Raw genomic sequence first — 72,089 nt, forward strand, 5'->3', positions numbered from 1 at the left:
AGTGTGCAGACCCTGCGGGTTCGAGAACTATGTAGACAAGACCCGAGAGACTCCTCGGTCAATATCCAATAGCGGGATCTGGATGCCCATATTGGATCCTACATATTCTACGAAGATCTTATCGTTTGAACCTCAGTGCCAAGGATTCGTATAATCCCGTATGTCATTCCCTTTGTCCTTCGGTAGGTTACTTGCCCGAGATTCGATCGTCAGTATCCGCATACCTATTTCAATCTCGTTTACCGGAAAGTCTCTTTACTCGTTCCGTAATACAAGATCCCGCAACTTACACTAAGTTACATTGCTTGCAAGGCTTGTGTGTGATGTTGTATTACCGAGTGGGCCCCGAGATACCTCTCCGTCACACGGAGTGACAAATCCCAGTCTTGATCCATACTAACTCAACTAACACCTTCGGAGATACCTGTAGAGCATCTTTATAGTCACCCAGTTACGTTGCGACGTTTGATACACACAAAGCATTCCTCCGGTGTCAGTGAGTTATATGATCTCATGGTCATAGGAATAAATACTTGACACGCAGAAAACAGTAGCAACAAAATGACACGATCAACATGCTACGTCTATAAGTTTGGGTCTTGTCCATCACGTGATTCTCCCAATGACGTGATCCAGTTATCAAGCAACAACACCTTGTTCATAATCAGAAGACACTGACTATCATTGATCAACTGGCTAGCCAACTACAGGCATGCTAGGGACGGTGTTTTGTCTATGTATCCACACATGTAAATGAGTCTTCATTCAATACAATTATAGCATGGATAATAAACTATTATCTTGATACAGGAATTATAATAATAACTATATTTATTATTGCCTCTAGGGCATAATTCCAACAGGAGATCATGGTGTGACGCCGGTGACAAGAAGATCGTGTCGGTGCTTTGGTGATGGAGATCAAGAAGCACGTGATGATGGCCATATCATGTCACTTATGAATTGCATGTGATGTTAATCCTTTATGCACCTTATCTTGCTTAGAACGACGGTAGCATTATGAGGTGATCTCTCACTAAAATTTCAAGACGAAATTGTGTTCTCCCCGACTGTGCACCGTTGCAACAGTTCTTCGTTTCGAGACACCACGTGATGATCGGGTGTGATAGACTCAACGTTCACATACAACGGGTGCAAAACAGTTGCACACGCGGAACACTCGGGTTAAGCTTGACGAGCCTAGCATGTGCAGACATGGCCTCGGAACACATGAGACCGAAAGGTCGAGCATGAATCATATAGTTGATATGATTAGCATAGAGATGCTTACCACTGAAACAATTCTCGACTCATGTGATGATCGGACTTGAGATAGTGGATTTGGATCATGTACCACTCAAATGACTAGAGAGATGTACTTTTTGAGTGGGAGTTCTTAAGTAATATGATTAATTGAACTAATTGTTATGAACATAGTCTAATGGTCTTTGCGAATTACGATGTAGCTTGCGCAATAGCTCTACTGTTTTGATATGTTCCTAGAGAAAATTTAGTTGAAAGTTGATAGTAGCAAACTTTGCAGACTGAGTCTGTAAAACCGAGGATTGTCCTCGTTGCTGCGCAGAAGGCTTATGTCCTTAATGCACCACTCGGTGTGCTGCACCTCGAGCGTCGTCTGTAGATGTTGTGAACATCCGACATACACGTTTCTGATGAATACACGATAGTTCACTGCAAAATACTTAATGGCTTAGAAGCAAGGCGCCGAAAACGTTTTGAAACGTCACGGAACATAAGTGATGTTCTAAAGATATGAAATTGTGATTTCATGCTTGTGCCCTTGTTAAGAGGTAAGAGACCTCCAACAAGATTCTTTGTACACAAAGTAAAGGAGAAAAGCTCAATCGTTGAGTGTGTGCTCAGATTGTCTGAGTACGACAATCGCTTGAATCAAGTGGGAGTTAATCTTCCAGATGAGATAGTGATAGTTCTCCATAGTCACTGCCACCAAGCTGTGAGAGCTTCGTGATGAACTATAACACATCAAGGATAGATACTATGATCCTTGAGCGATTCGCGATGTTTGACACTGCGAAAGTAGAAATCAAGAAGGAGCATCAATAGTTGATGGTTTGTAAAACCACTAAGTTTCAAGAAAGGCAAGGGCTAGAAGGGATACTTCGTGAAACGGCAAAACAGTTGCTGCACTAATGAAGAGACCCAAGATTAAACCCAAACCCGAGACTAAGTGCTTCTGTAATGAGGGGAACGGTCACTGAGGCGAAGCAACTCTAGATACTTGGTAGATAAGAAGGCTGGCAAAAGTCGAAAGAAGTATATTTGATATACATGATGTTGATGTGTACCTTACTAGTACTCCTAGTAGCATGAGGGTATTGGATACCGGTTCGGTGCTAAGTGATTAGTAACATGAAATGATAGCTACGGCATAAACGGAGACTAGCTAAAGGCGAGGTGACGATACGTGTTGGAAGTGTTTCCAAGATTGATATGATCAAAACGTCGCACGCTCCCTCTACCATCGGGATTGGTGTTAAACCGAAATAATTGTTATTTGGTGCTTGCGTTAAGCATGAACATGATTGGATCGTGTTTTCTGCAATACGATTATTCATTTAAAGAGAATAATGGTTACTCTATTTGCTTGAATAATCACCTTCAATGGTTTATTGAATCTCGATCGTAGTGTTACACATGTTCATGATATTGGTGCCAAAAGATACAAGGTAATGATGATAGTACCACTTACTTGTGGCACTATCGCTTGAGTCATATTGGTATAAATTGCATGAAGAGGCTCCATGCTGATGGATCTTTATACTCACTTGATTTTGAATCACTAGTGACATGCAAATCATACCACATGAGCAAGGCCTTGTTTTCATTGAGATGAAACAAGATAGTAACTTGTTGGAAGTGATACATTTTGATGTATGCAGTCCAATGGGTGCTGAGGCACGCAGTGGATATCATTATGTTCTTACTTCAATGACGATTTGAGTAGATACAAGAGTATTTACTTAATGAATCACAAGTCTGAAATATTGAAAGGTTCAATTCTGTTTCGGAGTGAAGTTCGTCGTAACAAGAGGATAAACTGTCTACGATATGATCATAGAAATGAATATCTGAGTTACGAGTTTTGGTACGCAGTTAAGACAGTGTGGAAATTGTTTTCGCAGTTCATGCCACCTGGAAACATCATAGTGTGATGATTGTCTGAACGTCATAGCCACACATTATTCGGTATGGTGCATGCTATGATATCTCTTATCGAATTACCACTATCGTTTATGGGTTATGCATTAGAGACAACTGCATTCACTTTAAATAGGGCACCGCGTATTTCCGTTGAGATGACACAGTATAGACTGATGTTTAGAGAAATCTAAACTGTCGTTTCTTGAAAGTTTGGGGCTTCGACACTTATGTGAAAAAGTTTCAGTCTGATAAGCTCGAACCCAAAGCGGATAAATGCATCTTCATAGGATATCCAAAACAGTTGGGTACATCTCCTATCTCATATCCGAAAACAAAGTGTTTGTTTCTCGAAACGGATGCTTTCTCGAGGAAAGGTTTCTCTCGAAAGAATTGAGTGGGAGGGTGATAGAACTTGATGAGGTTATTGAACCATCACTTCGACTAGTGTGTAGCAGGGCACAGGAAGTTGTTCCTGTGGCGCCTACACCAATTGAAGTGAAAGTTGATGATGGTGAGCATCGAGCATCGGATCAAGTTACTACAAACCTCGTAGGTTGACAAGGTCGCGTACTACTGCAGAGTGGTACGGTAACCCTGTCTTGGAGGTCATGTTGTTGAGCAACAGTGAACCTACGAGTTATGGAGAAAGCAATGGTGGGCCCGGATTCCGACAAATGGCTGGAAGCCATGAAATCCGAGAGAGGATCCATGTATGAAAACAAAGTGTAGACTTTGTAAGAACTACTTGATGGTCATAGGACTATTGAGTAAAGATGGATCTTTAAAAGGAAGACACACGATGATGGTGATAAGTCACTATTAAGAAAAGCTCCACTTGTCGCAAAGATGTTTCCGACAAGATCAAACAGTTGACTATGATGAGACTTTCTCACTCGTAGCGATGCTGAAAGTCTGTTAGAATTATGTTAGTAGTTGCTGCATTATTTATGAAATATTGCACATAGGATGTCAAAACATTGTTTCCTCGACGGTTTCCTTGAGCAAACATTGTATGTGATACAACCAGGAGGTTTTGTCGATCCTAAAGATACTAGCAAGTATGCAAGCTCCGGCGATCCTTCAATGGACTGGTGCAAGCATCTCGGAGTTGGAATATACACTTTGATGAGATGATCAAAGATTTTGGGTTTGTACAAGGTTTATGAGAAACTTGTATTTCCAAAGAAGTGAGTGGGAGCACTATAGAATTTCTGATAAGTATATGTGGTTGACATATTGTTGATCAGAAGTAATGTAGAATTTCTATGAAGCATAAAAGGTTGTTTGAAAGGAGTTTTTCAAAGGAATACCTGGATTGAGCTACTTGAACGTTGAGCATCGAGATCTATGGATATAGATCAAAACGCTTAATAGAAGTTTCAACAAGATGCATGCCTTGACAAGTTTTTGAAGGAATTCGAAATAGATCAGCAAAGAAGGAGTTCTTGACTGTGTTGTAAGGTGTGAATTTGAGTAAGACTCAAAACCCCACCACGGCAGAATAAAGAGAATAGACGAAGGTCGTCTTCTATGCCTTAGCCGTAGACTCTAAAGTATGCCATGCTGAGTACCACACCTGATGTGTGCCTTGCAGCAAGTCTGTTAAGAGGTACACATAGTGATCCAGGATTGAATCACTGATCAACGGTCAAATTTATCCTTAGTAACTAAATAGACTAAGGAATTTTTCTCGATTATGGAGGTGGTTAAAGAGTTCGTCGTAAAGGGTTACGTCGATGCAAGCTTTGACACTAATCCGAATAACCATGAGTAGTGAAACGTATTTGTATAGTAGAGTAGATATTTGGAGCATTTCCGAATAGCACGTAGTAGCAGCATCTATAAGATGACATAAAGATTTGTAAAGAACGCACGGATCTGAAAGTTTGAGAACCGTTGACTAAAACCTCTCTCACGAGCAAGACGTGATGAGACCCCAGAACTATATGGGTGTTGGATTCGTTGAAATCACATGGTGATGTGAACTAGATTATCGAATATAGTGCAAGTGGGAAACTGTTGGAAATATGCCCTAGAGGCAATAATAATTAGTTATTATTATATTTCTTTGTTCATGATAATCGTTTATTATCCATGCTATAATTGTATTAATTGGAAACACAATAGTTGTGTGGATATATAGACAAAACACTGTCCCTAGTAAGCCTCTAGTTGACTAGCTCGTTGATCAAAGATGGTCAAGGTCTCCTAGCCATAGGCAAGTGTTGTTACTTGATAACGGGATCACATCATTAGGAGAATCATGTGATGGACTAGACCCAAACTAATAGACGTAGCATGTTGATCGTGTCATTTTGTTGCTACTGTTTTCTGCGTGTCAAGTATTTGTTCCTATGACCATGAGATCATATAACTCACTGACACCGGAGGAATGCTTTGTGTGTATCAAACGTCGCAACGTAACTGGGTGACTATAAAGATGCTCTACAGGTATCTCCGAAGGTGTTCGTTGAGTTAGTATGGATCAAGACTGGGATTTGTCACTCCGTATGATGAAGAGGTATCTTGGGGCCCACTCGGTAATACAACATCACACACAAGCCTTGCAAGCAATGTGACTTAGTGTAAGTTGCGGGATCTTGTATTACGGAACGAGTAAAGAGACTTGCCGGTAAACGAGATTGAAATAGGTATGCGGATATTGACGATCCAATCTCAGGCAAGTAACATACCGAAGGACAAAGGGAATGACATACGGGATTATATGAATCCTTGGCACTGAGGTTCAAACGATAAAGATCTTCGTAGAATATGTAGGATCCAGTATGGGCATCCAGGTCCCGCTATTGGATATTGTCCGAGGAGTCACTCGGGTCATGTCTACATAGTTCTCGAACCCGCAGGGTCAGCACACTTAAGGTTCGACGTTGTTTTATGTGTATTTGAGTTATATGGTTGGTTACAATGTTGTTCGGAGTCCCTGATGAGATCGCGGACGTCACGAGGGTTTCCGGAATGGTCCGGAAACGAAGATTGATATATAGGATGACTTCATTTGGTTACCGGAAGGTTTTCGGGCATTACCGGTAATGTACACGGAATGATGAATGGGTTCCGAATCTTCACCGGGACGGGGGACCACCCACCCGGGAGGGCCCAAGGACCTTGGGGTGGCGCACCAAGTAGGTGGGGTCAGCCTAAGGCTGTCTTGCACAAGATAAAGAAAAACCAAAAGAAGAGAAAGGAAAAAAAAGGAAAGGTGGGAAAAGAGAGAAGGACTCCACCTTCCAATCCTAGTTGGACTAGGATTGGAGGAGGACTCCTCCTCCCTTGGTGGCGCTGCCCTTGGGGCTCCTTGAGCCTCAAGGCAAGCCTCCCCTCCCCTCCTCCTATATATATGGAGCTATTAGGGCTGATTTGAGACAACTTTTGCCACGGCAGCCCGACCACATACCTCCACGGTTTTTCCTCTAGATCACGTTTCTGCGGAGCTCGGGCGGAGCCCTGCTGAGATTAGATCACCACCAACCTCCGGAGTGCCATCACGCTGCGGGAGAACTCATCTACCTCTCCGTCTCTCTTGCTGGATCAAGAAGGCCGAGATCATCGTCGAGCTGTACGTGTGCTGAACGCGGAGGTGTCGTCCGTTCGGCACTAGATCGTGGGACGGATCGCGGGACGGTTCATGGGACGGTTCGCGGGGCGGATCGAGGGACGTGAGGACATTCCACTACATCAACCGCGTTCACTAACGCTTCTGCGGTGCGATCTACAAGGGTACGTAGATCGGAAATCCCCTCTCGTAGATGGACATCACCATGATAGGTCTTCGTGCGCGTAGGAAAATTTTTGTTTCCCATGCGACGTTCCCCAACATCTCATGCACACATACACACAAATGCATACACAGATACATGATCCTAATAACCTACGCAGTAAAAAAATAAACACACCACAAAGCTCTAACTAAGGGAAGCATCAAGCTTGCTGCCCAAGCAAGGAATAGTGAGAAAACAAATAAACTACAAGCAGCAAAAAAAGAAAAGGGGAGCCTCTTGGGATCGAACCCAGGACTCCCTGGACTACAGCAGCACCACACTACCACTGGGCTACTTCCCTCGCACTCGATGGAGAAGGGGAAGGGGAAAGCTATCCTTCCCCTATAGATCCACTACACCGCAGCGAAAGAAAACAAAAAGGGGCGCCTTCAGGGATCGATCCCATGACCACCATGCGCAAAATCAACCACCTACCACTCGGCCACGACACGATGCTTAACAGAGAGAGGAACGTTGCCCTTTTGAGCAGTCCCCACGACCTACCGCACACACACGTGCACGCACTGTCGGCACAGGGTCTACTCCGGCGAGCATGTCCGATCTACGCGAGGACGGCGGCAGGAACACGCGGGATAAGAAGAGGGGGAAGGGGAACGCTCACCCTAGAGCCCTCGATGGAGCACATCTCGTGGGAAGAGGAAGAAGAAGGGGCTGCTGCAGGGGTTCGGGTTCGCCGGGTGCTCGTCAGAGACGAGGTCGTGGTCGTCGATGAAGACGTGCTCCGGCCTCACCAGCGACGAGAATGGAACGTGGGGAGACCCCTCGAGTTCACGGACATCCTCGCCGGCGCCGGAGACGAAGGAGGCGCGAAGAAGACGGCGGCGCTCTTCTCTGTTGCACTACTCTCTCTCTCTCTCTCTGAACCTCTATGAAACTCACGTGCAGAGGGGGAGGAAGAGGGAGATGGAGGAAAGGAGAAGGAGCTGGCGGCGCGAGGAGGAAACCTAGACGGGTCCGGACATCGAGGGGGAATAAATAGAGGGCGAGGGGGCTCCTCGACGTTCGTGAAGCCACGGTGTCGCCCCTCTCTCTCTGTGTCGCACTGACGGAAAGCAGGCACGGGGGAAATGGCGTCACGAGGAAGAGAGGAACGAGGAAGATGGGCTTCGCGCGAGAGAAAGGGAGAAAGGCACTGGGTTTGGGAAGGAGGAAGCCCACCCACCGGCGCCAGATAACAGAGAGGGAAAAACCAGAAGGTTTTTGCATTTAAAACAAAACCACAACAATTAAATCACCTAGGACACACTGGGGTTCCAAAAATAAAAATAAAACAACCGTGGTCATAAGGGAATTATGACCCAGTTAAATAAAATACAAAAATTATTTTTGGGGTACTAAAATTAAATACAAAACAGCATTATATAACCTGTTTTGTAAATAAAACCCACATATCTAAAGTTTTCAAAACCCCAAAACCATACCCCTCAATCACAAGTTAACACACAAAAAATAACAACATTTTTAAAACAGGTTTGGAGCAAGTAAAACATGAGCTCAAAAGAATAAAGAAGAAGGGCCTTGTTGAAACCTAGTTTTGAAAGCATCATAGTTCAAAACCCAAGCTTGCAAACACCACATCATCCCACCACATACCACATGCACTCATGAAGGATCAAGCACAACATCAACACAACATGGAAAAGACATAGATGCAATGAATGGTATGATGCATGAGAGAAGACATGAAAGTAAGACACATGATCACATGGAATGATAACTCCAAAACATGACATCATGGATCCAAACATGAAAGGTTTCCAAATATGGCAAGGTTACAACTGGGGCATTACATCTAACATCAATATAAATAGAAATCAAGTTTACTACATCATCTAAAGAGTTGGTGGTTTGTTTTCTTATGCTAATGATATCACGAGTTTCTGTTTAAGTTTTGTGTTGTGAAGTTTTTAAGTTTTGGGTGATGTTCTCATGGACAATGGGATAAAGAGTGGAAAGATCTTAAGCTTGGGGATGCCCAAGGCATCCCAAGCCAAATTCAAGGAAACCAAAAAGCCTAAGCTTGGGGATGCCCCGGGAAGGCATCCCCTCTTTCGTCTTCAATCCATCGGTAACGTTACTTGGAGCTATATTTTTATTCACCACATGATATGTGTTTTGCTTGGAGCGTCGTGTATTATAGGAGTCTTTTCTTTTTTTTGTCGCAATCATCCTTGTTGCACACCTTTTTGAGAGGGAATGCACTCATCTTGAATTTGCTAGAATACTCATTGAGCTTCACTTATATCTTTTGAGTTAGGCAATTTAGCTCGCATGTCTTCACTTATATATTTTGAGCTAGATAACTTTGCTCTAGTTCTTCACTTAGATCTTTTTAGAGCATGGCGGTGTCATATTTTGTAGAAATAAAAACTCTCGATCTTCACTTATATCTTTTTGAGAGTGCTCTCTCTAAGTAACTTGGTAATTGGCGTGTGCTATGAAAGTAGTCCTAAAGATGATAGGCATCCAAAGAGGATATAATAAAAACTTCCATATTCAAGTGCATTGATTAGTAAGAGAAGTTTGATTCCTAACAATTAAGTTTTGAGATATGGATTTGGTAATATTAGAGTTATGTTAGTAGGGTGTTGTGAATCTAGAAATACTTGTGTTGAAGTTAGTGATTCCCGTAGCATGCACGTATGGTGAACCGCTATGTTAGGAAGTCGGAGCATAATTGATTTATTGATTGTCATCCTTTGTGTGGTGGTCGGGATCACGCGATGGTTAACACCTACCAACCCTTCCCCTAGGAGTATGCGTTTAGCACTTTGTTTCGATTACTAATAAAACTTTCGCAATAAGTATATGAGTTCTTCATGACTAATGTGAGTCCATGGTATAGATGCACTTTCACCTTCCATCATTTCTAGACTCTCTAGTGCCGCGCAACTTTCGTCGGTACACAAAACCACCATATACCCTTCTCAAAACAGCCACCATACCTTCCTATTATGGCATTTTCATAGCCATTCTGAGATATATTGCCATGCAACTCCCACCGTTCCGTCTCATGACTTGTGCCATCACTTTCATATTGCCATTGCATGATCGTAAGATAGCTAGCGAGATGTTTCAATGTCATATGCTAAGCTAGATCATTGCACATCCCGGTACACTGTCGGAGGCATTTCCTATAGAGTCATCATTGCTCTAAGTATTGAGTTGTGAGTAAATAAAAGTGTCATGATCATCATTATTAGAGCATTGTCCCATGTGAGGAAATAAAAAAAAGAGGCCAAAGATGCCCACCAAAAAAAATGAAAAGAGGCCAAAGAGCCTAAACAAAAAAAAACAAAAAAAGAGAGAGAAAAAGAGAGAAGGGACAATGCTACTATCTTTTTCCACACTTGTGCTTCAAAATAGCACCATGTTCTTCATGATAGAGAGTATCTTGTTTTGACACTTCCATATACTAGTGGGAATTTTCATTATATAACTTGGCTTGTATATTCCAATGATGGGCTTCCTCAAAATTGCCCTAGGTCTTCGTGAGCAAGCAAGTTGGGTGCACATCCACTAGTTCTCCTTTTGATATTTCACATACTTATAGCTCTAAGTGCATCCGTTGCATGGTAATCCCTACTCATTCACATTGATATCTATTGATGGGCATCTCCATAGCCCATTGATACGCCAAGTCAATGTGACCATCTCCTCCTTTTTGCCTCACAACCTCCACCACACTCTATTCCACCTATAGTGTTATATCCATGGCTCACGCTCATGTATTGCGTGAGAGAAAAAAAGGTTTGAGAAAGTAAGAGTGCGAAAACAATTACTTGGCCAATACCGGGGTTGTGCATGATTTAAATTCATTGTGTGGGGATGATGGAGCATAGCCACACTTTATGATTTTGTAGGGATAACTTTCTTTGGCCTTGTTACTTCAAAAGTTCATGATCACTTTATCACTTCAAAAATTCAGTATTTATCACTTCCCTACTCGAGGACGAGCAGGAGTTAAGCTTGGGGATGCTTGATACGTCTCCAACGTATCTATAATTTTTTATGGTTCCATGCTATTATCTTGTCAACTTTGGATGTTTTGTATGCATGAATCTGCTATTTTATATCTTTTTTGGGACTAACCTATTAACTCAGTGCCAAGTGCCAGTTTCTGTTTTTTCCGTGTTTTTGACCTTTTTCACAGAAGAATATTAAACGGAGTCCAAACGGAATAAAACCTGCGGAATGATTTTTTCCATAACAGAAGATATGCAGGGTACTTGAGAAACAAGGCAAAGGACCTTGGGGGAGGTCACAAGCCCCCTAGCCGCGGCCTAGGGGGCCGCACCTAGCAGGCTTGTGGCCCCCCCGTGCTCCTTTTCCCTACTTCTTCCGCCTATAAATTCTCTAAAAATCCAAAACCACCGAGGGGAGCCACGAAAATACTTTTCCGCCGCCGCAAGCTTCTGTCTCCGCAAGATCCCATCTGGGAACCGTTCTGGTGCCCTGTCGGAGGGGGGATTCGGACACGGAGGGCTTCTTCATCAACACCATTGCCTCTCCGATGATGCGTGAATAGTTCACCATAGACCTTCGGGTCCATAGCTAGTAGCTAGATGGATTCTTCTCTCTCCTAGATCTTCAATACAAAGTTCTCCATGATCTTCATGGAGATCTATCCGATGTAACTTTCTTTTGCGGTGTGTTTGTCGAGATCTGATGAATTGCGGATTTATGATCAGATTATCTATGAATATTATTAGAGTCTCCTTTGATCTCTCATATGCATGATTTCGTATCCTTGTAATTCTCTTCGAGTTGTGGGCTTCGTTTGGCCAACTTGATCTATAATTCTTGCAATGGGAGAAGTGCTTGGTTTTGGGTTCATACCGTGCGGTGTCCTCACCTAGTGATAGAAGGGGTAGAGAGGCACGCATCGTGTTGTTGCCATCAAGGGTAAAAAGATGGGGGTTATATCATATTGCATGAATTTATCCCTCTACATAATGTCATCTTGCTTAAAGCGTTACTCTGTTTGTTATGAACTCAGTACACTATATGCATGCTGGATAGTGGTCGATGTGTGGAGTAATAGTAGTAGATGCAGACAGTATCGGTCTACTTGTCTCAGACGTGATGCCTATATATATGATCATTGCCTTAGATATCATCATGACTTTGCGTGATTCTATCAATTGCTCCACAGTAATTGATGACCCACAAGTGTAGGGGATCTATCGTAGTCCTTTCGATAACTAAGAGTGTCGAATCCAACGAGGAGGAGAAGGAACTGACAAGTGGTTTTCAGCAAGCTATTCTCTGCAAGCACTGAAATTATCGGTAACAGATAGTTGTGTGATAAGATAATTTGTAGCGAGTAGCAAGTAACAAAGGTGCAGCAAGATGGCCCAATCCCTTTTGTAGCAAGGGACAAGCCTGGATGAACTCTTATACGAGGTAAAGCGCTCCCGAGGACACATGGGAATTTCTGACAAGCTAGTTTTCATCATGTTCATATGATTCGCGTTCGCTACTTTGATAGTTTGATATGTGGGTGGACCGGTGCTTGGTTGCTGCCCTTACTTGGACAAACATCCCACTTATGAGTAACCCCTCTCGCAAGCATCCGCAACTAGGAAAGAAGAATTAATACTAAGTCTAACCATAGCATTAAACTAGTGGATCCAAATCAGCCCCTTACGAAGCAACGCATAAACTAGGGTTTAAGCTTCTGTCACTCTAGCAACCCATCATCTACTTATTACTTCCCAATGCCTTCCTCTAGGCCCAAATAATGGTGAAGTGTTATGTAGTCGACGTTCACATAACACCACTAGAGGAAAGACAACATACAACGCATCAAAATATCGAACGAATACCAAATTCACATGACTACTTATAGCAAGACTTATCCCATGTCCTCAAGAACAAAAGTGACTACTCACAAAGCATAATTATGTTCACGACCAGAGAGGTATTGAATAGCATGAAGGATCTGAACATACAATCTTCCACCGAGTAATCCAACTAGCATCAACTACAAAGAGTAATTAACACTACTAGCAACCTTACAAGTACCAATCGGAGTCACGAGAAGGAGATTGGTTACAAGAGATGAACTAGGGTTTGGAGATGAGATGGTGCTGATGAAGATGTTGATGGAGATGAGTCCCCTCCGATGATAGGAATGTTGGTGATGACGATGGCGACGATTTCCTCCTCCGGGAGGGAAGTTTTCCCCGACAGGTCGGCCCTGTCGGAGCTCTAGATTGGTTCTGGTCAAGTTCCGCCTCGTTGCGGCGGTGATTCCTCCCGAAAGCCTCCTCTTGATTTTTTCTGGAACGAAACCCTCCTTATAGAAAAAGATGAGTGCCGAAGGGGCAACAGGGGGCCCACAAGCCACCCAGCCTTGGCTAGGGGGGTAGGCCGGGCCTGGCGGGCTTGTGGCCTCCTGGTGGCTCCCCTCCGGTACTTCTTCCGCCCAGTATTTTTTTATAAAATCCAAAATAATTCCTCGTTGATTTTCACGGCTTTTGGAGTTGCGCAGAATAGGTATCTCAAACTTGCTCCATTTTCAGACCAGAATTCCAGCGGCCGGCATTCTCCCTCTTCATGTAAACCTTATAAAATAAGAGAGAAAAGGCATAAGTATTGTACCGTAAAGTGTAATAACAACCCATAAAGCGATAAATATCAACATAAAAGCATGATGCAAAATGGACGTATCAACTCCCCCAAGCTTAGACCTCGCTTGTCCTCAAGCGAAAGCCGAGATCAATAAATATGCCCACATGTTCGGAGATATAGGTGTCGATAAAACAAGATACGGACATGCAGGCATCATGATCATAATTAGAACAGCAATATCGTCATATAATCTCTTATGCTCAAGTGGCAATTCCTTCATAAAGTAAAGTATGGATCAAGAACCTTATTGAGAATTAACAACCAATAGCCTTTAATCATTGAAGCAATTGCAATTTATCATAACATCGGAAAGAGTCAAATAAGAGCTTGTAAAGCAAATCCACATACTCAATCATCCTTTTGTCTTCTACAATTGCTAAAACTCACGTGCTACTCATGAGATCAAAGTTTCAGTTGGACACAGAGAAAGATAGGGGCTTATAGTTTCGCCTCCCAACGACTTACTTCAAGGGTAATGTCAACAATAATAGTTCATGAGTACTTACTTCCAAGTTGACATATGAATATAGATCTTTCCCTAGCACATGACGTTAGCCAAGATAAAGGCGAAATAAGGAATTGGTGTCGATCACCATGACTCTTTTAAGGATAAAAGGTAAAGGTACAAGATAGGCCCTTCACAGAGGGAAGCAGAGGTTGTCATGCGCTTTTGAGGTTCGAATGTGTGATCTCTTAGTGTGGAGGAACGTCACTTTATATTGCCTCATGTGATAAAGAACTTTATTATGCAGTCTGTCGCTTTTATGTCTTCCTCGTCACAGGTTCGTACAAAGCTTATTTTCCACACACTAATAGATCATACATATTTAAGGAGCAATTTTTATTGCTTGCACCGATGACAACTTACTTGAGGGATCTTATTCAATCCATAGGTAGGTATGGTGGACTCTCATGGCAAAAGTGGGTTGAAGGTTTATGGATGCACAAGTAGTATCTCTACTTAGTGCGGAAGTTTTGGCTGATATGAGGTGGAAGCTAGCGTCACATGCTAAGGGATCTCTAGTCATATAACATTGTTCGGAACCAAGCAAACATAATTCATTATGTTGTGTTCCTTGTCCAACATCTACTTCTAAGCATGTAATAGTTTAATGAGTGTTCACAATCATAGATGGTGCCCAAGATGATATATTTATATGTGAACCTCTCTTTCTTTATTACTTCCTATTAATTGCAACAATGACCAAGGTTTATGTTTGTCCACCCAGAACAACTTTCAATCAACATTCTTCTTATATGTGAAGTCATCACTTCTCATAAGATCATTACATGATCTTTCATGCTATTGTTCTTTTATTATTCTTTTCTTTAGATCATGGCATGAGGCAAGGCCCTTAACTAAACCACTCTTTATTATATGACTCACGAACTCGATTACATCGGGGGTAACACAAAGCAAAACTCAAGCCTAGATCATACTAAGAACTTTATTCTACTAGAAAAAAGATAAAATCAAAAAGGATCGAACTAAGAAAAAAAGGTAAAGGCAAAAGATGTGATGGTGATATGATACCGGGGAAACTCCCCCAAGCTTGGGAAGGGCCAAGGGGAGTGCCCATACCCGTGCTTAATTGTCTTCCTTCGAAGGTGATGGTGGTGGAGTTGTTGCAATATGGGGTTGATTCTCCGTCTTCCAAGGCATAGGTGCTCCATCATGGAAAGATGATCGAGTCCTCGGAATCCTCAAATCTGCAGCCAACCGTATTGATTTAAATCTATACTCATACTCACAGTCTTGGTTCTGCACGTCGTAGATCTGGGCTTGGAGGTGATCAATTCTGTCATAGAGCCTGGAGAGGTGCTTCCCGATGTCATTGGCATCGATCTTGTGCTTGTTGGTGAACTCAGTGATCATCTTGTGGTTGGCGTTGAGTCCGCGTTCCACCATCCCTTGGCACTTGAAAACTTGCTGCTCCATTGCTTCGAGCCTCGCCTCCATGCTTTCGGTCTTCTTGGGCCCCTCAACATCACGGATGTGCAGCATCCCTTCATGCATCTCAATAGATTGAGGGTGTTGCAGCACTCTCGCGAGGTAGGGATTGATGACCTTCTCGAAGAACTTGTCCTTCGGAAATTTTGGGGACGCCATAGCGATCTAGATCTATCTGCACAGCAGCTCGAAACGAAAAGAGAGGAAATTTGCATGATATGAGGGTCAGACCTTTCGGGAAAATAGATAATGAATTTTTCCCGACCAAAAGGAGTACTCCGCAAGAAAACGGAGTCCGAGAGGCACACGAGGTGCCCACAAGCCACCCAGGCCCGGCCAGGGAGGTAGGTCGGGCCTGGTAGGCTTGTCGCCTCCTCGTGCGCTTTCCGGATTACTTTAAATTTTTATATTTTTCTAAAAAATCCAAAACGGAGAAAAATTGCTACTGGAAAAGTTTTGGATTCGGTTTACTTACCGAATCACATACCTCTTTGTTTTCGGAGTCTGAAACAGGCTGATAAATATCCCTTATGTACTCCTCTGGAGTTATCGTATTAATAATGTTGCTTTCAACATTTATGGGAGTACCTGAGATATAATGCTTGATTCTTTGCCCATTTACAACTCTCGGAAAATTACCTTCCGTGTTGTTGATCTTTATGGCACCGAACGATATACTTCCTCAACAATGTAAGGACTTTCCCATTTCGATAGAAGCTTACGTGCAAAAAATCTTAAACGAGAATTCTATAGCAAGACATAATCACCTACATTGAACTCACGTTTCTGTATCCTTTTATCATGCCACCTCTTAACTTCTCCTTTAAACAACTTGGCATTTTCATATGCCTGAGTTCTCCATTCATCAAGTGAGCTAATATCAAATAACCTCTTCTCACCAGCAAGTTTGAAATCAAAGTTGAGCTCTTTGATTGCCCAATAAGTGTGACAGCCCGATGCCGACGTTCCAGAAGATTCCCCCCTTTATTCTATTCTCGTCGTGTGTCTATTTTTATTTGCGCATCATCATCGCATCATGCGCGTCATCAGCATTGCATCGGCATCTCGTTGCCGTGAGTTTTCAAAAGTTGCATCCGTTGTTAGTTGCCGCTTCTCGTCGTTGTCCGTTCTGAGCCCGACCACACACACACACGCCCGCGGCATCGTCAAAACCCTGTTTTAAAAGTATATGTAAAACTTTCTCTGATTGGGTTGGAATTTGACGTGCGGTCTTATTTTTATATAGGTAGGCCGCCCGTCAAATTTCGTAGCGATCGGAGTCCGTCTGGTACCCGAATGGTCGGCCGTAGCGGCACCGTATTCGGTCTACCATCGGACGGTTATCGGCATCTTCAAATCGCGCTGCCGCGCTGCCGCGCCGCCCGTTTTCCCTCTCGTCTCCGGAAAACTACTCTACACGGCCACTTAGTCCGTCCCGCGTTTGGAATTATTCAAATCCGACCACGCGGTTGAAACCGGGGCGGAATTTCGCTAAACCTAGCCCCCTTTGCCTATAAATAGGACCTCCCATGCCATTTTTAGATACCCTACCCATTTGCCTCGAAATCCGTGCCAGCCACCCCCACCTTCTTATCCTCCTCATCCTCCAGATCCGATCTGGACGATCTGGACCGCCGGGTCAGAGATCCAACGGACCAGATCCACCCAAGCCCGAAATATTCCTCCTCCCGAGCTCCTGCCCGAGCTCCTCTCCAGCCCGAGCAAGGCCCCCGCAGCCGGTCGCCGGACCCCACCGCCAGCCGGAGCCCCTCTCCCCTGCCGGTCGGAGTAGCCCTGCCGCCACCCTGATCCAGCTCTGACAGCTCCCCCGACCGGCTCCTTGCCAGCTTCCGCGGAGGAGACCTTCTTTCGTCGCGCCGCCTGGCCCCTGGTCCATCGGGACGACGCAGCACCCGAGGCAGCGCTAGCCTCTTCTCCCGCTCGCCAGCCACTGCGTTGACCCACGCTCACCGGCAGCTGGGCCAGCTGGCCAGGCCCAGCGCGCCGCTGCGCCCGGCTGGCCCGCCTCGCGTCCCAGACCACCAGGCCTCCCCCTGCGCTGCCTGCCTCGAGCCAGGCCGCCTCTTCGCTCCTGGGCCAAGGCCCGCAAGGTGAGAGCCCCCGCCCGAGCCACTTTTCCTCGCCCGTGGCGAGATTTGCTAAATTGCGCCCATGTTGTTCGGCCCGTTAGTTAATTTAGGGATTTTTTGGAATTATTTAAATTCCACGAAAATAGACGTATATTCATTTGCCCGTAACTTTTTAACCGTAAGTTGGATCGCGACGTGTAGCATATGGTTTTTGTGTAGAATCTTGCGTAGAATTCGAATTTGCAACTTGCACAATTGTTTGACATTATTTGACGTGTCGAATGCATAGTTTTATGTGTTGTCCCTATAGGATTCGTCCCGTATTTCTTTTCTCGTGCGTGTCCGGATTGCTTGAACGTCGTAGATAAAATGTTCATGTTTTAGGAACCCCTTTGCCATGTATTTTAGAGTAGTCATTGGTATTTTTGCGTGTAGGATTCCGTAGCTAGTTTATTTTCCGTGTTTAGTATATTATCTCGCATTTACGTGTGGCAATATTTTTGTGTTGCAACCCGACATGTTATATATGTTTTTGGGGTAGAAAAATCCATAGGATTTAAATGTGTATTTAGTTTTAGCTTTCGAGAAAGTTAGTTCACGCGATATTTTGTTATGTTGCCCACTTGTCTATTTTATGGGGTTTAATCCGTGCGTGATATGAGGTAGTTGTCAATTAGAGTTTTGCCCTTGGATGTTTAGTCTAGCCCCTGGTATTTTTGGTTGCAATAGAAATCCATGTTTGTGTGTGATTTGCTTGTTCTCAAGTTGCTAGAAAATAGTGCTGATTTGGAGATGCTGAAATATTTCTAAGTCCGAAATCTGTTATATTTTGTTGTTGTCTTTGCATGAGTTTATCTTGTGATATGTAGCTCTTTTGAGGTTGGTGCAATGGAGTTAGTTGTAGACTTTCGAATTCTCTAGCATGCTGTGAATTTTCATTCTATTTGGATACCTGTAGCTTATGGTTTTGTTGCTGTCAATGTGCCTTCAGATCGAAAACTGCAGTTTCATAAACTGTTATTTTCACTAAGTCTGAAACTGTGTGTGAGAAGCCATTTTGTGGCTTCTTTTCCTAGTGATCCATGCTTCCATGATAGGTGTTGTTAGTTGTATGTTGTAGTGGTTCTTGCCCTCTACCGTCTCATGTCTTGTTTGAGCCTTTTGGATTTGTGTAGCTCGTAGTTGTGGGGTGTAGAAAATGCTATGTGGCTGATTTTGACAGATTGTAGTGATTTCTTGTTTAGCTCGTAGTTGTTGTACCGTAGCTCCGTTTTGCTCGTGTCCTATATGTAACTTGCTTAAAATCTCGTGTAGTTTCACTTTATCTTGCTGGTTTTGTGTTTTGAAATGTTGTGGATGCCATTTGCACACATATTGCATTCATGCCATCATATCTTGCGGTGCTTGTATCTTTTGAACCGTAGCTCCGTTGGAGATGTTCTCTATGTGTAAATTGCTTGTAACGACGCGTAGAATCACGTCAACTATTTGTTTTGCTGTTTAACAACTAATTAAATGTGTTAGTTCAGATCTGGACAGAATTGTAAATTAACATGTGAGGTCGTTTCGGAGATGTTATATGTCATTTCCGACTTCATTTAAAATGCCTAGATAGGTAGATTAATTGCGCTTCACCTCTTGCCATGTTTAACCACATTTAATATTGCCGTGTATCTAATCGGGATAAAACTAAATAATTAAACATGGAGTTTCATCAATATGCAACTCGTTGCATATTGAACTTCACTTAATGTGTAGTGTTTGTTTGTCGTGAATTGTCATGCCGTGTCGTCCATGTGTTCAGCTGCTCATTCATCATTTATGTTGTGCATCGTGTGGTGTATATCGTGTGTTGATTCTTGTTTCCGGTTTACTTTGTCTCGATAGAGTTCCGCAAGCGTGTCGGATTGTGAGGACCCGTTCGACTACATTGGTTCGTCTGCTTCACGGAGTCATTCTTCTTCCAAGCGGGATCTCAGACAAGATGACCATTTCCCCAGATACCATTACTATAATTTCCATGCTAGTTTTATCGCTTCTATCGATTATGTCTCGTTGCCTACCACATGTTAAATATCAGCCTCTCAACAATGCCATGAAAAACCTTCAACCTGTTCAACCTAGCAAACCACTGATTGGCTATGTTACCGCTTGCTTAACCATGTGTTAGCGTTGCTAGTTGCAGGTGCAGTTGCTTCCATGTGATAACATGGTTTCCTTGTTATACCACCATATTAATGATATTTAATTTAATGCACCTATAAACTTGGTAAAAGGTGGAAGGCTCAGCCTTTCTAGCCTGGTGTTTTGTTCCACCTTTGCCCCCTTAGTTTCGGCTACCGGTGTTATGTTCCATATTGAGCACTCCTAACACAATCGGGGTTGTTATGGGGACCCCCTTGATAATTCGTTTTAGATTAAAGCTGGTCTGGCAAGGCCCAACATTGGTTCTACATTTGCCCAACATAATAATTCTGTTAATACTGAAATGCATAGGGAGTTAGCGCTACCCGAGGAGTAATTCTACATAATACAGGGGGGCAGTGTTGATGGTGTTGGTCCCAAAAGGGCAGCCTGCGGGGCCACCACGGGGCAACTCGAGGTTTGGCATCTGTAGCCTTTCCCATCCGGTCGTATCCTGAGAACGAGATACGCGGCTCCTATCGGGTTCGTCGACACGTCGGGAGGCCTTGCTGGATTAGTTTTACCTTTGATGAAATATCTTGTGCATCGGGATTCCGGTGATGCTTTGGGTAATCTCAGAGTTGAGGTTTTCCACTAAGGAGTCCGACGAGATCGCGAGCTTCGTGATCGATGATTTCTATGCGGCTTGTGGTAATTTGTGATGGACAAGTTGGAGCACCCCTGCAGGGTTGAATCTTTCGGAAAGCCGTGCTCGCGGTTATGTGGCAACGAGGAAAGTTTGTTTAACACTAGTTCTAGATAACTTGAAGTTAACTTAATTAAAACTTTCCAAGTGAGTGCGTAACCGTGACTGTCTCTTTCTTGAGTTCCTGGTCCAATCGGGGACACGGTGGGGTTATGTCTGACGTAAGTAGATGTTCAGGATCATTCATTTGATCATCAGTAGTTCACGTATGTTATGCGTAGATCATCCCCCTCTTTATTCTTGTACTGGTAAGTTTAGCCACCAAATATATGCTTAGCCGCTGCTGCAACCTCACCACTTAACCTTACCTCACCCATTAAGCTTTGCTAGTCTTGATACCTTTGGAAATGAGATTGTTGAGTCCCCTGTGGCTCACAGATTACTACAACACCAGTTGCAGGTACAGGTAAAGGTTACTTGACGCGAGCGCGTTGATTGTTCATTTGGAGTTGCTTCTTCTTCCTCTTCTTCATCGATCTAGGATGGGTTCCAAGCCGGCAACCTGGGATAGCAAGGATGGACGTCGTTCTTCTTTTCTCGTTTGTTTTCATTCGTAGTCGGACCCTGCTCTTCTTCATGATGATTATGTATTGTACTGATGTGACTATGATGTAGCTTGTGGGGAGGGTAAACCAATTCTATTTATTTCTCATCTCTTCAGTACATGTACTTGTAACGGTATCCATTCTTGCGAAACGACGAGATGCGCTTTTATCCCTGGCGAGGCCCTCGTGCCAAATTGAGGATAGGGTTGCATCTTGGGCGTGACAATAAGCCTTATGCTCTAGCTCAAGAGGTAAATGACATGCTTTACCATAAACCATTTTGTACGGAGACATGCCTATGGGATTCTTATAAGCAGTTCTATAAGCCCACAGTGCATCATCAAGCTTCTTAGACCAATTCTTTCTAGACCTATTAACAGTCTTTTGCAGAATTAGTTTAATCTCTCTATTACTTACCTCTACTTGACCACTGGACTGAGGATGATAGGGCGATGCAATTTTATGGTTGACATCATACTTAGCAAGCATTTTACGGAAAGCACCATGAATAAAATGTGAACCACCATCAGTCATTAGATATCTAGGGACTCCAAATCTATGGAAAATAACTACTTTAAGCATCCTAATAGAGGTGTTATGATCAACACTACTAGTTGGGATAGCTTCTACCCACTTAGTAACGTAATCAACAACAACTAGGATATGAGTATATCTGTTGGACTTTGGAAAAGGTCCCATATAATCAAAACCCCAAACATCAAATGGTTCAATGACAAGTGAATAATTCATAGGCATTTCCTGACATTTACTGATATTAACTATCCTTTGACATTCATCACAAGACAAGACAAACTTATGAGCATCCTTGAAGAGAGTAGGCCAATAGAAACCGGATTGCAATACCTTCTGTGCAGTTCTATCTCCCTCATGGTGTCCTCCATAAGCCTCGGAGTGGCACTTCTGTAGGATCTGTCCCCGTTCATGCTCAGGTACACAATGTCTACTAACACCATCTAATCCTTTTTATGAAGGTGAGGATCATCCCAAAAGTAATGTCTCAAATCAAAGAAGAATTTCTTCTTTTGCTGGTATTAGAAACCAGGTGGTATATATTTGGCAACAATGTAGTTTGCATAATCAGCATACCACGGTGTACTACATGAAGCATTGATGACAATCAATTGCTCACCAGGAAAGCTATCATCAATAGGTTGTGGGTCATCAAGAACATTCTCCAACCTAGACAAGTTATCTGCTACGGGGTTCTCAGCACCCTTCCTATCAACAACATGCAAATCAAATTCTTGTAGCAAGAGAACCCATCTGATAAGTCTAGGTTTAGCATCTTTCTTTTCCATGAGATACTTAATAGCAGCATGATCAGTGTGAATAGTAACCTTGGAATCAACAATGTAAGATCTGAACTTTTCACATGCAAACACGACTACTAAAAATTCCTTTTCAGTAGTAGCATAGTTTCTTTGGGCACTGTCTAGAGTTTTACTAGCGTAATGAATAACATTCAATTTCTTATCAACTATTTGTCCTAGAACAGCACCAACAGCATAATCACTAGCATCACACATAATTTCAAAAGGTAAGTTCCAATCAGGTGGCTGAACAATAGGTGCAGTTATCAAAGCCTTCTTAAGTATTTCAAATGCTTCCACACAATCATCGTCAAAAACAAAAGAATATCCTTTTGCAAGAGATTGGTAAGCGGCCTAGAAATCTTAGAGAAGTCTTTAATGAACCTTCTATAGAAACCAGCATGACCAAGGAAACTTCTTATACCTTTAATGTCTGTAGGGCATGTCATTTTCTCGATCGCATCAACCTTAGCCTTATCGACTTCAATACCTCTTTCAGAAATTTTATGTCCTAAGACGATGCCTTCATTAACCATAAAGTGGCACTTCTCCCAATTCAAGACAAGGTTGGTATCTTTACATCTCTGCAAAACTCGATCAAGGTTGCTGAGGAAATCATCAAAAGAAGACCCGTAAACACAGAAGTCATCCATGAAAACCTCAACAATCTTTTCACAAAAGTCAAAGAATATAGCCATCATACATCTTTGAAAGGTAGCAGGTGCATTATATAAGCCAAAAGGCATACGTCTGTAAGCAAAGGTACCGAAAGGGAAGGTAAAAGTGGTTTTCTCCTCATCAGATTGCACAACAGGTATTTGGGAGAAACCAGAATAACCATCTAGAAAGCAGAAGTGTGTGTGTTTAGAAAATCTTTCTAACATTTGGTCAATAAAAGGCAAAGGGTAATGATCTTTCCTAGTGGCTTTATTAATTTCCTAAAATCAATTACCATCCTATATCCAGTAATAATTCTCTGTGGGATCAATTCATCTTTATCATTAGGGACAACGGTAATGCCTCCCTTCTTAGGGACGCAATGCACCGGACTTACCCAATCACTATGAGCAACATGATAGATAATACCTGCTTCCAGGAGCTTTAGTATTTCTTTTCTTACTACCTCTTTCATCTTATGATTTAATCTCTGTTGATGATCAACCTCTCTCCATACCTAAATATAAGTCCTTTTAGAGATTTCCCCACGAGACCCTACATACAAAGCAAAATGAGTGAATCTATACACTAAAGTATGTCTATATACATTCGTATGTAATCCCCTAGTGTAACTTCTATAAAGAATTATACTTAGGAATGAAGGGAGTACTAGTATATACACTAAGGAGGTGTTTGTTTCACATGTTTTCGCGAGTCAACTATTTACACCGTAAAGGGAAAACATTAGCGTTTGTTAGCTCCACACCGTAAATGTATGCCTATGTAAACAAGTTCGGTCCAATTGCCAATTGATACCGTCCACCCCCTTGGTAAGGTCGTGGTACCGAACCCAAGCCATCCTCCTGTCCCACGAGACCCCTCCTCCTCGTCCATCTACGCCTCCTAAATCCCACTCGAGCCTGAGGCCGATGCTCCCCCGATCCCCTCCGATGATGCTTGTGATTGGGAAGGCCGCGACGCTCGAGATCGGAGGCCGTCGACAACACACATGCTCGGGGATGGTCGGTGGCGCCAAGATCCGACGACCGACGGGTAGGATTTCGGGGACGACCAGCGACGTTTGAGATCTTGGGCAGCTCGGGTTGAGCAAGAGCAAGCCATCTACGAAAACAATAGTGACCGACGATCAACACGAAAGAGCAAGAACACAATGCTGGTAAGCAATTCCTTTACTTGAACCTGAACCAAACAAACTCGAAAAAAATCTCATTATACTTCCTTAAACACTATGATCTGATTGTTTATGTCATTGCTATTTTTCTGTTGCCAAACACCTCCCAATATCATACTGTGATATTGTACTCCCTCCGTCCCAAAATTCTTATCTTAGATTTGTATAGATATGAATGTATTTAGTCATATTTTAGTATTTTGATACATTCATGTCAAGACAAACTTAAGACAAGAATTTTGGGATGGAAGGAGTATGTTAGAGCAACTCTAGCAGACCCTGTATAATTGCGACCTGCAAACGCATTTTACAGTTCGACGAAGTGGGGTTTTATGGGACGAAATGTTGCGCTGCAGAACAAAGCCCATATAATCAAACTGCATAATTTGAAATAAAACATTCGCGGGCAAAATTGGAACCACAGTCTACATAGAACATGATCATACAAACTACATTCACAGCCTGCATCACTTACTAGAGGGGGGAGCACACCTACTCAAGCTCATCGGAGCTCACGAGAGCTACTAGCTATCCTATTGCACTACGCAAAATTGAGCTCATCGGAGTCGAGCTCGTGCGGTAGTAGATGCGCAGTGCGCTCAGTCGTCGTCGTCGTCGGAGGAGGAGAGCTCGATGTAGATGCGCTCCTACGCAGTCGCTTCACGGCGCCACTCCTCCACCTTGTGGCCGAAGGCGAGGGCCGACGCAACACCCTGCTCGTAGAGCATGGTGTCGATCTCCTCCTCCCTCTGGCGGCGCTGCTGGTCCTCTTCCGCCTCTCATGCACTCCGCGCCAGCAGCACGGGCAAAAGGCTATCCGCCTCCGCCGGAGGGAGGAAATCCCCCGATCCGACGACGGCCCCGGCACGTCGCTCCGGTACCGCCTCGGCCTCCGGCTCCATCTTCACCGACGGGAGCTCTTCGAGCTCCCTCTTCACCGGGGGGAGGGAGGAGCACGAGCGCGAGCTCAACGCCTCGAAGGAGTTTCCGGTGAAGAGGCGGCCGCGCGCGCGGTCGTACTCCTCTGTCTCGTGACGGAGGAGCGATGGCGGCGGCGTCTGGCCCCACCGCGTGTACCGGCGGGCGACGCGCTTACGGGCGGCGTCGGATCTGATGCAACGAGCCCTCTTGGGGTCGTCGTTCCTACGGCTACCGGAGTTGGCCATCACAGGCGGTGGAATGGAGCGGCTAAGCGGCGGAATGGAGGCGCGGGACGGTTGATTGGAGGCGCCGGCGGTGAGGTGGGGGGGACTTTTCGTGGCGACGGAGGGATAGGGTTTCGACCCGCATCAAGCGGTCGAACCCGCAGATATACCGATCGAGCGCTCGCGTTTACGGGTCACCGCAAAAGTTTTACGGATCGGGCCGCGTTTACAGTATCTGTTGTGGCAGGAAAAACAACCAAAACCCGCATACTCGTCGAATATTTTACGGACCGGACGTTTTGCGGAGTCTGCTAGAGTTGCTCTTACAAGCAACTTCCTGGCCTCTCCCATCCTTCGGCCGTTCTTCCACCCGCGGCAAAATTGACAAAAATGACCCCTGGGGGGAAAGAACTCAAGGAGTGACCCCTCAGGGAAAATATGTCACCCGGCTAACCCTTTTGTGTGGCGCCCTACACCTAGGCGCCACACTACACTGTGTGACGCCTAGCCGTTCGGTGCCACACCCCCCGACCACCTGGCAGAGAGGGCCCACCCCCCAGGCCGTGTGACGCCTAAGCCTCAGGCGTCACACATTCTAATGTGTGGCGCCGAGCGCTTAGGCGCCACACAATGACTTAACAGGCACGTGCTAGCCCCCCTCACCACCCCCTCCCCACCCCCTCCTCATTCCCCTCCCTCAGCCCCCTCCCCCAGCCCCCTCTCCCAGCCACTTCCCCTCTTCAAATCCTTCTCTAAATCACCAAATCTAAAGGTTTGGACCGGGCATTTGTTGTCCAATCACTCCCCTAAGGTAATCCCCACCTCTCCCCTCATTCTCATCCAAAGAAAAATCTTTTGTGGTCTTTTTTTTGCAAATTTGAGGAAACCCTAGTTTTTCATGAAATGTGGGATGTATATGATATTGTTGTATGTTAGGATAAGGGGTGTGATGGGGTTAGGATTAGGGTTGTTTGGATGTTTGCATTATGGTTGTTTTAGGGTTAGGCTAGGGTTAGGCTATGGTTAGGCTAGGGTTAGGGATGTTTGGTTGTGTTAGGGTTATGATGGGGTTGGGGTTATGGTTGTTTGGAAGTTAGGCTAGGGTTATTGTAATTGTATGATTGCTTATAAAAAAAGTTCTATGTTTTGTTGTTTAGGGATGGGAAGAACATGTGTTTATGTTCATCACGTGGACAAGGATGCCTTTTTAAAAGGCAATATTGATCCAGACCCGGATGAGCTTGACATGGTGTTCGATTTGTGTCCTAGCTATGGTGAATTGTTGGAACAAGTGCGAAAGGATTTGAATTGGATGGACCCTAGTGATGTAGTTGAGTTTGATGGTAGGCATAATGTGGGATTCGGAATGCACATTCGTTGGAAGACCATGCGTGTCAACTCCGACCAACGTTGGCTTGCATACAAGGATACGGTGGCCGAATCACTAGACAAGGCTCTAGAGTTATTTGCCATCAAAACAAATGTTCCTAACTTGTTGGATTTGAACCGGGTTGCCTCTCCGATTGTTGAAGCTTATTAAATACATGTTTTTTTATCATATGATCTACTTACCATTTTCTTCTCCGACATGAAATAAGCCCGGTGTTCAACGTCATAAACATTATTCAGAAGCCACACCATCCTACAAATCACAAAAAAATACTCATATTCAAAAAATTACTCATCTACTAATCCATTCATCTACATATTATTCAAATCCTAAGAACTCATATGAATCTACTCATATCCTAACTATTCAAATCCTAAGAACTCATATGAATCTACTCATATCCTAACTACTTGTCACGCCCAAGATGCGACCCTATCCTCAATTTGGCACGAAGGCCTCGTCAGGGATAGAAGCACATCTCGTCGTGTTGCAAGAATGGATATCGTTACAAGTACATGTACTGAAAAGAAGAGATATATATACAGAGTTGGCTTACACTCGCCACAAGCTACATCAGAGTCACATCAGTACATTACATAATCATCAAGAGTAAGAGCAGGGTCCGGCTACGTACGAAAACAAACGAGAAAAGAAGAACGACGTCCATCCTTGCTATCCCGGGCTGCCGGCCTAGAACCCATCCTAGATCGATGAAGAAGAAGAAGAAGAAGAAGAAGAAGAAGAAGCAACTCCAAATGAACAATCAACGCGCTCGCGTCAAGTAACCTTTACCTGTACCTGCAACTGGTGTTGTAGTAATCTGTGAGCCACATGGGACTCGGCAATCTCATTTCCAAAGGTATCAAGACTAGCAAAGCTTAATGGGTGAGGTATGGTTAAGTGGTGAGGTTGCAGCAGCGCCTAAGCATATATTTGGTGGCTAACTTACGAGTACAAGAAATAAGAGGGGGAAGATCTACACATTACGGACGTGAACTACTGTTGATCAAATGAATGATCCTGAACACCTACCTACGTCAGACATAACCCCACCATGTCCTCGATCGGAGAAAGAACTCACGAAAGAGACAGTAACAGTTACGCACACAGTTGGCATATTTTAATTAAGTTAACTTCAAGTTATCTAGAACCAGTGTTAAACAAAGTTTCCATGTTGCCACATAACCGCGGGCACGGCTTTCCGAAAAGATTTAACCGTGCAGGGGTGCTCCAACTAGTCCATCACAAATTACCACAAGCCGCATAGAAATCCTCAATCACGAAGCTCGCGATCTCGTCGGATTCCCTAGTGGAAAACCTCAACTCTGAGATTACCCAAAGCATCACCGGAATCCCGATGCACAAGATATCTCGTCAAAGGCAAAACTAATCCAGTAAGGCCGCCCGACGTGTCGACGAACCCGATAGGAGCCGCGTATCTCGTTCTCAAGACACGACGGATGGAAAAGCCTACAGGTACCAAACCTCGAGTTGCCCCGTGGTGGCCCCGCAGTCTGTCCTTTTGGGACCAACACCATCAGCACTGGCCCCCCCTGTTTATGTAAAATTACTCCTCGGGTAGCGCTAACTCCCTATGCATTTCAGTTTAACAGAATTATTATGTTGAGCAAATAGTACCAATGTTGGGCCTTGCCAGACCAGCTTTAATCTAAAACGAATTATCAAGGGGGTCCCCATAACAACCCCGATCGTGTTAGGAGCGCTCAATTATGGAACATAACATCGGTAGCCGAAACTAAGGGGGCAAAGGTGGAACAAAACACCAGGCTAGAAAGGCCGAGCTTTCCACCTTTTACCAAGTATATAGGTGCATTAAATTAAATAGCATTTAATATGGTGATAAGACAAGGGACCCATGTTATCACATGGAAGCAACTGCACCTGCAACTAGCAACGCTAACAATATGGTTAAGCAAGCGGTAACATAGCCAATCAGTGGTTTTGCTAGGTTGAACAGGTTGAAGGTATTCATGGCATTGTTGAGAGGCTGATATTTAACATGTGGTAGGCAACGAGACATAAACGGTAGAAACGGTAAAACTAGCATGGCAATGATAGTAATGGTATCTAGGGAAATGGTCATCTTGCCTGAGATCCCGCTTGGAAGAAGAACAACTCTGTGAAGTCGGCGAACCAACGTAGTCGAACGGTACTCACATCCGACACGCTTGCGGAACTCTATCGAGACGGAGGAAACCGGAAACAAGCATCAACACACGATATACACCACACGATGCAAGACACACATGATGCATGAACGGTCTAATGCAAGGCATGACAATCACAACAATCAAACACTACACATTAAGTGAAGCTCGATATGCAACGGGTTGCATATCGATGAAACTCCACATTTAATTGTTTAGTTCACTCCCGTTAATTTACATGGCAATATTTAAAATGTTGTTAACATGGCAAGGGGTGAAGCACAAATTAAACTACCTATCTATGCATTTTAAATGAGGCCGGAAATGACATATAGCATCTCCGAAATGACCCCATGTGTTAAATCTTAATTCTGTCTAGATTTGTCCTAATCACATTTTTAGGTTTGTTAAACGGCAAAACAAAGTGGTTCACGTGTTTCTACTCGTCGTACTGGCCCATTTACATATATGTCACATCTTCAACGGAGCTACGGTTAAATAGTTACGACCTAAACCGTTTTCAACACGTCGACACGCAAACCGATGCAAACAGCCACTAAACAGTTCTAATTATGCATGAGAGTTGGAAATTATTAACCTACACGAAATTCTAGTCAAGTTACATATCTAACTCGTCGAAATTCGATACACGGAATAGAATCTACGGGGCGTTTGAAAATATACCTATATCCTGATATAGCAAAAAAATCCTAGCGTATATAAAAAAAAGACAAGGAAAAAATAATATGGGAAACAAGTGGGATTTGAACCCCACATCCCTTGAATGGACACTAGTAGCCCTACCACTGGACTAATCAGTAGTTGTGACAAAATAGACTAAACAACAAGTAAAATAAACATGGAAAAGATGTTGTGTTGAAGACGCAAAAATCCTAAAAATAATAATACGCATCAATGGGGATTTGATCCCGGGATCCCACGGTAAAACTAGCTGGTGCTAACCACTCCGCTATAGGATACGGTTGGTGCTAGAAACATAATGGACACTCTAAATAACATGGATTTTCCTGACGGATCTAGAAAACAAGAGGGATCAGACCGGGAGAAACTGCTCACAGCGGGAAAAGACGAAGCCATCGCTGAGATCCGCCCGACCTGGTGCAAGTCCGCGACGAGCAAGGTGCTCTGGCGTCGGCTCCGATGACCGGGGCTCCATTCTTGGTGACGGGACCTCGACCCGACGCACGAGCACATGGAGAGGTCCAACTCCTGCTTGCTAGCGACGTTGTTCCTGAACCAGCGAGAGAAATAATTCAGAGACATAGACTCGAGGGAAGAGGGAAGGAGAGGAGCACGGATGGGCGTGCAACTGGCCCACCTGCTGGTGGAGCTCCGGCGAGGAGGTCCTTGGGGCGGTCGGGGTGGGCCTGCAGCAGCGGAAGCTGTCAACGCTAGCCATGGCAGCTCTTGCAGCTGATCTCTTCCTGCTCCCTGACACAAAAGGAAAAAAATGAGAGAGGGAGAGAGATCAAGAGAAGAAGAGAGAGAGGAAGGGAGCAAGGGCGATGGGGCTGGCCTGGCTCTGGTGCTCGCGGCGTCACACGGCCCTCCGGTGGAGGCGGGGTGTCGGGCGCAGGCAGATGCCCCGATCCGGTCCGGATCGAGCGCTCATGCAGCAGGGTTGGATTGGAAGAGGAGATACCGAGGTTGGGGATTGCGGCGGCGCGACTTGGGATTGGGGGATAGGACAGACCTCCTAGATTTTAGGGTTGCTATATATATATATATATATATATATATATATATATATATATATATACACACACGAGATATGACAGGATGGGGCTATCTCATCCCTTTGATTAAAATCGAACGGTCGAGATTATTAGGTCAGGGAGTTCAATTGACAAACCGATGATGGTTTAGGGTAAAACGGGGTTGTTCCGGACCCAACGGTCATGATCGCCGGGTTTGGGTTCCGGGAGGTTTTCGGACTAGGCTGCACATAAGGTCGGTGCACTGTGCAGAGGGGCTAGGTGGAGATGAGAGGGAAAATGGGCGGCCCGGCAACGTATTTTAAAACACTGACAAACGTCTGACGGTAGACCGAATACGGTGCCGCTACGGTCGACCGTTCGGGTACCAGACGAACTCCGATTGCGACGAAACTTGACAGACGGCCTACCTATATTAAAATAAGACCGGACGTCAAATCTCAACCCCATCAGATAAAGTTTTACGCACACTTTTAAAACAGGGTTTTGACGATGCCGCGGGCGCATGCGTGTGCGGTCGGGCTTAGAACGGACAACGACGAGAACCGGCAACTAACAACGGATGCAAGTTTTGAAAACTGGCGGCAACGGGGTGCCGATGCAATGTTGATGATGTGCATGATGCGATGATGATGCGACAAAAGAAAATAGACACACGACGAAAACGGAATAGAAGGGGAATCTTCTGGGGCGTCAGCATCGGGTTGTCACAACTCTCCTACACTACAAGAGGATCTCGCCCCGAGATCCAAGAATGAAAGGGGGAGAGGATGAGAAAGAACAAGAGGTAAAAACTTAGTCGCTTCTTTGACAAACGAGTGAAACCAACGATCTTTGAAAGTTGCAAAGAGATGAGGAATGATATGAGAAAGAAGCAAGAATTCACGAAAAATTTCGGCACCACTTCGGTAGGAAAATGGGACAAAAAATTCGATAAGAAGAGAGAATTAGACAATATGCACAACAAACAACTAAGTAGAGCAAGGGAACACCATGATCCTGATAGAACAACATAATAGACCGAAAAGAGCAACATCACAAAGCCTCCGAAACAAGAGAATATGAACTAGCTCAAGCGAAAGAAGAGAATGAAGAAAAAAATGACAACTACTAACTCCAATGAACTTGGTAAGCATCCCTGCAAGAAGAATTGGACGGAGTTGTTGGAAAAACAACAACGAAAAGAACAAGACACTAGTGGGCTTATGGAAACCTTTTCAAACTAATGAAGTGACAACCAGCCACTAACAGAAACAAGGATTGATTGGGAGAAACAAGACATGGACAATTCTTACACCAAGAGGATACATTGAGAACTTGGAGTAATGACAAGCATCATGATAGCAACAATCCATAGGAAAAGCTTTAGGTGAAATCCAAACCAAGATAGCTAAATGAAGAAATCATGGGTTGAAACTATCTCATGATCATAGAATTGGTGGGTTTAATAATCTCATTCTTGAAAGAAAAACTCTTCGAGGCTCCTACACTAACAAGAATGCTATAATACCACCTCAAAGGATAATGGAAGAACAAATGCACTTGGAAATGCAATAGAAAGGATACTTGAGGTTCTCCAATAAGAATCTTGAAGAACACTTGAGAATGGATTGAAACCTTGATGAACCACCATGAAGGCCCTCCGTATATGAATGAATGATGCAAAGATAACAAGGTAGAAAAGAATAAGATTATGACCTTGCCAGGATTTAGAAGAAGCCTCACAAAGAGATACTTGACAAAACTTGGAACTCCGGAAAGAAAAGATAAGAACACTCGAGAAAAAGGAATTGATATCAAGAGCCACTCCGGAAGAAGAATTCAGATTACTGTGAACAAGAATAAGATTTATGTTATGCTTATCCTTCATCAAGTTTAATTGATGACAAGCAACGGATTTAGCATACCACTTATTCCTCTAGAAATGAATCTTGGAGAAACAGGGAGAAAGACACCACTTGAGGCATAACTGAAGGAAGCACCGGTAAGAATTCACATTTGAATGGGAACACCACGAATTAATGGAGATACATGAGAATGAAGATATCATGAGCCATGTGATAGAAAACTAGAACACGACACCAGATAATCGAGAGACGAATGAAGAGACAACAATGGAGAAGAATTGAGGATGAAAGCTGAAAGCTGAGAACGAAGAATCTTCTGAAATGATGGCCTTCGGAGGAACGAGAAATGAACACAACATTGACATGCATCAGATCGCAAGAAAGGGATACTCATGATTGGGAATAATTCAAGACGATGCCAGAAGGCTGAAAGATGAATCATGAAGAGAATGGACCAAGATTTGATAGAAACACTCCTTCAGATTTTGCAAACTGAGAATGATGACGAGAAACAACACCAAGAATACCGAGACACTCCAGAATAATGAAGAATGAAAGGTTGAGCCAAATATGAGAATTAATTCCAATTTATCTTGACGAAGGAATATGACTGATGAAAATCATACTTACGTCATAGTTGAAAAGAATTAAGGATCTCTGGAGAAGATTAAAGAGCCAGGTAAGATCCTGGGAAGAACATGTGGGTTATGGGCCCACTCAAAGCAACCACCGTTGAAACAATAGATTAGAAAGAGAGATTGCACCGGTATAAAGAAAACTAGATGAGGTTGAGAACCTCGAAATACTTAAGGCATTGAAAACAAGAAACTAGAGAAATATCTTTAACACTCCGGATAGAAAGAGAGAGGAATTAATAAACAAGATAGTCTGAAAGAATTTCCAACGTCGGAAAGAACTTAATGGTTGAAAAGGATATGATGACCATGGATAACTGAACTAAATTCACCGGAAAAGATGACAAGAATGAATAAAGATGAACATGAAGCTCCTGAGAATCTTCACAACGAATCACCGGGTAAGAGAGAAAAGAACACACAGCGGAAGCACAATGAAAAGAAGAACTCTTGGATGAAAATTGAATCACTGAGAAAAAGGGTGGGAGGGTGGGGAAAAACAAAGACAACTTGGGCTAGATGAGACAACCCCGGAAAGAATTCAGAGAATGATCTTGCAAAAACTGGAGAAGATTGAATTTAGTTGCAGAGAAGCACACCGGTTGAATGGATTTGATAAGATGACTCCGGTTGACAAAAATTGATATGACAATTGAACGAACAAAATAATTTGCATTCTCACATAAAAATATGAGAACACAGATTAGGAAAGATCTGAAATCACCACTTGACATCGAAGCAACTTGAATTACCATATTCAACAAAACAAAGGGAGAGGCTTATGAAACAAGCGAGAACAAACTCATGAGAGAGATTTTGTCCGATATTTTCGTGGACAGGATCGCACGGGCTCGAACCTTACAGTAGACATCAAGTGCAAGGTAGTGCACTCGACATACGAAGCGTCCCCGAGTCGTAGCAAGATACAAGGACTCTTTAAGACACAACGAGAACCGCTGTAAGTCGACCGTCAACAAACGAATCCACTAGATGTCGAACCCCAACCTAACATCATGCATTTGTTGGAAGATTTTCCTATAAGCAACTACTTGAATTCCCACCTAAGAATTCCCGAAATAACTGGTCATGCAATCTGGTACACGGATACAAGGAGTAATATCACACAACTCCTATACTAACCCGTCACTTGTATCACATCCGTCAACACACAACCAGAATCTCGAAACTTCATCTACAACAGACCCTCGTGATCACAACGATACAAAGTATGGCAGTACTCCCGAACAATCTACACCAGTACTGGGGACATCGGGGTTATCTCGCCACTACTAGTATTGAAGTAATTACGAACATCCTTCGTCCTGAGATATTAAGAAATCTGAATGATAACGATGTGCTCAAGAATCCCCTGGAGCTGAACTCCCCTGAGACTCAAAGCAGATAGGAGGCACCAAGACAGAACTCCGTCACATCGGCATCATATAGATTCCAAAAATATCCGCGTGATCCTAAAAAAATTTGAGTGAGAAGAGGAGTAGAATTAAATTATTACGTCAAGATTCCTCACCAGAGCATAGAAGAGGAGAAAAAAAGAATCCTACTCTCCGATATATAACCAGACTCAAAGCCTTTTTTTCACTAGACTCGACTCGGCCAAGTTCGATCAATCAAGGGGGCTCCTAGGTCGGTACTGCTCCGATACCAACTTGTCACGCCCAAGATGCGACCCTATCCTCAATTTGGCACGAAGGCCTCGTCAGGGATAGAAGCACATCTCGTCGTGTTGCAAGAATGGATATCGTTACAAGTACATGTACTGAAAAGAAGAGATATATATACAGAGTTGGCTTACACTCGCCACAAGCTACATCAGAGTCACATCAGTACATTACATAATCATCAAGAGTAAGAGCAGGGTCCGGCTACGGACGAAAACAAACGAGAAAAGAAGAACGACGTCCATCCTTGCTATCCCGGGCTGCCGGCCTAGAACCCATCCTAGATCGATGAAGAAGAAGAAGAAGAAGAAGAAGAAGAAGCAACTCCAAATGAACAATCAACGCGCTCGCGTCAAGTAACCTTTACCTGTACCTGCAACTGGTGTTGTAGTAATCTGTGAGCCACATGGGACTCGGCAATCTCATTTCCAAAGGTATCAAGACTAGCAAAGCTTAATGGGTGAGGTATGGTTAAGTGGTGAGGTTGCAGCAGCGCCTAAGCATATATTTGGTGGCTAACTTACGAGTACAAGAAATAAGAGGGGGAAGATCTACACATTACGGACGTGAACTACTGTTGATCAAATGAATGATCCTGAACACCTACCTACGTCAGACATAACCCCACCATGTCCTCGATCGGAGAAAGAACTCACGAAAGAGACAGTAACAGTTACGCACACAGTTGGCATATTTTAATTAAGTTAACTTCAAGTTATCTAGAACCAGTGTTAAACAAAGTTTCCATGTTGCCACATAACCGCGGGCACGGCTTTCCGAAAAGATTTAACCGTGCAGGGGTGCTCCAACTAGTCCATCACAAATTACCACAAGCCGCATAGAAATCCTCAATCACGAAGCTCGCGATCTCGTCGGATTCCCTAGTGGAAAACCTCAACTCTGAGATTACCCAAAGCATCACCGGAATCCCGATGCACAAGATATCTCGTCAAAGGCAAAACTAATCCAGTAAGGCCGCCCGACGTGTCGACGAACCCGATAGGAGCCGCGTATCTCGTTCTCAAGACACGACGGATGGAAAAGCCTACAGGTACCAAACCTCGAGTTGCCCCGTGGTGGCCCCGCAGTCTGTCCTTTTGGGACCAACACCATCAGCACTGGCCCCCCCTGTTTATGTAAAATTACTCCTCGGGTAGCGCTAACTCCCTATGCATTTCAGTTTAACAGAATTATTATGTTGAGCAAATAGTACCAATGTTGGGCCTTGCCAGACCAGCTTTAATCTAAAACGAATTATCAAGGGGGTCCCCATAACAACCCCGATCGTGTTAGGAGCGCTCAATTATGGAACATAACATCGGTAGCCGAAACTAAGGGGGCAAAGGTGGAACAAAACACCAGGCTAGAAAGGCCGAGCTTTCCACCTTTTACCAAGTATATAGGTGCATTAAATTAAATAGCATTTAATATGGTGATAAGACAAGGGACCCATGTTATCACATGGAAGCAACTGCACCTGCAACTAGCAACGCTAACAATATGGTTAAGCAAGCGGTAACATAGCCAATCAGTGGTTTTGCTAGGTTGAACAGGTTGAAGGTATTCATGGCATTGTTGAGAGGCTGATATTTAACATGTGGTAGGCAACGAGACATAAACGGTAGAAACGGTAAAACTAGCATGGCAATGATAGTAATGGTATCTAGGGAAATGGTCATCTTGCCTGAGATCCCGCTTGGAAGAAGAACAACTCTGTGAAGTCGGCGAACCAACGTAGTCGAACGGTACTCACATCCGACACGCTTGCGGAACTCTATCGAGACGGAGGAAACCGGAAACAAGCATCAACACACGATATACACCACACGATGCAAGACACACATGATGCATGAACGGTCTAATGCAAGGCATGACAATCACAACAATCAAACACTACACATTAAGTGAAGCTCGATATGCAACGGGTTGCATATCGATGAAACTCCACATTTAATTGTTTAGTTCACTCCCGTTAATTTACACGGCAATATTTAAAATGTTGTTAACATGGCAAGGGGTGAAGCACAAATTAAACTACCTATCTATGCATTTTAAATGAGGCCGGAAATGACATATAGCATCTCCGAAATGACCCCATGTGTTAAATCTTAATTCTGTCTAGATTTGTCCTAATCACATTTTTAGGTTTGTTAAACGGCAAAACAAAGTGGTTCACGTGTTTCTACTCGTCGTACTGGCCCATTTACATATATGTCACATCTTCAACGGAGCTACGGTTAAATAGTTACGACCTAAACCGTTTTCAACACGTCGACACGCAAACCGATGCAAACAGCCACTAAACAGTTCTAATTATGCATGAGAGTTGGAAATTATTAACCTACACGAAATTCTAGTCAAGTTACATATCTAACTCGTCGAAATTCGATACACGGAATAGAATCTACGGGGCGCGTACTGGCCCATTTACATATATGTCACATCTTCAACGGAGGTACGGTTAAATAGTTACGACCTAAACCGTTTTCAACACGTCGACACGCAAACCGATGCAAACAGCCACTAAACAGTTCTAATTATGCATGAGAGTTGGAAATTATTAACCTACACGAAATTCTAGTCAAGTTACATATCTAACTCGTCGAAATTCGATACACGGAATAGAATCTACGGGGCGTTTGAAAATATACCTATATCCTGATATAGCAAAAAAATCCTAGCGTATATAAAAAAAAGACAAGGAAAAAATAATATGGGAAACAAGTGGGATTTGAACCCCAGATCCCTTGAATGGACACTAGTAGCCCTACCACTGGACTAATCAGTAGTTGTGACAAAATAGACTAAACAACAAGTAAAATAAACATGGAAAAGATGTTGTGTTGAAGACGCAAAAATCCTAAAAATAATAATACGCATCAATGGGGATTTGATCCCGGGATCCCACGGTAAAACTAGCTGGTGCTAACCACTCCGCTATAGGATACGGTTGGTGCTAGAAACATAATGGACACTCTAAATAACATGGATTTTCCTGACGGATCTAGAAAACAAGAGGGATCAGACCGGGAGAAACTGCTCACAGCGGGAAAAGACGAAGCCATCGCTGAGATCCGCCCGACCTGGTGCAAGTCCGCGACGAGCAAGGTGCTCTGGCGTAGGCTCCGATGACCGGGGCTCCATTCTTGGTGACGGGACCTCGATCCGACGCACGAGCACATGGAGAGGTCCAACTCCTGCTTGCTAGCGACGTTGTTCCTGAACCAGCGAGAGAAATAATTCAGAGACATAGACTCGAGGGAAGAGGGAAGGAGAGGAGCAGGGATGGGCGTGCAACTGGCCCACCTGCTGGTGGAGCTCCGGCGAGGAGGTCCTTGGGGCGATCGGGGTGGGCCTGCAGAAGCGGAAGCTGTCAACGCTGGCCATGGTAGCCCTTGCAGCTGATCTCTTCTCGCTCCCTGACACAGAAGGAAAAAATGAGAGAGGGAGAGAGATCAAGAGAAGAAGAGAGAGAGAGGAAGGGAGCAAGGGCGATGGGGCTGGCCTGGCTCTGGTGCTCGCGGCGTCACACGGGCCTCCGGTGGAGGCGGGGTGTCGGGCGCAGGCAGATGCCCCGATCCGCTCCGGATCGAGCGCTCGTGCAGCAGGGTTGGATCGGCAGCGGAGATACCGAGGTTGGGGATTGCGGCGGCACGACTTGGGATTGGGGGATAGGACAGACCTCCTAGATTTTAGGGTTGCTATATATATATATATATATATATATATATATATATATATATATATATATATATATATATATATATATATATATATATATATATATATATATATATATATATATATATATATAGACACACACACACATACACACACACGAGATATGACGGGATGGGCTATCTCATCCCTTTGATTAAAATCGAACAGTCGAGATTATTAGGTCAGGGAGTTCAATTGACAAACCGATGATGGTTTAGGGTAAAACGGGGTTGTTCCGGACCCAACGGTCATGATCGCCGGGTTCGGGTTCCGGGAGGTTTTCGGACTAGGCTGCGCGTAAGGTCGGTGCACTGTGCAGAGGGGCTAGGTGGAGATGAGAGGGAAAACGGGCGGCCCGACAACGTATTTTAAAACACCGACAAACGTCTGACGGTAGACCGAATACGGTGCCGCTACGGTCGATCGTTCGGGTACCAGACGAACTCCGATTGCGACGAAACTTGACAGACGGCCTACCTATATTAAAATAAGACCGCACGTCAAATCTCAACCCCATCAGAGAAAGTTTTACGCACACTTTTAAAACAGGGTTTTGACGATGCCGCGGGCGCGTGCGTGTGCGGTTGGGCTTAGAATGGACAACGACGAGAACTGGCAACTAACAACGGATGCAAGTTTTGAAAACTGGCGGCAACGGGGTGCCGATGCAATGTTGATGACGTGCATGATGCGATGATGATGCGACAAAAGAAAATAGACACACGACGAAAACGGAATAGAAGGGGAATCTTCTGGGGCGTCGGCATCGGGTTGTCACACTACTCAAATCCTAAGAACTCATATGAATCTACTCATATACTAACTACTAAAATCCTAAGAACTAATATCCTAACTACTCATATCAATCTAGTCATATACTAACTATTAATAATAACTACTAATATGAATCTACTCATATCCTAACTACTCAAATCCTAAGAACTCATATCCTAACTAGTCAAATCCTAAGAGTTCATATCCTAACTACTCAAATCAATCTACTCAACAAAAACCTATTACACTTGGATAGAAGGATGGGAAACGGAAGAGATTACCTAGTAGCCAACCTTGGGGGATAAATTCAAGGAAGAAATCACCAGATCTGAAGGAGATGGGGGAGGGGATTAGGGATTGGAAGAGAGCCAGCCGCCGCCGTTCCTGTTTCTGTTTGAATGAGGGAGGGGAATGGGGAGGGGTGGGGAGGGGGCTGACCCGTGGCTGTATAAGTCATTGTGTGGCGCCTAAGCGCTCGGCGCCACACATTACAATGTGTGACGCCTGAGGCTTAGGCGTCACACGGCCTGGGGGATGGGCCCTCTCTGCCAAGTGGTCGGGGGGTGTGGCGCCGAACGGCTAGGCGTCACACAGTGTAGTGTGGCGCCTAGGTGTCGGGCGCCACACAAAAGGGTTAGCCGGTTGACATATTTTCCCCAAGGGGTCACTCCGTGAGTTCTTTCCCCCTAGGGGTCATTTTTGTCAATTTTGAGTCTGTTTGGTTCATGAATAACTTTGCCACAACTAACCTTAGACAAAGTGTGGCTACCACAAAAAGTGTGGCTAACAAAATGAACACCACAAGTGTGGCAAGATTTGGCAAAAAATTAAGTGTATGACATGTGAACCATATAACTAAAAAAGTGTGGCAAGCCACAAGTATGTCAATGAACCAAATACATGCCTAAGGTATTGTGACATGACTAAGGTTAGGCGTGACAACCTTAGGCTGGGAGCCTTTGCCTCACCCGCGGCGGGCCAAACGGCCAAAAACAGCTCCTCGGGGGCATTCTCGTCAATTCAGGCAGGTCACGGCGGACGCAAAATTCCACGCTCCCGAACCAATCCGGCGAGACGGGGGCGCCTTCTCCACGCCGCCGCCGCCGCGGCGTGGACCAGCCCGAACAGACCAACCCCGAGCTTCTCGCCGTCCCGGCAACGCACGTGTCCCGGGCGTCCACCGCGACGCCTCGATCCGCGCTCGTGCCTTCATGAGACTCCTCGCGCTCCTCGTGGTCGCGGCGGCCCTCGTGGCCTTCGCCGCCGCGCACGAGCACCACGGCGAGGCTCCCACCTGCGCCGGCGGCGGTGGTCGCGTGGTCGCGGAGTTCCGCCCTGGGGAGGTGACCCTGGACGGGCACCCCGCCGACTGGGAGGCCGTTGAGGCCTCGGAGTTCGCGTTGCTCCCGGCGCTGGACCCTGACGATGACAAGGCCTACACCGGCGGCAAGGTCGCCGTCAAGGTTAGCCCCCTGTGTCCTGCTCTCTCTCTCTCTCTTTCTCTCATGTATATATATATCGCTCCCCGCACGGGAATCTGTGGATCTCGACAAACAAGGTGGATCGTAAAAATATAGCTGCCTCAGTTGTTGAAATGGTGACTAGTGGATGCCTGAACTTCGATGCTATGCGACAGGGTTTGGCGTGGACATTCGAATAAGATGTGCAGTGTCATTTGTAGTAGATGTCTGAACTAGATGTGTAGTGGGTTTGCAGTGGAAGAGGCATTCCGTATGTGTGATGTCTCGGAAGTGGTGGCTTTGTTTAACTTTTGGATGGAATGGACTGTGTGTGCAGGCTGTGCATGACGGCGTCAATGTTTTCTTCATGCTGCAAGTTGATGGGGACTATACTTACACTAAAGGGTACTTTTCACTATATCTCTTTTTTGATACACTTCTATTGGTTTGCATGATACGGCTAGTGGAAGTTGTAGTGCTTTTATGGTCCTTTTTTTGTAGTTCTGAGGTGTGCCAAATTTGATTGGAGACATTGGACAGCTCTAGTGTTTTGCAGTTTGCAGCACAGACTCTCTTTCATATCTGCAAAGTTTATCTCTTTCATATCCTTTTGCTTGGCCATCAATTTCCTGTTAAATTGTTCTACTTCAATTGAGCCATGACAGTTATGGAGGCTGGGAGATTTATACATGAATGTCAATTAGTTGTTTACTTGGGTATTGCATGACATTTTCTCTTATGACCTTATCTTCTTAAAAAGCCTGATGGTGGTGTGATTTATTTGCCTTTTGATCTCATGATTAGAAAGAACAATGTTCTCAATGTAATGCATGTTAGCCTTGTACCATTGCTTTTCAGTTATACAGCTCTGTAGCAAGCAACCTGTGTTTTGATTGACTTGTTGCACATTGTAGTGAAAGTAAAAAGTGCCCCTCTGTTGCTCTGATGTTCCAAGTTGGAGAAAAAGCCACATATGATGATGTAAGTTTGATTTAAGCCCGTTTATTCCCAAATCTCAAGTGACCGTCGCTAAATGCTACTCTCTCCGTTCCAAAATAAGTGTTATGGTTTTAGTTTAGTTCAATCAAACTAAAACCACGACACTTATTTTGGAACGGAGGGAGTATTAATTATGTGTCAGTTTAGAGCATCTCCAACAGTGGCCGCAAAAAACGCGCGCACAGGAAACACGACTTTTAGCGCGCGCGGGATGAAATCGCGCGCTCCAGCGGACGCGGCAAAAAAGCGTGCGCGGGAGAAAGTGGGTGTCCGCGCGCCAGATTTGGCGCACCGCTTTCAGCGCGCTATAAAATGCTGCGCCCGCCACACGGCTGCCCACAGCCACGCGCCTCTCTCTCGCAGCTTCTCGCCTCTTCCTCTGCCTCTCCCTAGCCGCTCCCTCTGCCACCATGCCGCCGCGCCGCCGTACATCCTCGGGCTACCGCGGCGTCCGCGAGCCCCCCTCCGGCACCTACTACGCCGAGATCTGGTCCGGCGACGTCCGCCTCGGCCTCGGCACGTTCGAGACCGCGCATGAGGCCGCCCGCGCGTACGACGCGGCGGCGTGGCGACTAGGAAGGCCTCGCGCGCAGATGAACTTCCACGACGTCTACACGCGTGAGCAGGCGCAGGACCTCGCCCCTCCCCCTCGTCTGATCACGGAGCAAGACCGTCAGGAGCACCGTCGGCAGCAGCGCCGGCTCCTCGTCGCCGAGGAGGACGAGCGAGCCATGGCGGAGTGGCGCCAGCGCCACCCGGAGGATGTCGCCGCCGAGAACGCCTATTGGGCGGAGATGACGTCAAGGCGTCGCGCGGAGCGGCAGGGCAGACGTCGGCGCAAGTTACTCGCTATATCGCAGTGCGGGGCCGTCCAAAGCGGTTTGCCGTCCATCTTCACTTCCGACGATGAACGTTGGGAGGACGCATTTCTATCTACCTCGGACAGTACCCACAGTGACGACTCGGAGTAGTTTTATCTATATATGCTAGTTTTATTATCTATGTGTTGAACTAGTTATTATCTATGTGTTGAACTAGTTTTATTATCTATGTTGTCTATATTATCTATGTTTTATTATCTATATGTAATATATTATCTATATTATCTATATGTTTTATCTATACGACAACAATGAAATATATGCGTGTTGGACAAGTTTTGGGTGTTATTTGCAGCGGCTGCTGGAGCGCCGCACGCGCGCTAAATATGCTGCGACCGCTGGAGCCGGCGCTCGTCGGCGTCCTAAAAAAAGCTAACCGCGCGCTGTAAATCAGTTTTTTGGGCGCCGGTCGAAGCGCGCATGTTGGAGATGCTCTTAGTACTGTTGAATGTTAAAAATAGTTAGCTTTATTTCTTCCTGTACTATGCATGATGTTATCTTACTTTTTTTGCACTATTGTTACACACTTACACGTATCTCAAAATTGGGGCTATTTGCTTTTTTAGATGGGTGGGTGCAAAGATTTGCCAGGTTCATGCACGAGCAAAAGTTGCAGAGATCATGAGGTCGACATTATGCACTTTTCAGTTGGAAATGCTATTCCTGGACGTCTTTATGGTGGTAATCACATAGATAATGTAGCTGGAAATGGAGGTGATAGGTAATTCTAATGTGTCTCTCATGGTAGTTGTATAGTTATGCATAGTAGCATGTGAAGGTTTGATGTTGAAATACTTAATTCGTGTAGATTTGGTCATCTTGTTGATGTCTATGCATGGAATCCCCATTGCCGCTACCTTGATGGTATAGGCCCTAAAGGTACTCTCTGCTATTTGACACAAAGAAATTCTCATATTTTTTATTTGATTTTTTTAATGATATTACATGCATTTTCATTTTTTTTGTGCATTAACATTCTGTGACAACCTTGCATAATGTTTTGCATTTCAGAAAATAATTCAAATGCTCAAAATGATTGGCATGGGGCTTGGTGGCACAGTTCCCTGACATTCCATTCAGGTAAGTCATTGAATATCATCACTACATTCACATTTTGCCCTTGGTCTCATGATATCTAATCGTGCATTCTTTACCAAATGGTTTCTCGTAGAAGCTAAGAAATGCACGTCTGTGCAGAAGCAAATAAGTACACAAGGAGGACATGTTCTCATCTTTCTTAATGCCCACATCCTCTTCCTGCTAATTTGCGTGCTACTTAATGAGCTTCAATTGACAGCATATGAAACATTATCTCTGGAACATTCCACTTTTTTGGGTCCTTAGATAGCGTAAAATTGATTACAAGGCAAATCCGCCAAGTAGAACTAAATCATTTTACTGTCATGTGAACTCTTCAGGTTTTGTGGATGATGACAGTCCTTATGGAAAGAAAGATGACAAGGGCACATATTACTTTGAGTTCTCAAGGCCCCTAAGAACAATGGACCAGTTTCAGCAGGTGTCTATCTACTACTCCCCCCGTCCCAGAATATAAGAGCGTTTTTGACACTACACTAGTGCCAAACACGCTCCTATATTATGGGACGGAGGGATTATTTTATTCCATTATTTTCCACACTAATACTCCCTCTGTTCCTAAATATAAGTCCTTTTAGAGATTCCACTACAGACTACATACAGAGCAAAATGAGTGAATCTACACTTTAAAGTATGTCTATATACATCCGTATGTAGTCCGTAGTGGAATTTCTAAAAAGACTTATATTTAGGAACGGAGGGAGTACATGAAAACCAGCATACCCAGGGACATGCCTAGAAATCAACTTACAGTGTCAAGAAACATTCATACCATTGTATTTCTGTTCCTTCGACAACTAGATCTGCAATTTGTCAGCCTTGCTAAGGAAGCTGCGTACATGCAACATTCCTGTAGTTGGGTGATTTCGTAGATGTCTGGTTTGTACACCATCTGTCCCAAAATAAGTGTCGTTAATCTAGTATAAAATTTGTACTAACGTAGTACTAAATCTGCGACACTTATTTTAGGATGAAGGGAGTACTATAAGATACACGCACCTTATGACACGGTTATTGCCATGGTACACTTAGGACACACAACCCATTAAACTAACCTTATGACACGGTTAATATGTCTCAATTGCAAGCCTTTCAAATTGTTAAACATACCTTTGATTACTAAATCTGTTTGGCACTTAAAATATTTCTTTGGCTATGCAGGATGCGCAGTTCACAATAGGTGAGCCCAGCAATATGGCAGTAGCTTTCTGGTACCCAACTGACGGCAAACCATGGAGCAACTCCCAGCATTACTCAGCCAGCTGCGACTGGTTGACTCTGGACATACAGCCCTCATTGGAAGCTGCTCGATACCGCCCAGCCCCTAATCGTTCCTGGGATGCTGGGACCGCCTTCGCCTTGCTCCTTTCAGTGGTGGCCGTTTGCGTGTCCATCTTTGTGGGCTACTCAGCTTCGAAGAACAAGAGTGGCGTCCAATTTACACAGCTTGCAGAGATCTAGTTTGGATGCAGGAAATAATTCGATTGCGTGCCAGCATTTCATGACCCACGGCATCCGTATGTGAGGCTAATGGGTTTGTAAGATCCTTTCACACTTGGACAGAGGATTCCTGAGTATAGTTGCGTCGGGATAATCTACTCCCGGGAGTAGTGTAGAACACATAAAATACACAGTACACGCAGCCGGTTTTGATTGTAACGTGCATGGTACATTTTCTGTAAATGATGTATTTCGGTGTATACTGGCAGTCACTATTTTTTTTGTGGGAAAATAGAGAGATTTGGTACTCATCCGGGAAGTACGACAAGCCAATTTGGCAAAGTGCATACCGTTGCCCATTTTTTATTTTCTGTAAATGATGCATAGTCAGTGCATACTGTCAGACATTATAATCTGGCAGTCTAGCTTTCGCAAAAAAGAAGTAAAAAAATGAGACAGCGATCTCTCACTTGAATTTTTCTCTGACGTTCATATTAGGGCCCAAAGAAAGAAGAAGAAGAAGAAATCTAAACCGTCTGCGGGCCGCGAGAACCAACCTCTGGAAGCTACAGTATGCTGGTCCCATCACCGGCCCGTGAGAATCTAGTTGCTAGGGTTTTACGCTTAGCCTCTCCCAAGGTTTTTGCGCAACCTGCGTCACGGCTCACCAATGGCTTAGCGGTTCCGGTTAGCAGCGCCAATTCGTGCCTCCATGTGCTCCTCCATGGCCGACCCAGCGGACGCTGCCACAGCACCGGCGAACGATGACGACGTCGACGATCTCTACGCCGACCTCGATGACCAGGTGACCGCCGCGCTGGCCGCCGCTGGGGAGAGCGGCGGCTCCAACGCCAAGGATTCCGACCCGGCCACCGACGCCGAGGCCGACGCCATCGAGGCTGTTGATTTGGGGGACGGGCTCGCGGGCTATAGCAGCAGCGACGAGGAAAGCGAGGATGACCTCCACATCGTGCTCAACGAGGACGGCTGCGCGCCGCCGCCTCCTTCTGCCGGCCGGTGCGAGGAGGGGTGGGCGGAGCAGAGCGAGGAGGGGGAACTTCGGGCCAGCCTCTTGAAGGGTCTATCTGCTAAGGACGGCGGACAGCGCAAGGTATGCTTCGCGAATTTGTGAAAATCGCTGCTTGCTAGTGTCAAATTTGTCGAAACAATAGCTATTTTTTTGCTCTTCTACTAGTTAATTGGGACTTTATGATGCACTGACTATGCATCCTAAATTCTATTGTTAGTGTCAAATTCGTGGAAACAATAGCTATTTTTTGCTCTTCTACTAGTTAAAAATAATTGAGACTTTATGATGCACTTATTATGGCCCAAATTCTATTGTTCTGACTTCTGATACATTAGCATGTAGTAGCTTGGAATTGCTATTTTGTGAATTTAACGAATTATATAACTAATTTCGAGGAATGATATGGTGTTTCCCATGTAATTGTGATTTCCAGCCTCATGGTCTCCACTACAAGGGACCTCTTGACAAAACAACAGTGCCAACCACAGGACAAGGTGATCTAGGTCACCAGCATGCATTTCAGAAGGATTATTATTTTTTCTTGCCAAGAAACAGGTATGCTCCCTTCTCTCATTCTAGCACAAAATAGATGTTCCTTAGAATTGTATAACACAGAACTTACTCACGTTCTCACTTCGATAGTGATACAAGTACTTATGGCTTTGTTTCACGATTAGACATTGTTGCTTGCTTATTTATTATCGCTAATTGGCTGCAATGAATTGGCCGGTCTGTGGTTATGCCTTTCTATCATAATTAGGATATGTCGTTCCACTTGCTTGCTTATTCGACCGTTCTTCTATGATTTCAGGACAGTTTTCGACATAAACATTGAAGCATTTCAGCAGAAGCCTTGGAGACAGCATGGTATAGATATTACTGATTACTTCAATTTTGGTCTGGATGAAGAAGGATGGAGAAAATATTGTTTTGGCATGGTAGGGTTCATGACCCATTTGTTCTTCACATTTGTGTTGGGACCTTATAATTTGAGAACTTGTGGTAGATAAACGTAACTGTTTTTTTCCTGTAGAAACAGTTCACACAGCGAGCCAGATCACTTGCAGAAAAATCGTCAGGAATGGATCAGGTGAGACATAGCCTTGAAGGTTTGCCTGTGTGCTTATTAAGAATTCTCTTACACATCTCTGCATACAGGAATCACATCACAATCTTGAATCTAGTAAGCTAATGCCAAGGTCAGCAATTTATTCTGGATTTGAAGGAAGTAATGACGTTGACAAGGTAATATGAAGTTAACTTTTCTTGTGGTGGAATCATTCCATGAATTATGTTCAGTCTATGAGAGCTAACTTAATACTGCACATCTAGCCAAAGGGTAGAGCAATCGACGTTCAAGGTGGTCTGTTTGAACGTCTTCCGTCAGCAGATATGTGGCGTCCAAGAAAAAGAGATTCTGATGTTGTGATACAAGTATGTTTCATCAAGGTGTCTAATATGTTGCCACTATATCACCTGATTTATATCTTCTTACAAGTTATTCTGATTGTACAGGTAAACATGATGCTTTCGCCTTCAAATCACTCCACTTCTGATGACAACTCAACAGTAAATGACAAGTGCATGACTACTGAAAGGTATGCAGAGTCGGAACTACATGTCCCTGTTATTTTGAGAAGGTTATGCTTGTATTTCGCAAAATGATTGCTGAGCTAACCGTGTTCTTAATCACAATGAATGCAGAGTATTGGTTAATGATCCTAGTGTCAAGTGTTTGACAGACACTAACCATCTGGTGGACAAGGTAATTCATAAGGAAGTGCTTAATGGATGTTTCTCAGAGTGTACTGGGAGCAAACTGGATACGAGAGACTCAGCTTCTGCAAGGGACCATTTTTCTAGTCCTCGTTATTCTGACATGGTTTCTGAAGAATCAACAGAAGATTGCTACTTTAAGAGAGCTAATAGACATCCAAATTCCAAGGCTACTTGTTCAGATACCAAGCTTAAGGATGCGTATGTCAGGTCTGATTTTTGCCGCCATTCAAGTAAATCAGACCAAGAAAGTGCCAAGGGCGACAGTCATAGCTATACCCCCTCTCCTGCTGACGATAGATATGACGAGACAGATGAACCTGATTTCATGTCGAGTGGAGTATTTATGAATCGTCAAAGTGATTACCGTCTCCTTAAATATAGGCATCAAGGAAGAAAAGAAAAGAAGCGGAAAGGTTCAGCTCGTGTAAGGTATGATGTGTTTGAGAAGGAAGAAAAAATGGCATATAGCTATACTAGCAGGTATGATAGAAAGCATGAAGAGAAAAGATCTAGCTCCACTTTCCTTGGTAATGATTGCCGCAATGCTGTTCACAATGAGGTTTATGAAAGACGTGATTATTCACCTGCTGAAAGAGCAGCTTTGAGAAATGGCGTGCATCGCTTTAGTACTAGCTCTAACCATCATCGCGACCGTTTTTCTTGGCATGAATGCAATGATGACCAAGATGATCTGCAGAGGCTCTCATTAGCCAAAGGGTGGCAGCGACGCCATGATCACGGATATGGATACAAGTCTGTACAAAAGGCTGAGCTTTCTGATGACATTGATAGGCACATGTATAGAGAAAGTTATTACCAGGAAACTAGAAGAGTCCGACATGGCCACGGTGAGGATGATGAACTATTCGATTACAATGACTACCGATTTGGTGAGTTCTGTGGACCTGAGGTTAGACGAAAGTACCAAAGCAGAAGATCTGCAGAAAGCAGTGATGAACATTGGAGACATCCTTACCACCTCATTTTGCCTCCTCGGGCAAATGACTACCCCAAGAATCCTGAGAGGAACTGGTCTTCTCCTGGTTTAACTTCCTTGAGCTCAAGAAACAGTCGAAATGCCAAATTCATGCAATATCATCGTGATGAATACTATCAAAATAACAAGCACCATAATTCTTCAGTTCACGTTGACAACATTCAACAATCTGTTTCATTCACTGATGCGCCCTCTGAGACTGGTTATTGTATTCTTCCAGTCAAGAGGAAGTTCCATGCTGGTCTGGGTTCAATTAGCCATAAAGATCTCGGTATAGCAATTTCAAAAGGGAGAAGACTGAAGCATGACCAATTCATGATCGGTGATAGGAAGCTTTATGCTGTGGAGATGCACAATTCTCCAAAGGAAACTGTTAGAGAAGCTATTTATAGTTTCAGTGATATGAGAAATAGTGATACTATTTCAAACATTCACGATGAAAGAAGGCATGAGCACATGAATATTCAGCCCAAGGACGCAGATAGCATCGGCTTGAATGATAGGAAAAGAAAGGTAAACTTTGAGGAGATAAAATCAGAAACGTTGTACACATATATAATATTCAATATATCTTTTCCCTTAAGTTCTTATTGTGGCAAGAGGGTGATTTCAACCAGTATACATGTGCACATAGAAAGGGAAGAAAGGGAGTGGGGCTTTATGCTGCTCAAAACTGAATTGTACATAGCTCAGTATGGTGGTGGAATTTGCAAGTCCTCAGTTTTCTTTGAAATTTATGTGTTTATCTTTTAGGGGCATTTACGCACTTCCAGAACAATGCATATGCTCCTTTGGTAAGCCGTTTCTTTAGATGGTCTGGCCTCTGGTGAGATCCTACCAAAGTTTTGTGTCAATTTTGAACCAACTTGGGCATCGGCCAGATATAGTTGCTTCTTGTCTGTAAAGAAGGCCTGAAATAACTTGACAACAGGATTCTGGATTTTTGTTGTTTACGGGTTGGCGTTTCTTTTTTTGCGGATGAACGGGTTAGCGTTTGTCCATATTAGTCTTATTATCAACATTTTGAACTATGTTTTGATATTTCTAAACTTGGGCGTGTATTGGGATAACTAGTCTCTAGAGGATAGCCGTGGACACACACTTAACAATATCTGATGCTATTCTCCTGCTGTTTAATAATCTTCTCACACTTTAATGTACTCTCACAAGCTAGTGTTAGCTTCTTTTCCACTGCTGAGATTATAGCCTGCTCCCTGCTCTGGCATTTGCATACTTATCTCCAATGAGTGATTGAATTAATTTGCACCACTGTCGTACATGGTCAATGAAATGCCAATTTCTCTTCTGCTATAGTATCTTGAACATATATGATGCCTGGAATCCTCTGCTTCTAGTCAGTCACAGTACTTGGATTTGACAGTGGCAGGACATGGTATGCACATGAAGATACACAATTTCCTGATGTGCCAACACAGTGATAGTGATTACATGGGTTAAAGTTCTGCGCATTCGTACATTGTAGATTGTGTTCTTGTATGAATGCATGCTAGGTTGCTTAGCAAGCAATTTATATAGATTTTTTGAATACAGTTATAGAGGGCTATGTGCTGTACATTTGTGCTATTTTTGTGTGATAATGTTTGTGTGTGTGAGTGTGTGTGTTCTGTGTTGGCTGGTAGTTTTTTTTTAAAATAACAGTGACCTAGTGTGTGCTGTCAATATGTAACATTGTCGTTGCTTCTGAAGTCTTTGGTATCCAATGTGTGCCAAGGACCTAATGTCAGCATACTAGTGCTTTGAACTTTTTGACTATCTTGTTCATGTCAAGTATTTGAAATTTAATAGATCCAAGCTCAAGAAAGTGACAGTTTCCCCCCTGTCTACTTACTTTCATCATGAGCATATTATACCTGGTTTGTACGTCTGGCCGTAAAATGTACTACAACTAATTTCCAGCTTGACATTTCCAATTAACTTACAATAACCATTGAACTGATCGCAAATTCATTTCTTCTTGGGGATTGATTACTGTACGATTTATATATATTTTTTCCCATAAAAGATAATCTAAAATCAATTTCCATTTCTGCTCTGAGGCCTGAGGTGAGACATTGTTCGATTCTTACATGACTTCAGACATTTTACTTTGGATATTCTCTCAGATCTTAATAACCGAACTGTTGGTAGTTTTGGTGACATTTGGAGATTATTATGGTTTAATCTTACCTTGCTCTCTGTTGAGCTCTTACTGCACATTCAATATTCAAGTGGATAGCCTTTTAAACTTGTATTGTACTTTACTTTGGCCTAACCCTTTTACTATGACCTGGCATATCCCTGTTAATTTTTCTGTTGTCGATTCGTTTGACAAATATCATTTACTATCCTATAGGGGTAGATTGACTATGTGTCATTGTATCAGTACAAAGGCACCCACTTGTAACTATCCTGTTCATACAAGTGCCCTCACTAGCATCTTTATTTAATGCCACATGATTTTATCTCCCAAGGGTTTTATATGATGTTTAATTACACTTAAGTACACCGTTACTTAATGTATAAATCTATTGTAACCCAATAAGGTCTGAGCTAACATAAACCACACATTGCTATAATGCCGATTGGTTTCATTTGTCAAGTATATCAATAACATGAGAATACATTTAGTTTTTTCTTGCTAGATTCTCAAATTCGGATTCTAACAAGATTCAAATGATTATGCTACATATCATCAATCCATGGCAGGTTCCAGTGCACACTGATTACTGACTGGAAATTCATGTATCATGCTGTGATTATCATGTTCTGATATTTTGATTGAGCCAGATTACAGTCAAACTAATCGAGTTTATTATTGGAAAATAACTTCAATGAAATCTCTGAAGTGTGCGCTGATGTATATGAAAGCTTGGGCTTTAAGTTCTAACATGACATGCTGAGAGAAAAGGGGTTTCCTGACATGGTGTGGTATTGACGTTCCTTTTGGTGTTAATTTTAAAATCATATAGGTCAAAATTAGATGCTCAATAGGATGGCTATTTTCTTGAAATATTCTATGTTTTGCTGCACGTTTAATTTGATACACCAAGATGAGCTCAGTCCAGGCTGTGTCTTCTCTTCTATCATTTCATTTTTTTGTATTCTAGGAATTTTTCTGCTGTCCTTCTCATATACTTTTAGTAGTTCATTGGAATAATCGCCTTTTCTCTTACGTACATGATTTATTTGTACTAGTTATTTTTGTGAATATTCCCGGTTACTGCTTGTGGTGAGGTGTACATATACCTTCTGGATCCCCCCAGTTGAGATTAATTAGGTGTAAATGGGGAACACCCACAATAGCTCGTCCAGCTCAATTGGTTTTCCCCATCAGGGTAAAAAGACACATGGATGGTTAAGCAATTAGATATTATTTCTTAAGTAAGCCTACTGATTGCTGAAGAATAGGATAGGAATATATTTCTCTTAGACTGCGTTGTCCGTTTGCCAAGTTTTATCTGTAACTTCTGTGTACTATATTGCGATATTATCTCATCAGATGTTCGATGGACCCAGGTAACTACTAGAAAATTGACAATTATTGTTGTTTAGTAAACAGTCCATTTAAACCCTGAAGTTCATTGTTCAGTTTGAAATGAACCCTGAATCTTAAGCCCAGAATTTCTACCCCGGAGTCTAAAGCTCAGAATGTGTAACCCCGAACCTGATAAACCAATCCCTTACTTCTTTTTTGGGTGTTTAGCTGGATTGGAGCCCATTAGTGCCCAGTAGACCGGATTTGGTCAGCCTTGCATGTCAGTTTTCCTGAAGAGAATAACAACACTGTCCCTATCTTCCCACACCACCTACACTCTGTACTTTTCTCCTTTTCTTCTCATGCCACCAGCTGAAGTGAGGGATGCCAAAAAAGTGGGTGGGGTCAGTGAGCAGAGTCCACCTGTGACGTTTCTCGGGGTGGAGCTCATGTTAAGTGGCACTCAAGGCCACAATGGCGGTGGTAGCATCATTCTCACATCGAGGTGGCACTACAAGTGCAGAATCGTGCGATTGATTAAGGGAGGGGGATGAGCAAGGAGAGGACATAGTGTATCCACGAGTAAATGTTTGGGATTCAATGTTTGGCAAGCATCACACTTTTCCCTGTGTGCCAAACAAGCTGTCTAAGTTGGTTCGGATTAGGAACCTGAATTCAGGGATTGGAAGTATGAGCACACATCAAACTAAAGGGTTTATAATGGACTTATTTTTCTCTCTGTATGCCTATTTTGTATGCCTATTTCTGGTGCTTTATTAACATGGCCATCATTGTAGAATCTTAACTGTCAATACTAAATTGCTGATAATTCTTGTGTCCCAGTGGTAGAAACTAGGGTTCTACCGGGTCTTGGCCGGAGGTTGTAGGGGAAGGAGGGGATCGGCTGTGGTCGCCGGCGCAGGGGCGCCGTCTCGCACGGATGGGGGCGGCGGCGCGATGGAAGAGGCGGCTAGGGTTAGGGCACCGGTTCCTAGTTGGATCCGATCAAAATAGATTGATCTTTGCTTAATCTCAAAAGTGTTGATTACATGACTATATATAAGTTCCCTAGGCTATAATAAACTGGGCTAAGCCCCTAATATTATTAAGATAACTGGGCCAGTTTTGCTAACTGGGCCTCTGGTCATAACATTTCTCCCCGCCTGCGCAAACAGCTCGTCCTCGAGCTGGACGTCTAGAAAATGTTGGCGGAACTCCTTGAGCTGCTCCCAAGGTGCCTTCGGAAGGTTGAGCTGGTTCGAAGTACGTCGTGCATCAAGGCCTGGAATTTCGCTGGCGCATTGGAGAGACCGAAAGGCATCACCAAAAACTCGAAGTGATCGTGATGGTAGCCAGAACGCAAGTCGAGCGTAGGGAATAATCGTGGCCCTGGTGGCTCTTCCCGGAGCTCCTCCACGACCGGTATAGGAAAATTGACCCGCATCGTCGTGGCAGTGAGAGCACGGTAATCGAGGCAGAAACGCCACGAGCCCTCGGGCTTGTGAACAAGGAGCACCGGTAAAAGGTCGCCGTGCCGTTGCAGGAGATGAGCCAACAGGGGCGGCTCGGAGGCTGCTATGGCGGTCGACAACTGAGAGGGAACTACTGGAGAAGTGCCACCCTCGCCCTTCCACTGCACCATGCGCCCTTGACGCCAAAAACTCATGGTCAGTGCGTCGAAGTCCCAAAGGATGGGTCCGACCATCCGGAAGAAGTCGACGCCGAGGATGAAGTCGTAGTCGCCCAAGTCGATGCCGACGCACGTGATGGCGAAGGACTCGTCGCCGATGAGGATGGGAACCTGCTGCGCAATTCCGTGGCAGTGAAGATGGTCACCGTTAGCCACGGTAACTCGGAGCTGCTCGCCGCCCGTCGGCTGGAGGGCCAGGCGACGCATAGTAGACGCGGGCAGGAAGTTGTGCGTAGAGCCCGTGTCCAGGAGAGCTAAGAGGCGCTCCCCATTAACCATCACTGGCAACAACATCATTGTTAACGCTCGTATGCTGGCAAGGGCATGGAGTGAGACCACGAGAGCGGTGGCTGACGCCGGGGCCGTCGCCTCGGCAAGCTCGGAGGGAGCTGTATCCGCCGCGACGTAGTCGTCTGCCTCCAGGTAGAAGAGGCGCGGGCAGACGTGGCCTGGCACGTAGGGCTCATCGCAGTTGAAACATAACCCCTGTCGACGACGCTCGTGTTGTTCGGCTGGGGTTAGCCGACGGAACGGTCGAGTTGCTGCCGTGGCGGGAGTCCCTGTCGCCGGCTGGTCAGGCTGGCTGGGTGCATACATAGCCGGCTGAGGGGGTGGGCGAGGTGCCTGGGCCGGGAACGCCTGCTGCATAGCCACCGCCCGCTGCTCGAATGCGCGGGCATAGTACATGGCGGTCTGGATGTCCTGCGGTCCCCGAAGCTCCACGTCGACGCGGATATGATCCGGCAGACCGCCGACGGAGAGCTCGGCCCGCTGACGGGCCGTCACGTCGGGCGCTTGGCACGCCAGGGCTTGGAAGCGGTCGGCGAAGTCCTGCACCGTGGAGGTGAAGGGGAGTCGGCCTAGCTCCGCCAGTCGGCTCCCGCGTATCGGCGGCCCGAAGCGAAGGAGACAGAGCTCGCAAAAGCGCTCCCATGGGGGCATGCCGCCCTCGTCCTGCTCGAGGGCGTAGTACCACGTCTGCGCGGCGCCTTGGAGGTGATATGAGGCGAGCCAGGTGCAGTCCGATGCGAGCGTGCGTTGCCCCCGAAAGAACTGCTCACACTGATTAAGCTAGTTGAGGGGGTCCTCGGTGCCGTCGAAGGTGGCGAAGTCGAGTTTGGCAAAGCGTGGCGGTGTCTGAGTATGACTGTCGTGGCCGTACGGGTCGGCGGTGTGGAGCAGCATGGGGGGCGGCGCCGGGTCGGTGGACGCACGGGGTCCCCCGTGAAACGGCTGCCCGTCGAGGCCGGCGTAGGGACCCGCGGAGCTGGAGGGCCCGCCATACTGCAGGGTGGGCGCCGGTTGCGGTGATGACCGGCCAACCAGGCCCGAAGCGGTGACGACGAAGGCGGGAACCGAACCTGGTGGATCGGGACTCCCACCGGCGCGGTCGTAGCTGGTCCGGTGTGGATCGGCAGGGGGGCCTGCAGCTGCAGCGGCTGCTGCAGGGGGGAAACGGGCGCGGCGGAGGCCGCGAGGGTCGGCGACGGCCATTGCGGGCAGGGCGGGTTGGAGGCGGGAGGCGGCTGTAGCGGCCCAGCGAGCACCGCGGAGGCCGCCGGGTGCGGCGGTTGCCACGGCAGGAGCAGCTGCCCGGTGGCAGCGGCGGGTGGCGCGGCCGGCGGCGGGCCTAGCCAAGTAGAGGCGAATGCCCTGGACCGCGGTGGCGAGATCACGGAGCGTTGCGGTGACTTCCTCCGGTGTGAAGATGGTGGGAACCGGCGCGACGGAGAAGGGGTGCCGGCCGTGGTGGCCAGCGAGGCGGTGGTGGCGGTCGGCAGCGAGAGGGTTGAGGTGGGCGGCGGCGAAGACATGATCGCCCCGAAGCTACCTGATACCAAACTGGTAGAAACTAGGGTTCTACCGGGTCTTGGCCAGAGGTTGTAGGGGAAGGAGGGGATCGGCTGTGGTCGCCGGCGCTGGGGCGCCGTCTCGCACGGATTGGGGTGGCAGCGCGATGGAAGAGGCGGCTAGGGTTAGGGACCGGCTCCTAGTTGGAGCCTATCAAAATAGATTGATCTTTGCTTAATCTCAAAAGTGCTGATTACATGACTATACATAAGTTTCCTAGGCTATAATAAACTGGGCTAAGCCCCTAATATTATTAAGGTAACTGGGTCAGTTTTGCTAACTGGGCCTCTGGTCATAACACCCAGTCCTTGTACTACACCTTGTGTATTCGTGACAAGGAGTAACTGTTAAAGCTTTAAGAGCAGTTGTTTACCCAACAATGGAACAGGAATACAATTTCTCGCACTATTTGTGTTTACCATTTCAGTACAAGTCGATGTGCACCTTTTTATCTTATTTGTCTTGCATGCGTGCTCTCACCATCTGTGGACTTTTGTTCCTCAATGCTACATTGTCATCTTATTGCAGTTTAAGCTCCAAGGCAATGAGATAAGGCGAATTGGAAGTGACAATGAGGGATGTCTTCCTGCAGACAAGAATTTGCAGAGTTCCAAACACAAGGATGTACACCAGGAAGCACAGAAGGTGAAGCTGAATAGAAGTTACCATGGGTCGGTCTATCAGGGCTTGGAGAAAACAACATACCAAAATCGCCGAACTACCAAGGAAGAAGATGAGATTGAGGAGGGAGAATTGATTGAAGAGGACTACCAGGGCACTCTTCCAAACAGTAAACCTAACAAGCCAAGAAAAGCAGCATTGAAATCAGTGATTGAAGCAAGCTCAGCAGGTCAGTTAGAGATGATTAATGGAATGCCAAAAGATATTTGCGACAAGGGAGCTACAAGGGAATGTGATGAGAAACACATACTGAAGGTAATGGAAAAGATGCAGAAGAGAAGGGAGAGGTTCAAAGAAGCTGTTGTTGTTACCCAAAAGGAGGAAGACAATGGCAAGGATGAACTGCTAGCTGTTGCGTGTGGTGCAGATGATGTCAAGAATCAGCGACCTGCCAGGAAACGTCGTTGGGGCGGCAATGGTTAGATGCTGAACTAACCTTGAGTCGGGCATATTTTATGCCAAAATATAGTCTTATGGTACTGGGAGGAGCCAAAGTGCCAATGTTTTTTATGAACGAGATGCCGCTGTCATCTAGCTGTTCAGGTTGAGACACTGTAGACCTTGAATTTGGTTTGATGCTTGGAACAGGAGACAAAATGTACAAAAGCATTCACACATTGCAGTTGTAATTGACCTACAGTTTCAACATTTTTATCAGAGCAGTCAGCTAATAAGATCAACGGCATCAGACTGAATATCTGCTCATCTTTCTTCAGGAGAGGTTTACTTTTTTCTTTTCTTTTTGCTGCGCGTGAATTCTGAGACCACCTCTCTCTCCATATGGACATACTGTCGCTTTGTTGGTTGCGGAGTTGTCTTAGTGTGCTGCCGTATGCCTGCTTCATGTCTAGATTGTGTTTTTTGCATGTATTCTTTGGGCTCCTAACTGCAGTGTACTTTTAAAAGAAGTGGAGTATGGTTTTTGCCGCAGTTATGTTGCTTCATGTGTTTATTAAACTGTACCGAGTGCTACGTTGGTTTATTTTATGTGGATTACTCTGTAACCAGTGCAAAGACCACTGAAGTCAAAAAATTATCATCCGTTTTTTTTTGAAATGGCAGTTATCCCACATTCATTAAGAGAAAAAAAAGTTGCTCGGTTAATTAGGGAAAACCGAACGAAAACCAAATTCTCCGGTTGATTATAAAAAACCGAACGAAAACCATTGCAACCTTTGAGCGGCAAACATAAAAAGCCCACGCACATCATTCTAAAGAGGGTCATGCTTAGACAGTATGCAGGCGTCTCGTCATCACTTCTCTCCTAGAGGCGTCATCGCCATCCCTATTCTTTGAGCAAATGACTCCGATTTCGTCATAGGCGATCGTCGACTCAACCCGCATTGTAGCGGACACGCGAAGTTGCATGAAGATCTATGCCAAAATCTCAATCCCCCGCGGCCAATCGACGCAACTCCGATTTTGACGAAAAACTCTGTAGGACAAAACCAAACACAGTTGGCGTCACGAGAGATCGGCGAACATGCTACCTGTAGCCAGTCATCGTATACCACATGTCCCCGTCGCAGCAGCTTCGACTCCATAGTAACAAACAAACCGAGGCAAAACCCTGTACACGTCGAAGAAGAGCCGACTACCACAAATATTGCCGCGTCGCCGACATCACTCCCACCATCTTTTTGAAATATGCCCTAGAGGCAATGATAAAATAGTTATTATTATATTTCATGTTTCAAGATAATCGTTTATTATCCATGCTATAATTGTATTGAATGAAAGCATAAATACATGTGTGGATATATAGACAAAACAATATCCCTAGTAAGCCTCTAGTTGGCTAGCCAATTGATCAAGGATGGTTAAGGTTTTCTGACCATATGCAAGTGTTGTCACTTGATAAGTGGATCACATCATTAGGAGAATGATGTGATGGACAAGACCCAAACTATAAACGTAGCATGTGATCGTGTCATTTTGTTGCTATTGTTTTCTGCGTGTCAAGTATTCATTCCTATGATCATGAGATCATGTAACTCACTGACACCGGAGGAATACCTTGTGTGTATCAAACGTCACAACGTTACTGCGTGACTATAAAGATGCTCTACAGGTATCTCCGAAGGTGTCCATTGAGTTAGCATGGATCAAGACTGAGATTTGTCACTCCGTGTGATGGAGAGGTATCTCGGGGCCCACTCGGTAATACAACATCACATATAAGACTTGCAAGCAATGTGACTCAAGTGTAAGTCACGGGATCTTGTATTATGGAACGAGTAAAGAGACTTGCCGGTAATGAGATTGAAATAGGTATAGAGATACCGACGATCAAATCTCGGGCAAGTAACATACCGAAGGACAAAGGGAATGTTATACAGGATTATATGAATCCTTGGCACAAAGGTTCAACCGATAAGATCTTCGTAGAATATGTAGGATCCAATACGGATATCCAGGTCCCGCTATTGGATATTGACCGGGGAGTGCCTCGGGTCATGTCTGCATAGTTCTCGAACCCGCAAGGTCCGCACACTTAAGGTTCGATGACGTTTTAGTATAGTTGAGTTATATGTGTTGGTGACCGAAGGTTATTCGGAGTCCCGGATGAGATCATGGATGTCACGAGGGTTTCCGGAATGGTCCAGAAACGAAGATTGATATATAGGATGGTTCCATTTGGTCACCGGAAAGATTTTGGACATTACCGGAAGTGTACCGGGAGTGACGAATGGGTTATGGATTTTCACCGGGAGGGGCCCACCCACCCGGGAGTGAGCCCAATAGCACTAGGGTGGCGCACCAGCCCTTAGTGGGCTGGTGAGGCCAGCCCAAGTGGGCTATGGCGCCACAAGAAGAAAAACCAAAGGAAAAAAAAGAGGGAGGTGGGAAGGAAGGAGTGGACTCCTCCTTCCCCAAACCGAATTGGGGTGGGAGTCCACCTCCTCCTCTTGGCCGGCGCCCTTGGGGATCCCTTGAGCCCCAAGGCTAGCCCCTCCCCTCCTCCTATATATATTGGTGGTTTTAGGGCTTTTGAGACACAACTTTTCCACGTGCAACTCAAACCTATACCTCGTAGTTCTTCCTCTAGATCGGATTTCTGCGGAGCTCGGGCGGAGCCCTGCAGGAATAGATCATCAGCATCACCGGCGCGTCGTCACGTTGTCGGAGAACTCATCTACTTCCCCGTCTTTCTTGCTGGATCAAGAAGGCGGAGATCGTCATCGAGCTGTACGTGTGCTGAACGCGGAGGTGCCGTCCGTTCGGTGCTAGATCGGGACGTATCGTGGGACGGCGGTGATTTGAATCACAAAGTTGTACCACTACATCAACCGTGTTTCTTAACGCTTCTCGCTTAGCGATCTACAAGTGTATGTGGATCCGATCTCCCTCTCGTAGATGAACATCACCATGATAGGTATTCGTGTGCGTAGAATTTTTTTTGTTTCCCATGCAACGTTCCCCAACAGTGGCATCATGAGCTAGGTTGATGCGTAGATGTAATCTCGAGTAGAACACAAAAGTTCTTGTGGGCGTTGATGTTCGATTTGCTTCCCTCCTTAGTCTTTTCTCGATTGAGCGGTATTGTTGGATTGAAGCGGCCCGGACCGACATTACTCGTACGCTTACGAGAGACTGGTTTCATCGACCAACATGCAACACGTTGCATAAAGATGACTGGCGGGTGTCGGTTTCTTCAACTTTAGTTGAATTGGATTTGACTGAGGCGGTCCTTGGAGAGAGGTTAAATAGCAATTTGCACATCTCCGTTGTGGTTTTTGCGTAAGTAAGATGCGATCATACTAGATACCCATAACAGCCATGTAAAACATGCAACAACAAATTAGAGGACGTCTAACTTGTTTTTGCAGGGTATGCTTGTGATGTGATATGGCCAAAGACAGATATATTGGATATATGAGATGATCATGTTGTAATAGTTAATATCGACTTGCACGTCGATGCTACGGCAACCGGCAGGAGCCATAGGGTTGTCTTTAAACTAACGTTTGTGTTTGCAGATGCGTTTACTATATTGCTAGGTTGTAGCTTTAGTAGTAATAGCATAGATAGCACTGCAACCTCGATGGCGGCACGATGATGGAGATCATGGTGTGGCGCCGGTGACAAGAAGATCATGCCGGTGCTTTGGTGATGGAGATCAAGAAGCACAAGATCATGGCCATATCATGTCACTTATGAATTGCATGCGATGTTAATCCTTTTATGCACCTTATCTTTCTTAGAACGAGGTAGCATTATAAGGTGATCCCTCACTAAAATTTCAAGATAAAATTGTGTTTCCCCTACTGTGCACCGTTGCGATAGTTCGTCATTTCGAGACACCACGTGATGATCGGGTGTGATAGACTCAACGTTCACATACAACGGGTACAAAACAGTTGCACACGCGGAACACTCGGATTAAACTTGACGAGCCTAGCATGTGCAGACATGGCCTCAGAACACAAGAGACCGAAAGGTCGAGCATGAATCGTATAGTTGATATGATTAGCATAGAGATGTTTACCACTGAAACTATACTCAACTCACGTGATGATCAGACTTGAGTTAGTGAATTTGGATCATGCCACACTCAAGTAACTAGAAGGATGTCTATTTGAGTGGGAGTTTATTAGTAATTTGATTAGTTAAACTCTAATTGTCTTGAACATAGTCTAAGTCCACTTTGCAATATTTTATGTTCTAGCTCAATGGCTCACGCAGTAGCAACGTTGAATTTCAATACATTCCTAGAGAAAGCTAAGTTGAAAGTTGATGGAAGCAACTTTGTAGACTGGGCACGTAATCTTAGGCTCATCCTACAAGTTGGGAAAAAGAATTATGTCCTTGATGCTGCGCTAGGAGATGAACCAACCGCTACGTCTGACCAAGATGTTTTGAACGCTTGGCAGTCGCGTAAGGAGGACTACTCAGTAGTTCAATGTGCAGTCCTGTATGGATTAGAACCGGGACTTCAACGATGTTTTGAGCATCATGGAGCATATGAGATGTTCCAGGAGTTGAAGTTTATCTTTCAGAAGAACGCCCGGATCGAGAGGTATGAGACCTTGATGGCTGCTGTGTATCCCCGGCAACGACGCCAGAAATAGTTGTGTCGACGGCACTAGGAATCCTTCAGCTGCGGCTACGCCTTAAGGGACTTCCTAGGCAAGTATGCAAAGGATTTCCCCCGTGGCCTTGGAGCCTTGCGTTGGTGTTCCCTCGAAGCGGAAAGGGTGATGTAGCACAGCGACGGTAAGTATTTCCCTCAGTTTGAGAACCAAGGTATCAATCCGGCGGAAGAGTATCTCAAGATCCTGCACAAACACAAAAACTTGCACCCAACGCTATGAAGGGGTTGTCAATCCCTTATAGATTGTTTGCCAAGTGAGAACTGAAAGCAACAAAGTAACAAAGCAAAGTAAAAGCGGAGTTGTAAACAATGGATGTGAATAGACCCGGGGGCAGTAGTGTTTAGTAGTGGCTTCTCTCATGAAAGCAAGTAGACGGTGGGTGAACAAATTACTATCGAGCAATTGATAGAACTGTGCAGAGTCGTGACGATATCTATGCAATGATTATTTCTATAGGCATCACGTCCGAAACAAGTAGACCGATACTTTCTGCATCTACTACTATTACTCCACACGTCGACCGCTATCCAGCATGCATCTAGTGTATTAAGTCCATAACAACAGAGTAACGCCTTAAGCAAGATGACATGATGTAGAGGGATAATCTCAAACCACTGATAAAAACCCCATCTTTTTACCCTTGATGGCAACTGCTTGATGTGTGCCTTGCTGCCCCTACTGTCACTGGGAAAGGTCACCACATGGCAGAACCCAAAACCAAGCACTTCTCCCATTGCAAGAATCATAGATCTAGTTGGCCAAACAAAACCCAAGACTCGGAGAGACTTATCAAATCATGCATATAAGAAATCAGCAAAGACTCAAATATAAATCATAGATAATCTGATCACAAGTCCACAATTCATCGAATCTCGACAAACACACTGCCAAAGAAGATTACATCGGATAGATCTCCATGAAGATCATGGAGAACTTTGTATTGAAGATCCAAGAGAGAGAAGAATCCATCTAGCTACTAACTACGGACCCGTAGGTCTGAAGTGAACTACTCACGAGTCATTGGAGGGGCGATGATGATGATGAAGAAGCCCTCCAGCTCCAAAGTCCCCTCCGACAGGGTGCCGGGAAGGGTCTCCAGATGAGATCTCGCGGAAACGGAAGCTTGCGGTGGCGGAAAAGTATTTTCGAGGCTCCCCTGATTTTTTGCGGAATATTTGGGAATTTATAGGCCAAAGATCTAGGTCAGGGGGCGGCCAGGGAGGCCACAAGCCTGCCCACCGCCGCCTCCCCCTGGTGGCGGAGTGGCGGCTTGTGGGCTCCATGGAGCCCACCTGGCTTGGCCCAAAAGCCCCCTGGACTTCTTCCGTTTGGGAAAAAAATCATTTCGGGGTTTTTCTTCCGTTTGGACTCCGTTCCAAAATCATATCTGAAAAGAGTCAAAAACACGAAAAAAACAGGAACTGGCACTTGGCACTGAATTAATAAGTTAGTCCCAAAAAGATATAAAAAGGTACATACAACATACAAAGAAGGCAATATAACAGCGTGAAACCATCAAAAATTATAGATACGTTTGAGACGTATCAAGCATCCCCAAGCTTAACTCCTACTCGTCCTCGAGTAGGGAAGTGATAAGAATTAATTTTTGATACTTTCATGCTACCTAGCATAGGTGTCCTTTGTAATTCCTATTATGTGACGTGAATGTTCAGATCCATTAGATTCAAAACAATAGTTTGCTATTCACGTGGAAACAATAATAATTCAAGCAAACTAGCAAAGTAATCATGAACTTTCAAAATAACAAGGCCAAAAGAAAGCTATCCCTACAAAATCATATAGTCTGGCTATGCTCTCTCATCATTGCACAACGAATTTAAATCATGCACAACCCCGGTATTGGCCAAGTAATTGTTTCACACCTTTACTTTCTCAAACATTTTCAACTCTCACGCAATACATGAGCGTGAGCCATGGTTATAGCACTATAGATGGTGTGGAATGTGGTGGAGGTTGCAAGACAAAAAGGAGAAGATAGTCACATTAACTAGGCATATCAATGAGCTATGGAGATGCTCATCAATAGATATCAATGTGAATTTGTAGGGATGGCCATACAAATGATGCACTGGAGCTACAAGTATGCGAAAGCTCTTAAAGAAAACTAGTGGGTGTGCATCCAACTTGCTTGCTCACGAAGACCTAAGGCAATTTTGAGGAAGCCTATCATTGGAATATACAAGCCAAGTTATATAATGAGATTTTCCGACTAGCTATATGGTGGTGACAAAACGAGAGACTCTCAGTCATGAAGATCATGGTGCTCAAAATGCACAAGTGTGGAAAAAGTGGTAGCATTGTCCCTTCTCTCTTTTTCTCTCATTTTTTTTAATTTTGGTGGGCTCTTTGGCCTCTTTTATTTCCTCACATGGGACAATGCTCCAATAATGATGATCATCACACTCTCAACTCAAAACTTAGAGCAATTATGACTCTATATGGAATGCCTTCGGTAGTGTACCGTGGCAAAGATCTAGCATGGCATAGACATCAATGGAAACATCATGCTAGCTATCTTACGATCGTGCAAAGGCAATGTAGACATGATGGCACATATCATGGTGGTAGTTGCATGGCAATATATCTCGGCATGACTTCGAAAAAGCCATAGTAGGTAGGTATGGTGGCTGTTTTGAGGGAGGCTAATGGTGGGTTTTGTGCACCGGCGAAAGTTGCGCGACACTAGGAAGATAGTGATGGTGGAAGGTGAAAGTGCATCTAAACCATGGACTCAACATTAGTCATGAAGAACTCATATACTTGTTGCAAAAGTTTTATTAGTAATCAAAACAAAGCATTGAACACATACTCCTAGGGGAAGGGTTGGTAGGTATAAACCATCGCGCGATCCCGACCGCCACGCAAAGGATGACAATCATGCTCAGACTTCATCACATAGCGGTTCACCATACGTGCATGATGCGGGAATCACTAACTTCAACACAAGTATTTCTAGATCCACAACACCTTACTAGCATGACTTCAATATTACCATAACCACAACTCAAAACTAATTGAGATGAATCAAACTTCTCTAGCTATTCAATGCACATGAAGGTGGAAGTTTTCGTATCCCTTTGGATAACTACCACTTTTGAGACTACTTTCAAAGCATAGATAAACTACCAAGCCACGCACCGCTGCGTTCTAAAAGATATAAGTGAAGCACATAGATCAAAAGTATCTAGCTCAAAAGATATAAGTGAAGCACATGTGAGCTGAATTGTCTACCAAAAGATATAAGTGAAGCTCGACAAAATCACGGTGAGTGCATGTATCTCTCTCTAGGTGTGCAGCAAGGATGATTGTGACACAACAAAAATAAAATACTCCTACGATACAAGACGGTCCAAGCAAAAACACATAACATGTGGTGAATAAAAATATAGCCCCAAGTAATGTTACCGATGGATTGAAGGCGAGAGAGGGGATGCCTTCCCGGGGCATCCCCAAGCTTAGGATTTTACGGCATCCTTGAATCTCTTGGGGTGCCTTGGGCATACCCAAGCTTGAGCTCTTGCCACTCTTTATCTTTTTGTCTATAAGAACTTCACCCAAAACTTGAAAACTTCACAACACGAAACTCGTGATAACATTAGTACAAGAAAGTAGACCACCACTTCCTTAGGTACTGTAGAAAACTTAAATTATACTTGTGCTGATGTTGGGTTACTGTAATTTCAATCTTCCATGGCTAATACCCCCCGATACTATCCATAGTTTCATCAAAATAAGCAACCGACACAACAAAAACAGAATCTGTTAACAGCAGACCAGTCTGTAGCAATCTGTATGTTTCATATACCTCTGTTACTTCAAAAATTCTGAAAACTTACAACAGTCTGAAAAATTTGCTTAGACATCAGCATAAAAAAGAATCAACTCAAAATCTCTTACAGAAAAAAAATGAAAACTCTTTTTGTGAGCAGAAAGTTTCTGTCTTTCCCAGCATGACCAAACGATCATCCTCAAGACTAATCATAACGGTTTTGCTTGGCACAAACGCAAAAAGAAACACAAAAAACACATTCATAACAGAATTATGAAAGTGTGTAAAACACAAAACAGAAATAAAAAGGATAGATTCGTTGGGTTGCCTCCCAACAAGCGCTTTTTTTTAACGCCCTGAGCTAGGCGAAAGTGATGGAATCACGTATAGTCATCTTTGGTGCTCAAACCATAAGGCAATCTTATTTTATTTCTAGGAAAGTGCTCCATGCCCTTCTTTAAGGGAAATTGAAATCTAATATTCCCTTCCTTATATCGATGATAGCACCAATAGTCCTTAGGAAAGGTCTACCAAGAATAATGGGACATGAAGGATTGCAATCTATGTCAAGTACAATAAAATGCACGGGTACATAGTTAATATTTGCAACAATAAGAACATCATCGATCCTCCCCATGGGTTTCTTGATGGTAGAATCCGCAAGATGCAAATTAAGAGAACACTCTTCAATCTCATGAAAACCAAGAATATCACATAAAGACTTTGGAATCGCGGAAACACTAGCACCCAAATCACACAAAGCATTGCACTCATAGTTTTTGATCTTGATTTTGATAGTAGGTTCCCACTCATCATGAAGTTTTTTAGGTATAGAGACTTCTAGTTAGAGCTTCTCTTTAAGAGATTTCATCATAGCATCTACGATATGCGCGGTAAAGGCTTTACTTTGGCTATAAGCATGTGGAGAGTTTGCAATGGATTGCATCAAAGAAATGCATCCAAACAAGGAGCAATTATCATAATTTAATTCCTTGAAATCCAAAGTGGGAGTTTCGTTACTACCCAAAATTTTGACTTCTTCTACTCCACTCTCCACACCTTTATCATCAAGATAGGTGGACTCCGAATCATTGGGGCGTTTTTCAACCAAAGTGGATTCATATCCAGCCCCTCCATAAGTAGGTTTGACACGCGAAAACAAAGATTCAAGAGGAGACACACCAAGCACTTTAAGATCTTCGTGATTTGCATCACTAGAACGCACCCTTTTAAACCATTCATGTCTAGCACGAATTTGGGCGGTTCTTTCTTCACTCTCATTCATGGAGATACGCATAGCTTTCAAAGTTTCATCCAAGCTGATCTTGGGAGGAGTGCATCTAACTTTCAAAGCATCAATATCACAAGACATCCTATCAACACTCTTAGCCAAATCGTCTATTTTGAGTAGTTTTTCCTCTATGGACGCATTGAAAATCTTTTGAGAGTTGATGAACTCTTTAATAGTACTCTCTAGATCAGAGGGTAATTTGTTGTGATTTCTATAAGTGTTGCCGTAGGAATTGCCATAATTGTTAGAGGAGTTACTAGGAAAAGGCCTAGGAACATAGTTTCCTCTAAAAGCATTGTTGTTGCCAAAATTGTTCCTACCAACAAAATTTACGTCCAAACTAGCGTTGCTACTCTCAATCAAAGAAGATAGTGGCATGTCATTAGGATCTACGGTAGCGTTTCTACTAGAAACCAAATTCATCAACTCGTCCATCTTAGCACTAAGCGAGTTAATCTCTTCTATAGCGTGCACCTTTTTGCTAGCAGGCGACCTTTCAGTGTGCCACTGAGAGTAGTTGGTCATGATATTGTCTAGGAGTTTTTTAGCGTCTCCTAACGTGATTTCCATGAATGTTCCACCTCAGGCGGAGTCTAAGATATTGCGAGAAGCGAAATTCAAGCCAGCGTAAAAGATTTGTATAATCATCCACAAACTCAAGCCATGAGCAGGACAATTTCTAATCATAAGCTTCATCCTCTCCCAAGATTGTGCAGCGTGTTCATGATCAAGTTGCTTGAAATTCATGATATCATTACATAAGGAGATGATCTTAGCCGGCGGAAAATACTTGGACATGTAAGCATCTTTGCACCTATCCCAAGAATCGATACTATTTTTAGGCAAAGAAGAAAACCAAGTTTTTGCGCGATCTCGCAACGAGAAAGGAAAAAGTTTCAACTTAATCACGTCATTATCCACATCTCTTTTCTTTTGCATATCACAAAGCTCAATGAAGGTATTGAGATGGGATGCGGCATCTTCACTAGGAAGGCCAGAGAATTGCTCTTTCATAACAAGATTCAGCAAAGCTGCGTTGATTTCATACGATTCCGCACTAGTGGCGGGAGCAATCGGAGTACTAATAAAATCATTGTTATTAGTGCTCGAGAAGTCGCAAAGTTTGGTGTTTTAAGACATGATGTCTTCAACAAACAAACAAGCACACAAGCAAGCAAGAAACCGACAAAGGAAAACGACAAGGGCAAAAGAAAACGGCGAAGGAGAAAGGCGAATGAAAACGGGAAATGTGAAGTGGGGGAGAGGAAAACGAGAGGCAACTGGCAACAACAGTAAATGCAAGAGAAGAGTTTGTGAGACCTACTTGGATAGATCTTGATTTCTCCTCCCCGGCAACGGCGCCATAAATACTTCTAATGGCTGCTGTGTATCCCCGGCAACCGCGCCAGAAATAGTTGTGTCGACGGCACCAGGAATCCTTCAGCTGCGGCTACGCCTTAAGGGACTTCCTAGGCAAGTATGCAAAGGATTTCTCCCGTGGCCTTGGAGCCTTGTGTTGGTGTTCCCTCGAAGCGGAAAGGGTGATGTAGCACAGCGGCGGTAAGTATTTCCCTCAGTTTGAGAACCAAGGTATCAATCCGGCGGAAGAGTATCTCAAGATCCTGCACAAACACAAAAGCTTGCACCCAACGCTATGAAGGGGTTTTCAATCCCTTATAGATTGTTTGCCAAGTGAGAACTGAAAGCAACAAAGTAACAAAGCAAAGTAAAAGCGGAGTTGTAAACGATGGATGTGAATAGACCCGGGGGCCGTAGTGTTTACTAGTGGCTTCTCTCATGAAAGCAAGTAGACAGTGGGTGAACAAATTACTGTCGAGCAATTGATAAAACTGTGCAGAGTTGTGACGATATCTATGCAATGATTATTTCTATAGGCATCACATCCAAAACAAGTAGACCAATACTTTCTGCATCTACTACTATTACTCCACAAGTCGACCGCTATCTAGCATGCATCTAGTGTATTAAGTCCATAACAACAGAGTAACACCTTAAGCAAGATGACAAGATGTAGAGGGATAATCTCAAACCACTGATAAAAACCCCATCTTTTTACCCTTGATGGCAACTGCTTGATGTGTGCCTTGCTGCCCCTACTGTCACTGGGAAAGGTCACAACATGGCAGAACCCAAAACCAAGCACTTCTGCCATTGCAAGAATCATAGATCTAGTTGGCCAAACAAAACCCAAGACTCGGAGAGACTTACAAGGATATCAAATCATGCATATAAGAAATCAGCAAAGACTCAAATATAAATCATAGATGATCTGATCACAAGTCCACAATTCATCGGATCTCGACAAACACACCGCCAAAGAAGATTACATCGGATAGATCTCCATGAAGATCATGGAGAACTTTGTATTGAAGATCCAAGAGAGAGAAGAAGCCGTCTAGCTACTAACTACGGACCCGTAGGTCTGAAGTGAACTACTCACGAGCCATTGGAGGGTGCCGGGAAGGGTCTCCAGATGAGATCTCGCGGAAACGGGAGCTTGCGGCGGCGGAAAAGTATTTTCGAGGCTCCCCTGATTTTTTGCGGAATATTTAGGAATTTATAGGCCAAATATCTAGGCCAGGGGGCGGCCAGGGAGGCCACAAGCCTGCCCACCGCCGCCTCCCCCTGGTGTTGGAGTGGGGGCTTGTGGGCTCCCTGGAGCCCACCTGGCTTGGCCCAAAAGCCCCCTGGACTTCTTCCGTTCGGGAAAAAATCATTTCGGGGTTTTTCTTCCGTTTGGACTCCGTTCCAAAATCATATCTGAAAAGAGTCAAAAACACGGAAAAAACAGGAACTGGCACTGAATTAATAAGTTAGTCCCAAAAAGATATAAAAAGGTACATAAAACATACAAAGAAGGCTAGATAACAGCGTGAAACCATGAAAAATTATAGATACGTTTGAGACGTATCAGACCTCCAATAAATTATATGCTTGCAAGATGGAGGAGAATTCATCTGTTAGTGAACATTTACTCAAAATGTCTGGGTACTCAAACCGTCTAGCTGAGCTGGGGATTGGACTCCCGCAACAGGCTATCACTGACAAAATTCTTCAATCACTGTCACCTAGCTATAAGAGCTTTGTGTTGAACTATAACATGCAAGGGATGAACAAGTCACACGGCGAGTTATTCGTCATGCTGAAAGTCGTAGAGTCAGAACTCCGTAAAGAGTATCAAGTGTTGATGGTCAATAAGACCAGTGGTTTCAAGAGAAACGGCAAAGGCAAGAAGGGTAACTCCAATAAGAGCAGCAAAACTGTTGCCAATCCGACGAAGAAACCCAAGGCTGGACCTAAGCCGGAAACAGAGTGTTATTATTGCAAGGGGATGGGTCACTCGAAGCGCAACTGCCCCAAGTATTTGGCTGATAAGAAGGCGGCCAAAGAAAAATCAGGTATATGTGATATACGTGTTATTGATGTGTACTTAACCAACTCTCATAGTAGTGCCTGGGTATTTGATACCGGTTCTGTTGCTCATATTTGCAACTCGAAGCAGGAACTGCGGAATAAACAAAGGCTGGTGAAGGATGAAGTGACGACGCGCGTGGGAAATGGTTCCAAGGTTGATGCAATCGCCGTCGGCACAATCTCACTTGAGTTACCATCAGGATTAGTTATGAACTTAAATAATTGTTATTTAGTGTGTGCGTTAAGCATGAACATTATATTTGGATCTTGTTTATTGCGAGACGGTTACTCATTTAAGTCAGAGAATAATGGTTGTTCTATTTTTATGAGTAATATCTTTTATGGTCATGCACCCAATATGAGAGGTTTGTTCATATTGAATCTTGATTGTGATGACACACATATACATAACATTGAGACCAAAAAATGTAGAGTTAACAATGATAGCGCCACATTTTTGTGGCACTGCCGCTTAGGTTATATTGGAGTAAAACGCATGAAGAAGCTCCATACCGATGGGCTTTTGGAGTAACTTGATTTTGAATCACTTGACACGTGCGAACCATGCCTCATGGGCAAGATGACTAAGACTCCGTTCTCCGGAACAATGGAGCGTGCAAGTGACTTGTTAGAGATCATACATACTGATGTGTGCGGTCCAATGAGTGTGGAGGCGCGCGGCGGGTATCATTATTTTCTCACCTTCACTGATGATTTGAGTAGGTATGTGAAAGTGCGTTATATCGACTAGAGGGGGGGGGGTGAATAGGAGATTTTTAGAGTTTCATCACTAAGGAAATTCCTTTTGAGGAAATTCCTCATTGATGACTAACTTACATCAGAAACAGTAAAGGATCAGAAGTGCAAAGTTTCACAACAACAATTTTTCAGAGTGAGGAATGTGAAAACAGATTGCACAGTGAGCAGGCACGCAGAAAACAGATGAGGATTAACTAGCGTGAAGAATTTGGGGTTGAGGAATTTCAGAGAAAGTCTTCAGCAAATTCTTCAAATAGTAGCAGTGAAAGTCATCAACACATAATATGAGGAAAGTAAGGAGTTGAGCAATTAGAACCCGTTTCACAGCGAAGACAGTAGTTGATGACCCAGTTCCAACTGCTGTGACAGTCGTACATCTGGTTTGGAGCGGCTTGGTATTGAAACCAAAGGACACACAGTCCTGGGACACACAGTCCCTACCGTGTTCTCCTTGGGCTAAGAACACACAGTCCTCGCCCAACACTCGTGGTAAGTCTTCAGGGCAGACTTCCAAACCCTCACAAACTTGGTCACCCGGCGATCCACAATTGACTGCTGGAAAGCTCTAGACCATGAAGCCTAACCGTCTTGAGGATGCACAATCCTCAAAGTAAAAGGCTTCAGTCCCACACAGGAACAACTTCTTCAGTGATGCTCAATCACTAGGTTTGGTTTGTGGTTTCGGTGTATGGGTATTTCCTCACTGATGAATTACTCTCAAGGACTTCTGAGGAATTTGGGTTGCTCTTATGACAAGTGTCAGTTTCTAACAGAGCAGCCAACCAGCTAATGGTTGTGGGGGTGGCTATTTATAGCCTGGGAGCATCCCGACATGATTTGACACTAATGCCCTTAAATAATATGATCGTTGGTGTGGATAAGACCAATGACTTGGCGTGGCTGTCGAAACGGTCGGAACCCTTAACTGTGAGAGTCCTCATGTCATTCATATTCCTCACTTTGAGGCT

General features: G+C 44.5%; 1 protein-coding gene across 1 annotated transcript; it reads left to right on the plus strand.

Moving 5' to 3' along the window:
- Positions 1-40,192: 40,192 nt before the first annotated feature.
- On the plus strand, positions 40,193-57,707 carry LOC123448813 (FIP1[III]-like protein). The gene is made up of 17 exons (XM_045125832.1): positions 40,193-40,832; positions 41,167-41,234; positions 41,744-41,810; positions 43,276-43,430; positions 43,518-43,588; positions 43,721-43,789; positions 44,128-44,228; positions 44,969-45,181; positions 46,053-46,358; positions 46,711-46,832; positions 47,089-47,215; positions 47,311-47,367; positions 47,436-47,522; positions 47,610-47,711; positions 47,793-47,875; positions 47,982-49,566; positions 56,598-57,707. Exons 1-17 carry the CDS (start codon positions 40,581-40,583, stop codon positions 57,171-57,173), a joined length of 4,041 nt encoding a protein of 1,346 aa, XP_044981767.1. The 5' UTR covers positions 40,193-40,580; the 3' UTR covers positions 57,174-57,707.
- The last annotated feature ends 14,382 nt before the right edge of the window (positions 57,708-72,089 follow it).

The sequence above is a fragment of the Hordeum vulgare genome, chromosome 4H (genome assembly GCF_904849725.1).
Source record: "Hordeum vulgare subsp. vulgare chromosome 4H, MorexV3_pseudomolecules_assembly, whole genome shotgun sequence".
Lineage (NCBI taxonomy): Eukaryota > Viridiplantae > Streptophyta > Magnoliopsida > Poales > Poaceae > Hordeum > Hordeum vulgare.

Coding starts and splice junctions, on each gene's coding strand:
- LOC123448813 (XM_045125832.1), top strand. CDS start 40,581: ATGAGACTCCTCGCGCTCCTCGTGGTCGCGGCGGCCCTCGTGGCCTTC. Junction 47,712..47,792: donor ATTCTGATGTTGTGATACAA/GTATGTTTCATC, acceptor CTGATTGTACAG/GTAAACATGATGCTTTCGCC. Junction 47,876..47,981: donor AAGTGCATGACTACTGAAAG/GTATGCAGAGTC, acceptor CAATGAATGCAG/AGTATTGGTTAATGATCCTA.